We start from the raw sequence: 72,089 nt of genomic DNA, 5'->3' as shown, positions 1-72,089 counted from the left end.
ACCTTATGTGAAATTGGGTGAAACTGCCCAGAAGGTTCACAGGCTGTCAAGGCAGAGAAGCAGGTGGATAGGTGGATGGAGAGTTTGACTAACCTCATTTGTTTATTTTTGATTATCCTTAAAATATAAATAAAATAACTCAGCCTTGTACATCAGATTCCTGTGATGTGAGGCAAGTCACTTAAGCTATTTTTTTCATAGACAGTTGCAAATTTGTGTTCTTAGTTTTCTGAGGACCTTGTTAATGGAGACTGACGTGGGACCATGCTGCAGCATTCGTGGCTGTGTCTGAAATCGACAGAACTATGCAATGTTAAGTAGTCACAAAACATCAGGCTTAAAAAACTTAAATTAGGCCAGAATGTGCTGATGATTCACCAAGATACTGTAGGGATGACTGCCAGCGATAACCCCTGGGAAAATGTATAATGGCCCTTTTACTTGGCTTTGGCTGGTGATGTTAATAGACCTCGGGGCTTTATGCTATGCAAGAAGGAAGTCTGTTGAATAGCTGCTCACTCATGCACCTCTGTCTGACCGTGTACCAAATGAGGTATGTTCCTATAAGAAAAATAATTGTCATGGCCTAAGACTGTACCATTTTGAACATAAGGAAATTATTTCCCACAGGCATGGAATGAATGGAAGAGGGGAGAAGCAAGAGGTTGGACAGCCTTAATTTGATACAAAAGTATTTATTTTGCAACATTTAAGGTTTTAACCAAAGAACATGTTTATGAACAAATAGAACGTGAATGTTTTTTCAGAAAGCTGTTTCTTATGGCTACTATGACTGAAGACTTCAGGTGATCTACATAAAACTGCAAAACAGAGCAAATCTTGAAAGGCAGCTTGGTACACTTCACAAATCCTAGGGTTGGGGAGAAAGGGGAGAGTGGGAAGAGGCAACCATGATCTAGCAAGTGGTTCACCAAAGACCAGAATCTGATACTGGGTAGAGTGGGAAAGTGAAGCATAAGGGAATGGGAATGTGATTCTAATAAACTGATATCCCTAGTGCACAATCTTCTTCCTGAAAAATACAGCCTTTAACTTCTGTGTTAGGGCTGACTTTGCCAGTAATGCTACTGAAAATAAACCCTTACCCTATCATAGAGAAGAAAAGATGTTTTCTCCTATCTCACCATTGTCCTGGTTCTGGCCAGGCCAGAGTCAACCTCCCCAAGCAGCCAGCACAGGTGAGCTGAATCAGCCTGAGCTGTTTCCACACCACCTGGCATCACTTCCACATAAAAGGGGCTGGTTGTGGAGGGACAGGGGATTGGTGCTTTCCAGGACAGTCTGAGTCCAGTCAGGGGCATCTGGTTGGTCCTTGCATTGTGCAGTACTCTGTAATGATCAGGTCAGTAAGGTACTCTGTGTTATCACCAGCTGTGAGTGAAATTTGCTGTTATTGGTCTATGTTCGTGGTGCTTTTGTCAGCAAACTGTCCTTATCCCAACCCATAGAGAGCCTGTGTGTTTCTCTTCTGGGAGTGAGCTGCATGTAGTGCTCAGCCACTGGTTGGGGCTGAACCACCACAACCATCTGGAAGCATTTCTATCCTCAGATCCTTGCTTTTCCTCTAGTTTGTATCTCTCACTGTGGCTGTCACACTGGACAGATCACTGATTTTTTTGTTTGTTTTTTGTTATGTGTAGCTTATTCACTGTGGGATGTCTTGAAATACAAAATATGCCAGCAACAACTAAGATGACAAAATATATAAGGATTATAAAATTATGGTTCTGTCCTCCAGAACTGAAAAACACATTTAGAGACAAATAGAGAAATCTTAGCTTTAAAAATTGAGCCCTTATGTCATGCTGGCAAGCTTGTTAACAAAGGAAAAGATATTTATTGTTTTCTGTCTAAATACATCAGTAACTGACAATAACACTTGATATCAAGAAGAAATTAATGCCAGCTGAAAGCTTGGGTCCAGCATGTTCAGAGACAGCTAAAAGTATGATATTTACAGTTTCATTTACTGTAGGGTTAGTCTTGAATATTTACCTATCAATTGAGTCCCAGTTTCTTCCATGACAGCCTGACTCACTGAATCTGTTGTCTGCATACTTCCATGGCATAGATGATGACCAGGATTATATGGATGTCTAACAACTTTGTGAGGATGTGGCATGGCTTAATGATCTACCCACACAGAGAAACTGGACCCATCAGTTTCCCAATGTGCCGGTGAGGCAGAACTAATGAATTCCTTTTAAAAACAGCAAATTGAAAAAAAAGTGGAACAGCTTCCTCTTAGGAAGCCACAAGTACATCTTTATGGTCCTTTGTGTGAGTCATTTTCCCCATATGTGGAACAGCTGGAAAAGGAAAACAGAAATAGGGTTCATGTGACTCTCACTCATGTCAGCTCAGAAAAAAAACACAAGCCGAAATCAGGGGTAAAGTTCACAAGCTCCAAAGTGTAAGAAAATTGTATGAGCTGGACTTGTAGGCTCACTCTTTGCCTTCCAGGGAACAGAAACAATGGGGAATGGGGAAGACTTACTGGAAAATTAGGATTATGTAAACTTTATTATTGTTGTTGGAAAGATTTATGAATGAGGAATTTTCAGTATGCATTGTAAAGGGGGAGCATATCAGCAGTATGCAAGACCAAGTACACAGTCATCTAGCAAACTACAAAACTCTTGTCTCTCCATCCTTCACGCTTCTGATAGTTTTCTTACTTTATTTTGCTCTTGCAGAGCAAGTCCCATACTCATCTGTGGAATTTTATGCTTCCCCTGGCAAAAGCCAGAATTGATCCATCAGGCATCAAGGTCCAGGGTGGACCTTACTGTAGATGTACATGCATCTCCTGAGCATGCCAGAGGAGCCTTTAAACCAGTATGTGCTGGCTGTGTTCTCTGTGTCTTTTCATACCTTCACACAAGGTGAAAGCAATGGGATCCATGTATTCCTTGTTCCTTCATAACTCAGATCTGAAGGTGATGGAGGGACCAAGAAAGTCAGTGCAGAGGGTGAATCAAACTCCGCACTGATGACATCTAGATGTGCTACATCTTCAAGGTAAATAAATTCCTCTCATGCTCACGTGCTGGTTTCTATCTGCACAAAGTGATGTTGCCTTCAAGGCGGAGCAAATAACGAACCTTGGCGCATCAGCCAGTCACTGCATTGCTGCTTGTTTGAGCTGGCAGTATGACTAATGGCAAAGTTCAAAGTGTAATTCTTTCAAAGGTCAGTGGCCTAGATCAGATTTGCTTTGCCAGTTTTTCATATTGACGTTCTTCTAGAAAAGACAGAAAACACCCATGCACTTAAAAGTCCAGTGAAAGGTATGTGCCAGGCAGTGGATGGTACAAGAAGATGTTTGTGCAATCTTGTTTGGACTCTGGAATAAGATAGCCACCCTGTAGTCAAAAGAGATTGTCTTCTAAAAGATTGCCTTACCAACATGGTAAGCAAGTTATTTTGCCTGGGAGTAACTGATGTCTTTCCAGACCAGAGTGAGCTGAAGAAAGTGAATAATTAAAGATAACACTCAGGATAAAGGATTTGAGGTTTTATCATTTTGTCTCAGAGATCCATAATGGCACAGAGGAATGCATTTTAGTAAGCCTGTATTTTTCAAAATTATTTTATTGGTTTTTATTTGTCCTCTAACTTTGTTTCAAACACTTCAATGGCTAATCTCATGCAGCTACATTTGACATACATTGTCCCCTTTAAAGATGATCTATTTTTAGAAAGATTCTGTGTGACTTTGACAGAAAAACGTGTATTGATTATCCACCATACCCATACTCTCATGCCTGGATGCGGTATGCATTGAGGCCATGCATTTACCAAGGCAGCCTCAAGGCCACCTTAGACTGCCACCGTGGTAGCCTTTTACCATTAAATTACACCATTAAAATCATTAATCTGCACAACTGGACTGCCAGCACTCCATCTAATGTATGTCAGCAAGTATTTAATTTACTGCTTTCTTTAGAGACAGTGACAGTCTGGTGATGCTCAGTTTCATAAGCCACTATATTTGGAACTAGTATCTTTAAATTCATTTCATACAGTCAACAAGCCGAATTCTTCTCAGTTTCACCAGCACTTGAGTTTAGTGGCAGCAATCATGCTAAGAATATGAATTTTTGTCACTGTATACAAATCCTAAATTTATCTGAGAGTCTCTGGCCTGGAATATGTTTCTTGCCAAACCTTGAGGAATGGGTTTGAGAGTTGGTATCATGAAAATCGGAGTTTTGAGGATAAACCTTTCCTCTCCGGTGTTAATCAGCAGTCCTCTGACAAGGAGCAGGGAGGTGGAGGGAAGTCTCAATGAGTGAGTGTCTTCAACCTGTCAGAGGCTGTAAAGAGAGTACCAAATCAACTACCCGTGGACGCTCTTCAATGCCAAGGCACATGCAGCCCCCAAGGACATGAATATTCAAGGATGTAATTCCACTGGCCCAGAGTTCATGTGAGATTTCAGTGAGATCCATGCTTTGTATTTCATTTGAAATGGTTTGTATTTCAACCTGAATGCTAAATTCAAGAATCAGAAGAAAGTGAAGTTGATGGAAAAATGCTAATGAAAACAATTTTGCGTAACAAAACTTCACATATATATTTAACTGAAAAATGTATGTGGTTTGTATGACACTTTAAACTGTTGTTTTTACATACACTTTACAAGTGAAAAAAATTGAAGTGCGGTGTTGTGTCTGTGTTTTTATATATTTTTATATGTGTACATACTTATGGATCTACATCTATATGTATGTACATATAGGAATATACATAGCTATGAGTGTCACTGAAGAATCTGAAAACCCAGTGTATATGTACCAGTGTATCAGGTGTATGAACTATGCAACGTAACAGTTATGCATAAGCAGGGACAGTTCCACTTGCTTTGTCATTTGTGGTGAATAACTTGATAAACACACTGGTTATACTTGAGACAAAATTTTCATTATGGCTTCACTATTATGTTACTCTACCAAATAGCTTATGCCTCATTTCTTAATCCCATAGTGGTAATGCATTGGGGCCTTTAGCCTAGTAGTCCTTATTTTTCTAACCTAGGTATTTCTATTCCTTCTAAATGAAGTTTCCAGACCATGCAGATGAATTGTATAAATGTGGGGTTTGCAGACCTTTCCCATTGAATTTTGTTGTGCAAGTAGACTAAGATCATATAATATGCAGATACACTCTAGAGTGGGCAAAAAATGTCAGGTAGGATGATGGTATCCATCAAGTTATGCAGATGAAGAACTGTTTTAGCTACAGAAAGGGGTGCCTCAGTTTTCCTTGGGAAAATGCCCTGGCATTCCTCCATGCTATCGCTTCCAACAGAATGGCTTACAAAGGCCAGGTTGTGCAATTAGCACAATCTCTTATGCGATGTTGCCTCCTGATAAGAAGGAGCTCTGATACCAGGCCGAGATGGGCTTTAAAGTTTTTCATGGGGTGCCCGTGGCCACCAGTGACCTGGACCATCTACATTGTGTTCACCTTGCCCCCTTACAAAGAGTGATGAAGATAAAAGGACAACTGTGCTGACCACTGGAGCTTAGCAGTCCCCTGGATAAGCAGTAGGTCAGAGAAAACAAGTGGTTTCTGGAAGATTGGGCTTGCTCTGTGCGTGACCTGTGCTCAAAGGACAGGGAGTAGTTCTTTGTACACTTCCATAAATCCAAATAGAGGTAAACTACCCTAAAGGACATGTTCTTCCATCCCCCACCCTTCCCCTGTAGTTTTTTAGGAAGAGTATACAAAAAAAACCCCCAGCATATGGTAACTGTCATGCCCAAGCTCAAATTCTTGTTCCCTTTTGTACTTTGAAAGGTTTAAACCAGCTCTGCACATTTCTCACCAGCAAATGACTCCTCCAGCCCCGCTGTTCTGCCGCAATCCATCGGTTTCACGGGGTGCAGCGCAAACGCCGGTGTTTGTTCTTGTCGTACATCTTCTGTGCAGCTTGCTGCCTTTCTCTGATGTTCTCCAGGAGACCTGTACATGCACTCCTAGGTAATGATCTATGAGCATAAAACAGCTTTGAGGGCCTGCTGAATCCACACTACGCTTTAATTGTGTAATTGTTGATCATTGTTTTTCCACCATATGCAGCCCTACCTGCCTCTTTTTCCCCCTAGCAGATGTAACTAATTGCCAGCACACCTGTAAGCAGTGTTTCCTAGAAGAGCTACCTTGTATTTCTCCTGTAATAAAGGAGTCAGGCTGACTGATGATATGCTAATGGATGTCTCCTCCAGTATAAATACTTCAGGAAAGGTGAGCATGGAGTGCTGTGCTCAAGGAAGGGAAACGAAATGTAGAAATACTAATTGGGGACTATCTGGCAGAGAAACAGCATGGCAGAAAAGGTGGTGTTGTAGGGGATTACAGCGGAAATGTGAGCCAGCAATGTGATGTCAAAAATGGGAAATGGTGTTCTGGGGCATATTAACCCCCCCCCCCCCCCCACTATATAAAGTGTACGGGAGATAATTAGTGTGCTCTGCACCTCCTCCAGAGGCCTCTACAGAAGGTGTGTGCTGGCTTAGGTCACCGTGCTCTGTGGAGGCTGTAAGGGAGAGCAGCAGAGATAAGATGTTAAAAAAATAGAAGCTACGAATAGAGTTTGAAACAACTGGAACTGGCTTTGGTCTAGAAGCAAGACAATTCAAGTGAGATGTATGTCTTCTAACACAGAAAGGGCTGTAGTGGTTAAGAAGAGATGGAAAAAACACTGTTGCTGTACAATTGTCATTTCTGCTAAGAGAAATGTCAAATTTGAATTAGTTTAATTTGCATCAAAGGAGAATTCAGCTGAACAGCTAACTTTGGGGGTTAGTTTTTTATTTTTATTTAACAAAGTATATTGATTTTAGCTGGAAATTAAAATAGCAACTCTAATGGTAAGAGCAATGAAGTTCTTCAGTCTTCCTGTAGGAACGATGATAAAATTATAAAGCTCACTACTTTTAAGGTGGAACTCAAATCCATTCTCTTTTCCCCTACAGTGCTGCATGACCTTTACAAGGAGCAAAAAAAGAAAAGTGTTACTTAACCACTCCAAAAAGTTAAAGATTTATCAGAACATGGAACCTGCTGATAGCAGGAGGGTTGGAGCTAGATGATCTTTAAGGTCCCTTCCAACCCAAACCAGCCTGTGATTCTAACAGGATGACTACAAGCACCTCTTCGGTCTTTTATTGTGAAACACATCTGTACAAACTGGAGTTTTGAGTTTACAAAATCAAATTATCTTTCGATTTAGGTATGTATGGCTACCAATTCTCTTCTGAGCTGTACATGCAAATACCACACAAATCTATGGCAGTGTTTATCCCACAGTTGATAAGGTGAAATATTATTCCTTTTTCCACATTCTGTCATGCATTTACTTTCAAAAAGGGTGTTCTGCAATTCTGTTGTATGCAAAATGCAAGTTGCTATCAATAGGTTAAAAAGGTTTTCTTAAGTCAGCCTTACATTTCCATCCCTAGAAAGCTCTTGGCTGCTTGATACAGACTTGCTCGCGTTTCATCAGGGACATGAGTAGTGAAATTTTACAACCAAACAGTATTTCAGGACCTGCAGTAACAAAAGTCGTAGAGTTACAGCATCAGCCTTTCATCCTTCCTTTGCCCCTTTGGCTGTTGAAATGTATTTCTGTCCCAAAGTGTTCCAGCCAGATGAAACATTTTTAGCTTTGCAGCCCCTTTATAGCACAACCCAGCATTTGTACAGCATATGTGGCCTTTAGCGTTGCCAGCGTGCTATAAAGGAACCAAAGTCCAACTGGAAATCTGAGAAGTTTCTCATAAAATAAACCAAGGATGTTTTCTTCTACTAACTGGCTAACTACTTGCTAGCAGCTCAGTCTGAAAGACTTGTCTCTAGTTGGCCCATACTGTACATTGAAAAGACAAGCTGAGAGGTTGAGGCAAGAGCTTTTTATGCCACAGATTAAGACTCTGAAGGAAGGTGAAGGAATTTGGTGGTCTTCGCAATGTGCCCCCAGGAAGGACACTGCTTCACTGGTACTTGGATCACCACAGAGGAATAAGTGTGATTGCAGTTGCATGAATGTTTCAAGCTACCAAGAAATAGTTGCTGCTGAAAGAGCCTCTCTTCTCCGTGTGATGCTTCCCTCATGCTTCCTTGTGTTGACCCTTGCATTTGTGCACTCTAATGCAAGTGAGGTCAGGGGGCTGCTCCATCTGAAAACCCAGAAATAAGCAATCATTTGCAGCCAGATGGCTTTTTGCTCTCCCTCGCGCATGACTGCAAGCCCCAGTGCAAAGCTGGGAGAAGCAACATCTCCTGGGGTGCCTGGGGAGGGTGAGATCACACATTTCAGCTGTTGTCTGCATCTATACTGGCTTGAATGTGTCATGAGAATGCAGCCTAATCCATCTGCTGGTACACCGCAGGTTATTTGGCTGAACATGTCAGACGTTAAAGGAAGCTTGAGCTGCTTCTGGTTCATCTGCAGAAAGAACGAACTTGTCTCCCTTTCAGTCAAGAGGAGTAGGCAATGCTTCTGTGGAGACACCATAAGGCTGCAGAGCCAGGACAACTTGCTGATGCAGCTCTGGTGGGTACTATTGCCACGTACTTCAGGTGGACATGCAATTTATAAAACATGTAATACATATGGAAATGTGTACGTATAAAAATTGAGGCTACACAATACTTCTATGATTTTGCTTCCTAATTAACTTGTTCTACCTTATTGGATAAATTCACAACATCATTTCTAGTTTCAGGGGGAGGGTATATCCAGAAATAAAAGATTCTCTCTGACTCAGTATTTCTTCCTTTGTTCTTGTGTTTTGGTGATAGAAAAAGGAAATTACAAACTGAACGGTCTCATGAAATTATAAATTATAAATGAAGAATCTGATCTAAGTATGTGGCAGGACATATTGCCAGGCTGCTTTCTCAATATTTTTCTTTTTTATAAATAACATCTCATTTTCTAGGCAAGAAAACTGTAGTAATGCTACACAAGTCACTGTTTTATGAAATGGCTGAGTACATTTTTTAGTTCCAGTGAGTGTTAAGTAATATGGTAGGTGAATTCCTAGTTCTGCTCTGACATATTCTCTTCCTTTTTCACCTTCTTAAGTTGTGCAGGAAGCCGTTAAACCACCATGACTAAGAAGTAGTTTTCTAAAGAAAACTGCTCTTGATGTGTTATTCTTTGTAATAGGTGTAGTATTCTGTTCAGTCTGGTATGAATGCTTGCTTTTAGGCATTGCTACGGAGTCTGTTGTGATCAGAGGTGAGCAGCCTGCTGTAAACTCAGCTCTGGCCTCCAGGCAACTTTGCAGATTTCTACATCGCTTGCTGCTCCTTGTGTTTCTATTACAGTAACACTGGGTGAGATTTCATCCACCTGACTGCCAGAAAAATAAGTCACCCTCCAGTATTCCTCCTTTCCCCAAACTTCCTCAAGTATCTGTAAATGGATGCTTGTTTTCAAAGACCTTTCAAAGGCATCAAGCTGAAGACAGATTGCGTGCTCGGGCTTTGAGAATTATGACACGCTTCTTGATGAGGGGGTGGAAACTTCTTTTTGATGGAAGTGTGTGTGTATATATCTCGAAATATAATATAAACTTCCATTAAAATAAGCAGAAGCACAATGCCACTTGCACACAGTGAAACAAACGCGTTGCTCCAGGACCGTACTCTGCTCTCCCAGGAAAGGCAGATGCAGTGCGGTAACTACCTGAATGCAACGAGTAGTTATCTGCACATCGCGTCTCTCTGGAAAGTGCACTTTCTATTTTAAGAGTGAAATGCCAGCCTGATGCAAGTGATCTGGTGCTGTCCCTTACATTTCACCTATCCTGAATTTTGAGGTTTGCGTATGTATGCGCCACATCCAGATACAATGCTTTTAAAAGTCCTGATTGTTATCTCTTTGGGGGTTATGTGAATGTCACATCTTTTCAGTCAGTAACAGAAGCTGTGCTTGATGCTTTTTCTCAGACTTGGAAAAATATCAGTCAAGGTAAGCACAAAGAATATCCTTTCTTTTCTATAAGAAGTAGTTACTTCTTCCATCTCCACACTCTTGTGAAGGTTAAAACCCTGTTCAAGTAGGGATTTCCAAAAGCACAAGATTATGTAAGTAAGCCTGCAGAAAACGGGTACCTGACTTCACCATGTCACAAATACACCAGCTAAGGTGTCTCTGGAAGTCCCCTTCAAGCCGAACTGTTGCCAGCCATGGCCTTGCCTGGCCAAGTTCATAAAATCTCAAAGGACAGAGGTTCCAACATGTCTCTCTGTTTTCCTTAACGGTCCACACAAATCTATGTGGGTTACATTATCTGTCACTACCAAGAAGAGTTTGGCTCCATCATCTCTGTAACTGCCCTTCAAGTAGCTGTAGGCTCCTGCTCCTTTTGTTCCTTTAAAGCCTCTCTGCAACTATCAGGGACAGCTATGAATCTTTTAATCTGCACTAGAGCTGTGCGGGCTCTCTGTGCTCACCAGCACCCAACACAGCGGCAGTCTCTGTGAACTGGCAGATTAAATATTACCCAGGACTTTGAATAACTTGGCACAGAGACCCGCCTGTACTCAAGAGGTTTGGGACTGATTGTTTGCACACCTTCCACAATATGCTAACTACTAAAGAAACAAACACAAATGTGAAATTCCTGATCTGAAGTACTTGCTTATTTAGAGACAGACTTTGTTTTGGCAAATGACCAAACGTGAGCAGCAAATTGAAGATTTCCCCACGCCCTACTTGCACAAATGGAGCTTGTTCAGCTCTAAACAAGACTATGATCCAGCCTTTGCACAAAGGTTTTGATCAGAAAACTAGATCCTTGCCTCAGTTCCTTTGATTCTAGCCCAGATGCCTGAGCTTAGTGTTTAAAAGTTCATCAGAGTCTTTTCATAGGCACTAGACTGGGGTTTAGACCCAGAGAAGATGCCGTATTTTCTCTAGAGTGTAGTCCAAACACTGTGATCATATTCACATCTACAAGAGGGAAACAACTGAGTATCACTCCAGAGTAGTAATTAATGGTTACAGCAAAGAGGTAGTCTACAAAAAGGATGCTGATTGGACATTGTAATATGGCAGAACAGTAAATTTATTACATTAGGTGACCCAGTCTGTTTAGAACTCTGTTTTTGCACCCATCCTTCAAAGGCTCTTCTAAGGGAAGGATGAGGATTATATAGATACTGTAGGCATGGGGATCGTATGTTGCAGGTTGTTTTAATTGGGTTAACCTTCAGCTCCGTACAAACGTAGGAGCTTTTGCAAAGAATTAAATCCAGATTAATAAGGACTTGTAAATATTTGGCAGTTCAAGCCCTGAACGTACGTAATCTAAATTGCTTTTATTGCAGGATCAGTGCCTCAAGCAGGACCTTGCCAGAGCCCTGGGTTTCCATGTAAAAGTTCCGCTCAGATCTCATTGTCACCGCAAAGCTCTAATCCTCCCGCTTTTTATTTTATGAGAAATCAGTTGTGACTTTCTTTAAAAAAAATCTGACAGATTGTTTTTTTATAGCTAGAGAAGCAGGCTGTCTTCTTTGCCTTGAGGTTGTGAAGACAGAATAATTTTACACTATCTAGATTACAAAAGGAAAATGAAAATTGCTTCTTCTAGCTCTTCCCTTTGTAAAGCCATCTGAAGGAATATTTTCCTTTCATTCTCAATAACATACACACACATATATATTTATATGTACAGTTAAAAGTTAAAATCATCTTATCCTGACAGTTTTCTTTGTTCAGCTTTCATACCTTTCATATTACCAACAAATCTTTATCCGCTTGTACTGTACTTTGTTATCATAGTGGCTTTTTTCTATCAAACCATGGCCCTATCAGGTTCAGAGAACATTGCTTGTTGTGACTATGCTTTGCTCTTCAATTTGTTTAGAAATTCGACTGCACTCCATGCAACAAGAATCTGCTTTGCAAACAAATAAAAAATGTCCAACCTAACACAAATTTACATCTGTGTCAAAACTGACACCTTTTTCTGTAGTTTTTGTAATCATGAGAGAAACAAAACTGCTTCAACCATAATTAAACAAGTCCCTGAATTAATTTTTAGAGTTTCCACATTTATATTACAATATATGTTTATTATGAGACCTGTGCCCATTTCACTAAAATATGTTTAATTTTGTGATCAAGGGATTTCTTCTGATACTTTATTCTGAATGTATAACCCTTCAAATCATAACTCTGTTAATTTGCCATAACAATTGTAGGATTAGACTTCCAGGCAACTGTATCATAGAATGTTTGTGAATAGAGAATATAATTAGTAATTTATAAGCAGAAATCAGAAAAATGAAAGAACATTACTAAAATAAGAAAGAAAAGAGCAGCTATTCCATCTCCTCTCCTTTTTTTAGAGTAGACTTCTGCTCCTAAGGATCTTGTGCCACTTCTCATAAAAGCGGAATTTGATTTTACTGGCCAAACTCCAACTGCAATTTGCCTTACTAATTGCTTCTTGCATTCTTAATTGGAAAAAGCATTCCTCAGCTTCCAGTCCTGCTTAATTTACTTTTATAGCATCCTTAATTCAGTATAAACCAGGGGCATCCTTCACCAAGAGGTGATTCGTCTTTGAAGGCAGATGACAACACACATATACTAAGCCTATCACGTATCCCTGGCAACATAGTATCAGTTATCCCTTCTCAGTATCCAGTACACCCAGCAAAGTACCGCTCCCCTCTGATCACTAGATTTGATCAGTTCTGTGAAAACCATCCAGAGCAGAAGACTCCCTTCTGTGCCTCAGACGCACATGTAGATGAGAGATGAGTTAAACCCTCCATTTCTAGCTGAGGAGCTGCAGTGAATTGCCGGGGCTGGATGGGTTACCCAGAGCCCTCCCATCTCTTTGTCCAGCACTGCAGTTCTTGTGAAGAGGAGAGACAGATGGCATCTGAGGGCTCGGTACTGCAGAGTAAGCTTTCTGGTATCCTCTTAATCAAGTAGTGCAGCTCTGCCAATGTATCGCGTGTCTCTCCTGCTCCGTTCGGTCTTTCTGAGAGCCAGGCATGGAAAGAATAGAATCTGCCCTTGTTAGGCTTACCAGCCTGCTGATCCAAAAATCAAATTCTCTCACGATTTGTTGAAGTCAACCAATCTACTTGAGAGCTGATGCTGCCAATTACTCCTGTAGTGCTCTTTATTCACTGGGTTCGATACTCTTGTGTATATGAAAAGCACAAGTGTCAGCAGACATTAAGTTTGAGCTCTATCATGTGATAGTCCAATAGAGAAATACAGTTTTGGAAATTGCAGTAATTCATCTAGAAATGTGGTTTTAAAATGTGCAAAGTTCCTAGTTAGGCAGCTAGCCATGGGAATTGTGTGACACGAGCATGGAATGGAGAGACTGGTTGCTACTGTTTGGCTAATTTAGGTGATCTCTGAGGCAACATAGACTTTTGCAGGTCATTTCTGAGTAGTAAGGGTAGACAGTTGAGAAAAGATCTGGGTTTTAATGAAAGCTTAGCCACTGATTTGTATTTTGAGTTTGGGAAAGTCAGCTAATCTAGGCTGCGCCTTGGTTATTTTTCAATGAAATTGGTGTACTAATACCATTCCTCACAAAAAGATACCAAGAATCAGCATTTAATACTTTTTGGATGTATTTCCATGGCAGATGATCAGACCTGAGGCACTGAGTTTTCAGCCTAGATGTATCCTTTCTGATCCCTGAAACGAGAGGTGCTGCAGCACTAAGTGGTGTGAACCTCTCAGGTGAATCGTCCTTTCTTCTCCTCGTGCCTTGCTGGTTTATGAATCACATGCTACTGCAAGATGGTACTGGGGTTTCCAATTCCTCTCCTCCCATCTCTGTTTTGGTACACCCACTTTTGCATGTTCTATCATCACTAGAGAGAGAGTAGCACTGGCCTTTCTTATTTTACTCTGTCTCCTCCTCAGTTCACTTGCTTCAGCAATACAATTATTGAACTCAAGACAAGAGTTATTTACAACATCTGTCTGAAGGCAGTTCAACAAGGTTTGGCTAAATATAGATCTGGCAAAGTACCCACACAGATTCATAAGCAATTGCTTTACAGGCTACAAAATCTGACCCACTCTTTCAAAACTGGATATTTTCTGTGGGGTAATTAGGTCTGACTGTGAGTAAGAATCAAAATGCGCCTTCGTTTTGACCTATTGCTTGAGTTTATTCCGTGTCAGATGTGAGAAATTCGCAGTGCACCATGTTCTCTGAGATGTGATATGTTGCATAACAGAATCTGCATTTACTTAACACCAAGTTCAAACAAATAATGTATTAATTTAATGCTAATTTTGAGAAATTACTAAGGCCATGATGTATTGGTGGGACTTTCTTCTGAATATATCTTTTTTTTCTTTAAGAGTCCTGTCCAAGTGGATTTTCAGTAAATGCAACCTGTACCTGGATTTTTTCACCTGCACAAGCAAGATTTTGCAGGCAAGGCACTGAAATCAAGAGGGTGATCAGTGTGCAGATAGCCATGGGAGCACAGGCAGCAAGGAGAAAGACAGCAGAAACAGCAGCTGACTGGAAAGAGCTGGAAAAGGCTACGCTGATATGACATGTACTGGAGCCTCCTGGGGAATCTGGACCCGAGGAGGAGGCATAAGGCTTGCAATACTTGGAGAACTCCAAAGTTGGAGGAACTTGATCTCAGCAGAAAGGAGGTGGGTTGGTAGCATGGTGTGGGGAGTGAGGGATCATAGCATGTGTTTGTGAGAAATGGCAGGAAAGGAGGAGGGTTGCAGTAACAGATTGGGGGGTGTAGACTTGTGACTGTGGAGGAGGAGTACTCAAGGATGTGATGGGAGGAATGGGGAGCACAGCACACTGCAGATCAGGAGTCACTGGGGTTCCTTAATGCCAGTCTATATCCTTACTGCCTTGTAAAGATGTAGGTACAGCAGTACAGACATGAACAGTGTTGTTCTCCAGCTACCCCTTCTAGTGCTGCCACAGGGATATTATCCCCTCTCCACTACTCCATCTTTTTACTTTTTGTAAATGTTATATCTCAAAAGGAAATACCTTGAATTCAGGTAATCTGAAACACTGGGGTAAATGGGGTTTTTTTTAACCCTGGTACTATCTGACATACGCTGCATATGTAATGGTGACCAATTAAATGACAATTGACACACAGAAGTTTCCTTTCAATGAGCATAATATTTTATTGGGTGTATGCAGGAACTCACCTTGTTCTCATCCATTGCATCTATTTTCACTCTGGTAACACACAATGCAAGTGACTACAAAAATATTTTGTAATGTTTTCTGGCAAAATTTTTCCATATGAAAAATAATGGTATTGTAAATTTATTACTGGAGTGCGTATAAAATGCTATCAGTCAGATGTTATCTCAGTAACAGCACTGTATTTCATTAGCAGTGCTCCATAACTAAGTCGCCATAACTGGAATTACAATCTGGTTCAGAAACAGGAATAGAAACATTACATACATGAAAGGGTGAAAAAGTATCTTAATATACATTCTTAATCCTCTCATGCGCTCAATTCTAAATGCTTAATTAATGCTAGCTTTGATACTTGTTTCAACTTAACAAGGGGAGAAGAGAAAAAAATAAAACTATATTTCTTTAAAGAAACCTCAATAATACTGAAATGCCTTGGGTCAGCTTTGCAGCTTCTGAAAAATCAATGTTGCTTCAATTACTCCATTGACTTCGATGTACCGATGTTGATTTACAGTAGTGGGGATCTACACAATGATTAATAATAAGAATACCTTGGACTTTGATAGTGCTCTGTGTCTTGAGATTCCTAATTGCTTGTCAAGCTCTCTCCATCTCAGAGTTTGTGACGATGAAGCACTGTATTCAGGACCTCACAAACACTTTGAATACAAGAAAATTACAAGTTTATTCAGATGAACGTCTTAAGACATATTTAATTTTCTTATTTTTATGTACATGATATAGGCAAGAAAAATGTTTGAAGGAAGTTGAAATCATTGTTTGTTAAGTCTTTTCAAGCAGTGTATAACCTATTTGAAACTCAACAGCAGCTTTCAATCCTGCTGTCATGTTGCAAACAAGACAACTGCTTTAAGTATAAAATCTTGGCAAGATACCATACAAACTATCATCCCTTGGGATGATCCAGGTTACTTATCTACTGCTTACTCTATGTGCACTTTGGTTTGCTGCGTAATCCAAAGACAGATATCATCCAGCCCTTTCTTTTCTCAAGCAGACTTTTCTCTTGTGCCAGTCAAGGTTAATTTATTTTGTGGTGGGGTGGGCTCTGTATCACTGTATTAATTCCATAGTGTTTTTTTTACATGAGCGATAAAGCCTTGAAGACTCCAAACTTTCATGACTATTGTAAGGAAAAAGGGTGTAAGACTGATCCTCTCCATGGCCTGTGTAGGGAACATGGATAATTGTAGTTATGATTGGGGTACAAAATCTTCCAGTTAACAGCCTGAAAACATCCAAAGGATGCCCTATGGAAAACAGGGACTGACTGGGACACAAGGCTGGCGATGCCCTGCACCTGATCAGCACAGTCTGCCTTCACTGCTGGTTGGACATGTGGGCATGGAGTTGCAGCAGCCTTTTCTCTCTTGAGCTGAACAGGTTAGGTATGTGATATATTTTTCTCTAACATAATTTCTTTGGTTGTTGTATTCTTTTAATTAACATAATGATTTTTTAGTTAATTCTGCATTTCTTAATTCTGGAAAAAAGCTATGAAAGCCACTTTGGCCTACAAATATCACTGAAGATAAAATATTTGTTTATCCTTCAGATCTAATTTCTTATTATCAGCACTCTGTCCTCTTACACTGAGGTGTATCCATCTCCAGATCTAGCCCGCATTATTTAGGGCCATGAGAGCATAAAATACTGATAAATCGCTTGGGTAAAACACAGCAATTATGTCAATGCAGTTGAAGAACTCAGAATCTATTCCACAATGATGCTACCAGTAAAACACTCTGCACTCTCCATGAGTAGAAAGAGTGATAAGCTTTACTCAAAATTTTATCAAAGCCCCAAATATGGGACTCTGAGACTACTTTGTATGTTTTTGTGGGTATCTGTGATTCAAGGAACAATTTTCTATTTTAAATGGATGATTTTTTGGGTTGGTGATACCCGTTTAAAACACCTCCTGTTCTTAGACTGATGCTGACCCATTTCAAGACATGATGAAAGCAGTTCTTGTTCTAGAGCACTCAAGCATACCTATTGAACAAATATGAAAAGCAGAACTGGTTTCTCCCATCTGCTGAAGTGCCTAAAGAATTAGGACTATGATCCAGGCTTAATATGCCTAAATATTTCAGTACTTTAAATAACGAAGAACAATAGCATCAGGTATTTTTGAATCTGCAGGTTGTACTGCATGTCAGATTCCTAGCAAATTACTCAAATTTGAAAAATCACAAGACCCATTGAAATGCTAACTAAGAATGTTTAAAATAAAATCTTATTTTCTTCAATAAGCTGCAAGATGTAAAAAACCACTCCGTCCTCAAAATCCCTCACTGCCTTATTTCTACATCTTTTAGAGCATGGGGAATAATTTAGTGGAGCTGTACATAACTTCCAATACCAATTACATCCTGGCTTAGCACCCCTATTTACAATTTGTTTCTTAATATTGGAACATTTTTGTCTTGTTTTGTAAATTAGTCTTCATGGATTAGCACAGCCATCTGGCTAAAGTGCTTTAGGAATCTGCTTTGCAGAGTTCACCCTACGATACTGTTTCTCTTTGATGGTTATTAGTTATAGCTGAATGTAGACTAATGCCAACCAAAACTGGCGTGCCAGGGTTGGAACAGGCTTCAAAGGCGATGACTTTTATGTTCAGGACCTTTCTTTAGATTTGCTCTGCAGAATATGTTCAGATTGAATACATCAATGTTTTGGAGAAGCATCGCTCCTGAATAACGGTATTTTTTAAGAAGCTGGGACATGAGCCAGCTGCAAGTGGACACTGAGATTATTCAGAGGCTTATGGCAGGCACTACTCATCAGTCAGAGTCAGAAGCTGAATGAAGCAGGGCTCTGTCAGATATTTGGCTCTGAATTATTTTTGAACTATGGGGTGTGATACCAGGAGTAGTGGTACAAATGAGACAATAACCTCAGTAAAGGGATGGGGCTGTTAAAAGCCCTGCAGGAGAGGTAAAACGCAGAGGGCAAGTGGGGAAGGTTAAATCAGAGGATACCAGCAAAACCAGGGTGACTGGTCAAAAGGTAGCTTTATTTGGTTAACAATGCTCCTGAAGCATTGCACGATTTTAATAGCTTCTGTTTAGCTCATACAGAAAAAGCTAACTATAAAACTTCATAGAAACGTAACATTATAGCATCTAGAAATAAAACACATGAAAAGTACATTTTTGAGGAGTTAGGAGTACTCAGACTGCCTAAATGTAGTCTTACAGATTACATAGCTTCATAGATTATTGTTAGAAAGAAGGAGGAAGACTAGGAGTGGGAGGGTCCTCTAAGGAGAAATTCAGAGCAGGACGTAGTTTAAATGCTGTCATTGTCCTCCTAAGGAATTCCTCTCTCTCTTCACTGTATAGGAAGCTGTAGGACACAATTTAGTCCCCTAAAATAAGGCATGTAAATATCCACCAAGTACAGAAAGACTTTAGAAAAAGCAGGGTCTGCAATCAAAAGGAGAAAAGACAAGCTGATAACTTTGGGAGACTAATTCATGACCTAATAAAAGGCCAAATTATAATTGGGACATAGGATGAAAATCTGGGTGAGAGCGTGCATGACACACAAGTACAACAGGCAGGCTAAAATTAGTCCATGACAAAATAACCAGAATTTGCTAACAAGAAGCAGAACAACAGTTGTAGAGAATAGACAAAGCTCAGATGTTGCAGTTCTGATAAAAGAAGCTTGAGGCAGGAAGACTTGGAGGTCAAAGTAAGCCTGCAAAAAAACAGCACATGCTGTGGTAAATAACACAAGCTAAGCTTGGCTTGTTAGTCATAACATAAGATATAGGAACTTCAGTAACTATATGATTTTGCAAGAATTTGGAAGTACTAGCAGAGCATGCTGGTGTACATACAGCAAAACAGAATGACAACAGTCTCCATGAAGCATGCAATTTGCAGTACTATCATATTTGAAGTACCTATTTACTGACTTAAAAATAATAGCAAGTTCTTGCTCTCATCAAGACGCTGATTTCAGTTGAGGATCAGGAGAACAAAACACTGAACAGTTCTTTAAGGAAATTGTCCAAGGCAAAAAGAGAGTATTTGCAGAGCTGAAAGGGTCGTGCTGTCCCAGAGTTTGCAACTCTTGGAAAAGGCCACAGTAAACCATATGCTAAAATAACATTTGAAACATTTTTTCCTCAGGGGGCAGTGGGACAAATGGAGGGAATGACTTTTTACATTTAAAGAAGAAATTAAACACTTCACCGAAGTAATGCTTCACATAGGAAAAATTAGTAAAATATATGTTACTTTCTACTCTTCACACAGGAAGAATTTCTAGGTGAAATGACTAATGACAAACATTTTCCCTCCTTTTTGTATCTGCAGGGTCCTGCTGGCTTCTGTTAGCAGAGTGTGTATTGGGATACGCTTAAATACCTGTTTTAGAAGGCATTCGCCACACACCCACCACCAACCTTGTTCTGTTTGGCAGGAGGTGTTTCACCACAAAGTGCTATAGATTGTTTTTGATGTAGAATATGAAAGTTTGCTTAGAAGATGGCTTTGATCTAAGACTCACAGAAAAATTAGGGTGGAAACATGATTACCAGGCCAAAGTTGAACAAACACAAATGTGAATACTTCATTAGTAGTATTAGCATGCTAGAATTAGCAAATGCTGCAACTCACATAAATGTTCCCTGAAATATTGGACTTCAATGACAATTCTTTCCAACACAGAAGGAGTGCAAGCAGTCATTGGAAAAGCAATTGCTGTAGAAAAACTCGTGCCTAACCTAGTTTGCCTGAACAAGCAATCCAAGGGCAGTGCTTTGTCAGGCAGCCGGTACTGCAGGATGCCTGGAACAGAAAATTGAAGGGAATTTAAGACACTGAAGGATAATTACAGGGTCTGTCCTATGGGAAATGGCCATGGATAGTTCAAGAAGGTTACCAACACACTCCTCTTACAATCATATAGTCAAACCCAGAGACTGCTGATTGATTCATGAGGGTGGCAGAGCACTGGTACAGGCTGCCCAGGGAGCTTGTGGAGCCTCCATCTCTGGAGACATTCAAAACCTGCCTGGACACTGTCCTGTGCAACCTGTGCAACCTGTGCTAGGTGATCCAGGTCTGGCAGGGGGATGGACTAGATAGTCTCCAGAGGTCCCTTCCAACCCGTCATTCCGTAAATCTGGGACTGTTCACTAGCAAAAAAACGATAGACATACATAAACAAATGCACATGAAAACTGTGGTCTTAGTCCCTGGATGTAAAAAAACCCAACCACCCCAACAACAACAAAAAACCAACAAAAAACCCACTGAGCCCTTCCTAAGTAAATATGGAAATATGGTAAATATATTGTTCCCTCTGCTCATCCCCAATCCAGTGACTTCTGAAACTGTTGAACAATCTCAACTAAGTCTGACAGAGGGTCAGTTGCCTCAAAGATACCACAATATTATGTATCTTGTGAAACTGGGTACTTGTGTAGAGAAGAGAGACAGTATTAGTCCCTTCACTACGGAAAGACTGCAGCATGAACTCAGCCTTTATTAGACACCAGAGAAACCACATGAGAGGGACATTATGAAACCTTCAGTGAGAAGCAGTGGGTTATTAAACAGCTCGTAATCCAACCACAAGACAAATTCATTGACTTCATGAGTTTTGATGCTCATGGAAATAGTTTTTATGGGGTGCCAGCACTCCCAGAAACTGCTCATTAATAACTTCCTGACATAGCCAACAGCAGCTTCACAAACAGATAATTTTTTCCACCTACCAAAATATGATTTGCAAATTGAATACAAAACTGGGAGTAGTTTAATGTTAAAAAAAAAACAACCCAACAAGCACAACCTCTACAAATATTTGATAAAAGGATAGCAGAACAAGACTGAGGGCTATGCTACCTACATGCTGAAAGCTTAAAAAGGAAACTGGGTTCTTAAAAAATGTAGGTTTTGACTCTCAGAGTTCCTGCTGAGAATGAGTTCCCGCAACAGTAATTAAGACTAATATACAGGACACCGTGTTTCCGGTCGCCAGTAAATTGGAAGGCCTCAGCAATAAGAGCATGGAGATATTTAAAGGCATTTCCAGTTAATTGGAAGGCCTCAGTAATAAGAGGTGAGGGAAATTCCAAGGTATTGGGTTGGGGATTCTGAGGGCACTACAGAGAAAAGAAAAACTTCTGAAAACTGTCTGGAGGTCATTTAGGGATTTAAAAATCTATGGGAACAGCCAGAATGTTTTATGCTGGCCTTATATGAACATTGACATTAAAGTAGTGGTTAAAGCTCTGTGAAAAATACAGAGCAAGTCAAGTGAAAGAGCCCATGTTGATGGCACATGAAAAATAGGTTTCCTCAAGCAAGAGGTAGAGCCCTGTGATCTTTCCTGGACATGCCACTCTTTTTTCTGATTTGATTTTGTTTTCTCCTCAGTCTAAAAGAGTAATTAATGTAAAGAGTACATGATCTCTTTGTAAACAGAATTTCTGAATCTCTAAGAACTGTGGAGACAGGGAAATGGCATTTTCTGTGCTGAAAGTCAGATGTGTACACATACTATTTTGTAGCTACAGTTCTTTCTTTTCTTTAAACTTTTGTGAGAGTTGCCACATGCAAATATGTTAGCTAAGACAGTCTTCAAAAAGCTGCTGTCTAATGGATATTGAACTGAGGTATTGGAAACTGTAAAGAATTGTCAGTTCTCAAGCACTTTTTTTCTGTCTACAAGAGCTGATGCAGAGCTATAAGAGTGAGTGAATTCATAAACCAGACATTTTCTTTTTAACCTTGGCCTACACAATAATGATGGGTTTACAATGGATAGGCTCTGACTCTAATGACTTGCACATGACTCAGTCTACAACAAAACACATTGGAATTCTTTCAGAGCAATACAGTTTTCCCACAAAAACAGTCTATGGAAATTACTGGTTTTCTTGCTAAGGTCAAGAACATAAAAAGCAACCTCTGAGAATACTGATAATTTATTTGACTTCTACTGTTGTAGTTTATTTTACAGAAAATGTTATACTTTTTTTTTTCTCCTCCCAGTTATGGTTTATTGTAAATTAACCATCATTTTGAGAGACTTTCATAAAGGACACCTATTTCTGTATATCCACTTCGTTTGAGAAATGTATTTTTCTTGTTTGTAAAGTTAAAAGTATAATTTGTCTCACTTTTCTGGGATTTTGCCTTAATCTCTGACAGATCTTACCTGCTTTCACATGTAGCACGAGAGGCTATTAAGATATTTTGCTTTCTGCAGGTAGGAATTTCTCAAACATTCGTCAAGCATGAAATCAAATTCAAAAGAAGATGAATGAAGTGAAAATTAATTGTAGGAGTTTTTTTGATGTGTCTGATGATCCTGGATCAAGAGATTATAGTCTCTGTAAAGTATTGCATTCGTATATGTATTCTGTGGTTAATGTACAGAGGTCTCCCAGAAGAGTCTCCAGATACATTTTTCATCTAGCTTTCTTTCTCTAGTCTTCCAAGAGGAAAGAAAAATATAGTTCTAATTATCTTCTTTCATTATCAAGGGCATAACTTTTTTGTTGAATCTCTTCCTATTTCTAAACTAGTAAGTATTATTTTGGTTTGTCTGATTTGTCTCTTCTGCACTGCTTTCATTTCAAAGATCCTTAACCCAGTACTGACTGCTCCAACTAGTTTCCCAAATTGCACCAGGTAAACCACCTCTTTCCCCTTCTACATATGCACCTCCTAAAATGTTTGCTGGGTGGGGGGGGTATCTTCACAAATGTTCTTTTCAAGCTCCACAATAGATAAATCCCTGTACTACAGAACTACTGCAGTGCCAATATGCTGCAAATGTGGCTATTGGAACCTTTCACTTATATCAGCTATATATGTTGTATGTATGTAGGTAAGATGTGTAACATTTGTGACTTTTGTTTGGATTACTTACTATACTCATTTAATCCAATAACACACCAATTTATTTTTATTAGCTCCATTAGCAGTTTCAGTATCTGCTCTAAAGACCACAACAGCTAAGTCTGGGGAGTTTCCATGAATGAAATATCTTTTTTCACGAACTTATGAAAAGTATTTGTGATAAGCAGTCTACCTACCAGATCACAGCTTTCAGAAGATGATTACTGTTTTTCTTTTGCATTCAAGAATGCACTAAGCAAGTGTCAGTTTGGGGATCTGATTCATGCAAACAAATTCATTCACAACACAGTACCCTGAGCTTTGCCTCTTGTCTAACAAGTTCCCAGTCCTGCTGAGAATGTGTCGTGTAACTGTGAGACAAATGTTTCAGAAAATCAATTGTCACACTTTATCCATTTCTTGAAACTGGCAATTTTTTCATCAACTTCATTAAAAAATCTTTATCATCTTTCAGGGGAAGAAATTACAATGCAAGATAGCTAACCTTTCACACTCAGAAGGTATTGATTGAAGTACATTTGCACACATATACATACATGTATATGTGTACATACACACGTGTGTATATTTTTACCAGGAATTTTTCTATCAGGAATCATAGTAATTTCTTTAAATGACAGAATAACTTTTTTCTTTCTTCCTTTCCACCTGAGTGTGCTGTCTTTGATGCAAACGCACAGGCTAAGCAGCTAGTCTGCGAGCTAGTTTCCCTTCGGGGCTGTGAAAGAAGCCATTACCTGCTCCATACCTCAGCACAGCAAAACACTGTGCCACCAGCACGGCAGAATTCTGTGCCGCTTAGATCTTCTTCCCTTTTCTGTAGAAGTGATAAGTACTGGATCTGTCAAGTGACAAAATCACTGACTTTGACCTAAATTCTTCCTAAAATACGGCATGTACAGAGAACCTCCACATACTGCATAATCTCCTGCCAAACCTTTGGTTGACTTTTCTTAGCTTCTTTGCAAAAAGGAGCAACCACCTTCATAAAAGATTTTTCTCCTTTTATGGGGGAGTTGGAACTTTCTGACCTATCTTAATTTACTCAGTATATTTCTCTTTAACAGGAATGACATCAACTTGCTATCTGTTCCTCTTCTGCTCGCAACAAATGCCATGCATGCTTTAAGCCCTACAGAAGAGGAACTTGTGTTATGTTGTCAGATTAGCACTTCGCTTTTGTTAAAAATAACGAGCAACACTTGAAAATTCTGAAAATATTAATCCCCTCAATTAGTTTATGAGCTCTGTCCTGTGGTCATGAAAGCTATAGACCCTAAGCTTTATTCTTAATTATGAAGTAAGAGATAAGAACACTGAAGCTACCAAAGATAGGCCAATTTGAATATACTGTAAAAGAAAGAAGGACTCAGACTGGTGACTTATGTTGGTTCTAAGAGCAACCAGCTTTGCTTCTGTTTTGTTGGCAATCTTGCTTCCTGACATTTAAAACAAAATTTAATTGTATTGACTGCAAATACTTTCAATTGGAAGACAATAGTTCACAGAAACACATTCCTAAAAAATAGGCTCATAAAATTGTGTGATCAGATCGCTTTTGTGTTCATGTGCCTTGGTTTTAGACATTTGTTTGCTGAATCCGGGGATATTAATTCCTATAAACTACATTTTTTTAAATAACTACAACTGATAGCTATCAAATGTTATCTTCTCAAACAACCTGTTTTAATAACAATACTTGGGAGATATGGTACTGTGAGCAATCAGTGTATATATATCAGGAGACAGATACAATAACACAGGTATTTATTTCTTCTTTTTAGGCTATAAGAAAATTATTTAATTGCTGATAAGAATGGGCTGAGTTAAATTTATACTAATTGTAACAGATATTGGGATGTAGAATAAAATAATAACTTAAAGATACTAATAATTAAATTATCATTGCTAAGGTATAGAAAATCACGATGTTTCTATAAATTCTAATTGAAATAAAAGATATAAACTGAGTTGATAATAGTAACCATAATACTCTCTCTTCCTCAGAATTAATGTTTAAAAGAAGTCAAGGGAAAACCTACTGCTAAATTTCTTGATGGGAAATGGTCACTTCCCTTTGCAACTTCTTGTGAATGATCATAAGATCAGGTATTTTTTAAAACTTGATGTGGAATCTTTTGACCTGCATGTGGGTCCATGAAAACTGGTAAGTAGCTCTAAAATCTGAAGAACAGACAGTTATTGCGGGCAGTTAGAATAGAACCTTTTGTCTAACCACAATTCTGGAGGAATTCACCTCACACAATTTAAATTTCTGCAATCAAATTATCAGTGTGACATCATCTGACCATGGAGTACTCTCAGAAGCCTGTATTTTCCAATCATAAAAGAAAAGCATGGTTTCTTTTTTTTTTTTTTTTAAATAAAACACTACTGCTATTAATAATTTTGTGAGCTTCAGTTAGACCAGTGTGGTGGAGCTAGTGTGTGACATGAGAATGTCACACAGGCTGATTGATGAGACAAAATGTAACATGGGGAAGATGAAAAAAGGCAGAGAGAGGAAATATATTTTTTTCTTTGAAAGATGTTTTAAAATTATTGGTTGAATAGCTAAAAAAAACCTGTTACAATTAAGACCATCTTTGCATGACTATTCACTCTGCTTGTGTATATGTGCCTTATCAAACATGTTTTTGATTACCCAGACAGATACTAAAAAAGCGAGGATGAATCTGAGCTCAGGATTACAGGATCTGTGAACTGAGGGAAAATAAACTCACCAAAGTTCCTCTGTTACACTTGTCACAAAAATTCATACTCAACACAATTTCTTGGAATTGAGGTGGGGTGGTCTTTTTATTTATTTATTTTTATTTATTTTTTATATATGCAAGTGAAACTGAAATCTGCAAGGTAGTATAAAATTATAGCAAACAGCCACCCCACCCCATAAATAAAAACATAAATAACCAAGGCAACTGTAGTCTTAACACAGTCTTAATTTATACTGAAAGAAGTTGAAGCTCATACATTGTATTGAGGAAAGGAAGTTCTCTCATCAAAACCCATTCCCAGGGTGGCTTGTTGCTATTATGATATGGAATTATGTGAGTGAGAGAAACAGCTCTATCACATTTCATGAGCATTAGAAAAGTAGTGCATCATGCCAAATAGAAATAGTCAATGCATTTCATGATATTTTGCTTTAGAAAGGCAGATTAATGATTAAATAATTGAACTGGCACTTATTTTATTTAGAAATATATATTCAGCCCTATAAATTAAAATGTCAATATATATCATCTAACATAATACAAAGCGTCACTGAAAAGGTACATGTACCTCCCCAGTAGTCTTATACTTTGTAGCAAATGTCATGCCGAAGGTAGGTCTGTCAGTTTTTAAAACTCAGTTCCATCCCCTGAGATCAAATAGCGCTAAAATTCAACTACTACTGAAAGCCATGTGTCTTCTTACTAATGGAAAAAACACACAGATTAAAAATCAACCTTGGAAAAAACCCCAAAGAAATGCAAACAGAAAAAAAGTAGAACTGAGTATGAGAATTTACATTATTTTACTATTTTATATTCTCCATTGTCATAGCAAGGCTTTATGACACAGTTGGGGTTTTTTTTGTAATTTTTCCATCAGTGACAGTGTGTTGCATTTTCTTCAGACAAACAAAGGTTCACACTAGAGAATCAGTGGAAATACGTGAAGTTATATCATATGCACAGATCAAATCAACCAAAAATAGAGAAATATGTATTTTGTCTAGTCTCTTCATTAAGTGTTATTTGTAATAAGAGCACATTAGAATGGTTATACTGATTGCTTGTCAGAGTTAAAAACACAAGTGTTATACTACAGGATTTATAAAATCAAGGTTTGACAGCTGATAACACCGGATAAAAGATACCTTTGGTATTTTGGGATTTTTTTCTTATAACCCATGTATTTTGTGGAACTGCCTTTCATTATTATGACAACATAAAACCTTCCTAGATGTATGTCCTGATTTTTGGCTGGGATAGAGTTAATATTTGCAAGAAGCTGAAAGGGGACACAGACCTATCAGCAGACCCATATGAGGTCATGTTCAGAATACAAAGAGGGGAGCTGACCGGGGATGGGCTTGGCATCTGGTTCTGGGCAATGAGCAAATTGCATTGAATATCTTCTGCTTTGGTTAGTCTTTTATAAGTATTGTTGTGATTTTCCTCTTCCTTTGATGTCCCAGTAAACTGTCCTTAGTCCAATGCATGAGTTATACCTTTTCTTCTGATTGTCCTCCCTATCCCACTGGTGACCACACGGTGCTTAGCTGCTGGCTGGGGCTAAACCATTAAAATATTAATTTACTTATTTATTTGTGGTTATTGGCTGTTTGACACATACAAAAATAGCTATTATACCGAGTCTCTCTTGATATTTTAATTTGTTTGAATTCCGACCCATATTTCTCAATGTCCTGACAGTTCTGGAAGCGGTGCAGGGAAAAGTAAACAGCTTTAATGTATGAGCTTATAGTGGCAGTAGTAGGAACAAATATCAGTGAGAATTTAATTTGTGAAAGCTTTGATTCTAGACCATGAGAGCACATTTTAACGACATGAAAATAATCAATGGTGACTCCATTCTACAAGCACTAAAGGAAGTAAAATGCTCAGAAATTGAATCGATGACCTGGAAAACAAGCTCAAATTCAAAGGTGATTTGATGTTAGAAGCTTCTGAAAAAGTGCAGAGACTGAGGGATTTCTCTCTGCTATCAATTATGAATAAATGGATTTAATAGATTTCACAAGCAGCCAATACACGTCCCAACAACCAGATTAGGATTTCTACAATGAGTCTGGTCTGAAACTGGGAAATGCAATTCTACTTAACAAAATTATTTATCTAACACAAAAACAGTCTGGAAGTCTCCAAGTTGCAAATTGGTGGAAGCTGAGGGGGAATTCTGGGGAGCAAGAATAATAATTTCTTCTTGCACTTTTTGACATGCCATGAGATCTTGGTCTGAGGCACTTTGTGACATATAGGCATCAACAAATGGCTATTCCATGTTAAGCATGCAGCCTACTACTGGTCTAAATCCCCAAGAAACAGGATTCAGGGCTATGTGAATCCTTGGTTTGATCTGGTGGGATTGTTTTTGTGTTCTTAAAATGTCTCAGGCCAGGTGCCCCTACATTTATATTTTTTAATTGTGTCAAGAGTCTTGGGGATGACCACCAGATAATGCTTGTTAAAGAGCCATCTTAGGGCCTGTAAGGTGCATGTGCAATTTTAGCATGTTACTCTGTGGTCATTATACTGGTAATGGTGAACCAGCACTGTGGGAAGCATGTCAATCACTGGCATGAGCTTTTCCATAGAAGCTGTTTAAGCCCTGCAGGATGGTGTGGAGCAGAGGAATATTTTTCAAAAAGATGGAGAAATGATGTATATGAGAACACTAAAAGAATCTTTCAAGTAGAAAAGAAAGTGTGTGTTTATGGGTGGATGATGGTGTGTCCCCTAAGCAGCCATCACTGTCAGAATAGCTCCTGAATTTTATGTTTTCCTCCATGCTTCTCAGTCGGAAGACCATCATCAGCGTGAGTGATGTACATTTGCAACATGACCAGCAGCCTTGACAGTGACAAGGAAGAAGCTAGACACTACTGTTGTGTTCGTGCACAAAGCAATTTTACCCAGGGAGGAGATAGCAGAAGAGACTGATGACAGTCCTGTGATCCCACTCAGTTTCACTTCAAATCAACCTAAAATGCATTTATGCTGACTTGGTCCTTGGTTACTCAGTTTGATACAGAACACAAAGAGACAGACAGAAAATAAAACGGAAAAGGGGAAGCAGAAATAAAGTAATAATGGTGCAGTATGTGCTTTCCAGTGCTTTTCTCTAAGGATTTCTGTTAGTGGAAAACACACCTAATCTGGCAGCCCAAGAGACATGAGGCTGCTGCCACTCCAATGCCCCCAGGTGCAACTAGTAGTGAGGCTGAACATGTATTCCCAGTAGATGCCTGCATACATAGCACATGTATATGTCACACAGAGGCATATCTACACCACTGGATGTATAGAGCACAGGCACACAGCGTACTCAGACCAACACTGACAGCACCAACAGTCTCATCCTGCTCCCTGCTCTGGCGGAGATCTGTAAATGGGAATATATATACATATCCACAAGCTGAAGCCCTCCAGTAGCCAGGCTTAGGCAGTCTGTCTAGTAGCTGCCCCTGGATGCCAGTGTCGTCAGTTGCTGCACCCAGACATGTGAGCCCTTGAGGCTGCACCCCACTTCAGCTGCTGGTACAGATCATCACACACACACACATGCACAAATCTGTCCAGGACTCCTCTGATCCCTGTAGCTGCCCCACTGTGGGCTTGTTCTCTACAAACACACAGCCACTCTCATACCCAGAGGTGGCCCTTAGAGACCTCCAAATCTATCCCGGTCCCCAGCCCGCTTCAACTACTTACAGGCTCATTTGGTATGACCTTTGCTAGCAATCACATCCACATTCACTCTGGTTGCTGCCCCACATATCCCCTCCCCATATGCACACAGAGAATAAAGAGCTCCTCACTGGAGAGAGGCTGAATGCGGACTTCAATGAGGAGACAGAGCAGACTGTGCTGATGAGGTGCAGGGCATCACCACACAAGCATCCTGGTCCACCAACTTTTTGCATGTGGATGGACCCTTTTATTCCATTTTTCCTATATTTCACACACTTGTTCTTGCCTAAATCACCTAAATCCCTCCTTTGTCCCGCCTTTGGTTCCTTCCCTACACATCCCCTAATAATTCCTGTTTGATCCACAAAAGCTTTTCCTCTGGCTCCTCTATTGTGTTCCACACCCTCCACTAGCAGTCCCACATTCCAAAAGATAACTTGGAGAGCAACCCACAACTCATGGTGATGGGTTTCGTGCCTGGACAGTGAGGCTGAGGCTCTGTTGGGACAGCCCTGGGAAGGGACCAGAGCAGATCTCCTTTCCCTGGAGTCTTTGAGTTCCTGCCTGCCATTGCACTCCCTCTGCACCTCTGGGTTTACGATGCTGTGCCTTTCATGGCACACCTGTGATGGCTGCGGGAGCGGGGTGGGGTGACCCAATGATCTGTCTATAACTTAACAATCTGTATGTATTTATATCTACTTATATACCTAAATATCTCTTATTTAAGCCAAACAAACTAAGCAAGCAATAAATCAGAAAAGGAAATGAGCATACACAAGGTACAAGAATAGGGAAACAGAAAACCAGGGACTAACATACTCATACTGCTTCCGATTATTATATAAACTGGGATTACAATTAAAAATAATTCATCATGCAGCCATTCACTCTTGCTGGAACAAAAGGCACCACACAGAACTAGCACTGTGTGATGTCTGCTGGTGTTTAGCTTTCCCAGAGAAGGGCAGGCTGCTGTTTTATACAGGGTTGCAGAAGCTGCTCATTTGTCTGGGTTACAGCCTCCCTCACAGTCTGTAAAGCACGTCTTTGGCACCAAGAGCAGGGATAATGCAGTGCTCCCATGCAAGCCTTTAATGTGACTGCCACCAGTGGACAGCAAAGACAAATGATAGGAACTTCTGAATATGCCGTGAAGCCTCACCCTGAGCACATTTGGGAGCTGAGCATTTCTAACCTTTTACCCTGTAGCACAGTATTCTGTGACAATAAAGTACCCTGAAGTTGATCAGTCAATACCATGGGCAACAAGTAACACATTTTAGAGAAGATGTTGTATAAACATCTGGGTAATGAGACCATAACTACGCCACTGGATTCCTCACAGGATGGAGTGTCATGGCTGTAGCTTGGAAGCAATTACCTGGGGAAACTTGTGAACAAAAAATCTGTACAAGCAGAGGCATTAGCCTTTATTAGAAACAGGGGTCAATATTGCTATATTGGGGTCTAAATTCAAAGCTCTGGAACTTAGTATTTCCCCTCTCCAAAAAAAACCTGGACTTTGCACAGGCTTTCTGTTTATGTCAGACAAGGAGGCATGACAACTAATGCTTGCTATGTGAAGTAGGGTGTGACCAAAAACTAACATTGTAGAGGGATTATATGAAGAATAATAATGTGTGTTAGGCAAGGACTTTTAAATATACAGATGCATTTAAGGTGTACTACTTACTTACAAATCGACACAATAGCATAAGACTGTCCCATCATAGAGATACCACTGTCATACAGCACAGTATTTCCTGACATATGGCACTGAGGTAACATGTTGATAAACAGTGTTCTTTTATGCTACACAAAGGGTGAATACCCGTGCAATGAGCAGTCTGACAGTGTGCCTCACTGAGTGCTCTGGATTCATCAAAGAGACCAGACATTTCAGGTTTTTTCTCTCAGATAGAGCCCAAAGGGTTGCAATGGGCCCTTGTCGCAAGAGCTGTATTCTGTGCGCTAATGCAAGACTCAGTCCTTTACTCTTTCCTATACAGCATAAATAAAATATCACAGAGAGATTATGAAAGGGAAGGTATTTCTATGACAGTGCTGTCCAGATGACACCCTTGAAAAGAAACGCTTGTTTTACACAGGGCTTAACCAATCTATGCCATTTACTGCCACAAGCTATTTTCGTGACTTATCGTTTAGCAGATTTCAAAGCAGGATAACGCTTCTGCAGACATAATAAGAGCACCTGCATTTACATTAAGCCAGATAAAAAGAAAGCACAGAAAGGATATTAATATAGTCAGAAAAGGTAAGATCTCTGGGACAAGAACTATCTGTTTCCGTTTGTCTGGACAACACCTAGCACAAGATGAACTGACTCCTAGTATACAAATAGTACAGGTAAAAAAGTAAATCATTTATGAGGTATATGCCAACTTTAACTGTTTAGTGTTAGAAAAATATGTGATAAAATTATCTCACAATTACATAAAGATTTCTTGCACCTTCCTCTGTAACATCTGATCTAAGCTACTGTCAGGGAGAGGATATCAGAATACTAATGGCATGAGTCATCATGGAAGTTTTTGTGCTTCGTTGTAACAACTCTAGGACTCCTTTGATTATGGCAGAAATATAGAAATCACACAAAATACCATAACACCATAACCTGTAGAAGTAAAACAAAAATGAAACCATTTCCTGCATCCACTCCAACAGAAGCAAAAGAACAAGTTGAGAACACCGGCCTTTTCCCATACTAAAGTATTTTGTGTGATTTGGTTTTGTATTTTTTTTTTTGTTACCAGTTAATTCTCTGACAATTAAGACCCTCACAATGAGATTTATGCTTCCCTCCCTCCCCCCAAAGTCATAGAGTTAACACAACTTTGTGATTTTGTTAATCTTTCATGTTATTTCCCATTTTCCACCTTTCACTCCCTGAGCCTGCCCTTCAAAGATTCTAAGCTCTTCAACTGAAACACTACAGACCTGAGCATGAAAAAATCAGAGCTAGTAAGCGTACAGGTGAGGCGCAGCACTATTCAGGTATGGCATCTAATGTCCTAACTCTTACTTGCCTCCTACTGTTCTGAGTCCATCAGAACTGAGCAGTCTTCTAGTTACACCTTGCATTAGCGTTGTGGTTTGTTCTTTATTATTCTGCACTGCATTTGCAGATCCCCATTTCCTCCCTCACTCTTTCCCTTGTCAGCCTACTTGTTCCTCACCCTTGCACTGCTCAGTACTATTTGATCTGCGTTTCTTCTGGGGAACCTACACAGCGTGCGTTTTGTACTTCATCCTCTCCGTCACTGCAATTTACGTTGTTAAAGCAGCCATAAACCGCTTTGTGTGCCTTGTGCTTGTTTGTCAAGCACTGGCAAGGGCTCACGTGCCGTGGGTGCTCCTCCCCTGGCCTGGAAACACTCGCAAGCTTTGTGCCTACAAGAGTTCAGCCAGCGTGAGAGCTTCCATCATCCATTAGCATGGCAGTGGACGGAAGCTTCCGCGTCACTTGACCAGTTGTTAAAATTTCCTCTCGAGTGCTTTGCACGCTGCGTCACACCAGGTTGGGCAAAGGCCAAAGAGAGTACGGGGAGAGCGTGAGCATTCACCTGCCTATTGCTTTCCCCTCAAAGAAAAGGAGTGATGCGCGTAAAGCCCAGCAGATGGGCCACGGGAATACGCGGCTGCCTGACAGCTCACAGCCTGACAGCTCTCGAGCTGATGCCGCAGGGAGAAGTCCTGGGCTGTTGCAGGTGAAGGCAATTTGGGGAGGCCGGGTACTGAAGGGGAAGAGCTCCCCAGTGACCGGCTCCTTCGGGCGGGCAGAGCCCCCAGCGGGGCTTTCCGCGCCGGGCGGGGCGTGGGGAGCCCGCGAGGAGGCCCGGCGTCGGCCCGTGTCCCCGGCAGGGGGCGCCAGAGAGGGACCACAACAAACGCCCTCCCGGCCGCCGCCGGTTCCCAGGGATGGCGGCGCTGATTGGTGGCGGCGGCGGCCCGCAGCGATGAACGGCGCTTCGCTATTGGTCCGCAGGTGCTTCTCGGGAGGGGGGAGGGGGAGACGGAGGGTATATATAGAGGGAGCGGAGCCCGAGGAGCGCAAGCACTTAGGGGAGCGGGGACGCTGGGCTGGACGTGTCCGGGCGGCGCAGGCGGGGACCGGGGGCGCGCCTCAGCCTGTAGGGACAGCTGCGATTTCTCGCCAGCGGCAGCAACTGCCTCGGGTGTCCGTGGTGTTGGCGGCGCTGGCTGGCCCCAGCCATGCTGTGCTATGTGACCAGGCCGGATGCGGTGGTGATGGAGGTGGAGGTAGAGGCGAAAGCCAACGGCGAGGACTGCCTCAACCAGGTGAGGGGCCGCGCCGCGCTCTCCTCTCCGCCGCGCTTATGCCCCCGCCGCCTCCCCAGGGGCACGAGAGCTCGGGGCACGAGGGGGGGCGGGTAGCGGTGGCCGTTGGGCAGCGCAGCCCGTTGGTGCCTGACAGGCGCGCACGGGAGCCGGCGGGCGCGCGCCACGCACCCCCACACCCTCCCTCCCCCCCCCCCCTTCCGAGCTACCGCGCCTGCGGCGGGGAGCGCGGCCTCGCCGGCTCGCGGTGCCCCCGCGCTCGCGCTCCGGCCGTTTAGGACGGCGGCGGCGCAACCCTGCGCGGCGGCTCCGCAGTCTCTCCCCCCCCCACTTCTTTTTCACCCCTCCCCTCCATGTTGGATGCAGAGGCTCCTGCATCCCCGCCTCGGGGCTCTCTCCGGCCCTTGTACCTTCCTCCTCCCGTCAGCGCGCGCGTGGGTAGGGCGGGCGAGGGAGCCTGGGGAAGGCCTCGGCCTCGTTGCGGCGGCTTGCGGTAGCTGTCCCGGGGTGGGGGGCTTGGCCGAGACCCGCTCGGCCGGGGTGAAGCTGCCCGGGCGGCGCCGAGCTGACTCCCGTGGCCTGCTGGGGCAGTGCAGGCTCAAGCTGTCGCCCAGGTGCTTTCGCCTTTCTGTCGCCACCGCCTCGATGCGTCTGCCCGAGGATGCTGGAGAGAGCCAAACGCAAGCGCAGCAGCCTAGTTTGTTGGTGGCGTTGAAATAAAACTTGTGGGTTGTACTTTTTTTTCCCCCCCTTCCTTCATGCCTAGAAAGTGCTATTGGCTGTGATGTTAAATAACATGTACTCTCCTCTTGGAAACCCACTGACCCTCTTAGCCTGGGGGTGTCCTGCGGGTGAAGAGGGATGAAGAATTTGGCCATGGAAGTCATCAACTAGTGGAGAAATTTCCCGTTTGTTCTTAGCATTTGTCTACATGCTGTTTTGTACACAACTTAAAATCCAAGTGATAGTTTGCATAAAGGTGCTCACAGCAGGTTTTTGCTCTGGTGACCAGTCTGAAACTGTGCTTGATTCAGGTGATGTTTTTCATTGTTATGTTGTAGGGTCGTTATAAAGAACCTCTTTCTTTCAGGTTTGCAGGAGGTTGGGAATCATCGAAGTTGATTATTTTGGACTGCAGTTCACTGGCAGCAAAGGGGAGAATCTATGGCTGAATTTGAGGAACAGGATTTCCCAGCAGATGGATGGTTTAGCCCCTTATCGATTTAAATTAAGAGTCAAGTTTTTTGTAGAGCCGCATCTTATCTTACAAGAACAGACAAGGTAAGGTGAAGAGGGTTGGAAGTAGATCTAATTTATTATATTTGTTTTCAGTTTCTGTAACTTCTGAAAGTGATTACACACTGACCTTATTTCTTCCTTCGTCTGTTAATCTTAGATTGCAGTTTTAAAACCCTAGTGCTATTTAAATGTAATATTTTTTATAAAAAAAGAATTGGTAATATTGTGAGTGCTGTGTGGCTAACAGTAATGACTGTAGGTAATTCTAAGAGCACTTAGGGCTGGAAGTGGAGGAAACCAAGTCACCAGTAGCAAATTATTTATGTAGTATTTGCATGTCCGATAGTAACCCCTGTTCAGTGGTGTTACTCTAGGTCGTTCAAAACCACTGGTACAGAAAGGCAGGAAACAATTCCTCCCACAGAGCAAAAAAACTAGCTGAATTCCTTTTTGTCTGGTATTATGTTACAGTAACTTTCAAATAGCTAGAGGCTCTTTGAGGCTACAAAAGAAACAGCTGTTTTGCTGCTTCTTTGGCCAAGTCCTCTTAACTAGATTGCTGTACTGTTAACCGATTGTAAGAATTAGTCTTCTAAGATAAGTAGCCAACATTTGCTTTTGTTGTACTCCTTGGGTTTTATTACTACATGAGTTGCAACTGAGTTATCTTTAAAGAAAGCTGGGCACATATAGTTAATGCTGACCTTTCAACAATGTTTTCCTGGTGGTTTTAGATAGCTCAGTTCATACAAATGATACAAATTCAAAATAAGTGTCTGCATGACAATGCTGCATTTTCATTACTTGACTTAACTTGGTACTTTCAGAATTAAGACCATCGTGCTTGACTAAAGAATTTGGTCAGCAGCTTATAGTGTGGTTTGGTGTTTATTTCATAGGAAAAAAGTTTTGAGTTAGGGGTATGCATTCATTGTTTTATCTTTTGAACTAATGTTCGGGGGGGAGGCCTTTGGGGAGCAGTGATTTCAGCTCCTCAATCTGGTTGAAGTTTTCAGAGTGCTATGGAGTTAGGCCATATAACAGCTTTAGTTAGACAAGTACATTCTAACCAATTAACAGTTTTGGTGATACCTTATTTTGAAAAATAAATTATTCTGTGGCATGCCTTTGGGCTCTTAAGTATTTTCCTTAAATTTGTCATCTTATTTAAATATTCTCCATGAGAATCAGTATAAAACCAAATAATGAAGGATTTCTGTATAGAACAAAAGGAGCAGCATAATTTCATACCCAATGAAGTAGAAGAAGATACCCTGAGTGTGCTGGGTGTGTCTCCACACCCAGGCCAAATCAAGGTGAATCTGAAGATACCAAAAGCTTAATGTGACAGCTGGTTTTATGCTATCCTTGATGAATGTTCACTTTCACAGGGGTTTTGCAGACACCTGTGTTGCTGCCTCCAACAGTGTCAGTGCAAGACTCAGCAGGTTGTGCAAGTAAAATAGAGAGCTTGTACTAGTGAAACATACCCCGAGGGCCTAAAAGACAGGTTGTGTAGCTAGAATGTAACAGAGCTTGTATACATACATCAAAGTAGCTAGCACTCCTCCAGTATAAAGATGACGTTAAAAGGTTGCAGGTGGGACTAGCTCTTTCATGTATGAGTTAAGACTGTTCTGAAACTAATATTTTTAACAAGCAGTTTTAAATGTAATTGATGTGTAGTCATCAAAAGAGATAATTAAAATTCTGCTCTGGAAATAATTACTTAAAGTTTTGGAGAGCAGCAGGCATTGAAACTAGTATTTAATGTCATTCTGTCCTGCAAACATGAATATTCCTGAGGCTTCAGCTATTCAGTCTACATTCCAAGTATTTTTTGTGTTCTTGCTAGAAACAAACACAAGTTTTAAAATAATTTGCAATATCTGCAGTTAGTTGTGTACACTCAGTGGTCCCCATCCAGCAGACCCAGGATTCAATAGTGGTTAATATGTATTTTTGTAGTGCTGCCACTGAGTTGCAGTAAATCATCTCTTCTTTTTTTTCTGTTCAGGCCTGCTTGAGGATTTACATATGTATGTAACTGTGCATTCATATTTAGTTTGCATGTAAACATGTGTAGTTCCAAGAAGACAAACTTGCTAAACTGTTACTGAGCTTTAAATCAATAGGTATATTGTGCAGTTGCAAGGATTAGCTGTACAGCCACTGCTGACACCTTGTTTCTTACCTTTACTTGCAAAGTCAGTGTATTGGTCAATAAACAGTGGTGGGTACCCTTGGTTTCCCTCTAGCTGTTCTGCCCACAGCTGATGTATAGGGTGTTTCTGGCAAAGCTGTAATGCTGAGGAAGTCTCCCAGCCTTACTTGCTGCCTCTGATGCTGTTTTTACATATAAATTGGATGCTTGTTGAGACTGCTTTTGAAATCTGGGAAGCTGCAAGTAATTCTAAATTTTGTTGATAGGTTTCATCATGATGATAATAGTGAATGTTGTGACTGAGCTGTTACCAGCTTTTTTCGATATACTTTGGAAGCTTTGTAAACCCCAGTTGTACTGACTGCTTCATTAGAGATCCTTGTCTTGCACTTAAATTTAAAGCTGAGGTATATGTTTGTAGCAATTTAATGTTCGTGTTTCTACATGCTGTGTGAAAAGCTGATTTGGCAACTGAACATGAACCTCTGTTGCTGTTGATTTTTACTCATTGTGCAATCTCACAGAGGAGCACAACCTCATGTATCTTAAGCAAGGGAGCCTTCTTGCTACTGAGTGCAAATTCAGAGCAGGTAATAATTGTTCCTTGGACCACTGTGGCAGCAAACCATCTTCACTAAGCACTTTGGGAGAATTGCGTGCAAAACCCCCTTCTTACTACACTTTATTTCCTTTTACAGAGTTAAAGTTTTTTTTCTATTGTGCTTTGGAATTTCTAATTTTTATTTGACTGCCTGGTACTGGATTTCACCACAGGATGTTGTAGTTCAGAATTGTTTTCAGTGGAATAAAAGCGCTTCAGTGCAAGAACGCTATTCAGATTTAATCTGCTGCTGTCAACTGGAGTCTTACAAACAAGTCTGAAATGAGAACAGCATGCTTGTTTAGAGGAGGCTGAATAACTATACACTTTCTTGAATGGAAAATCACATCGGCTTGAAAAGCACTGCTAACTTGTTGCTGAAAGGTACATGTGATGGTCCAAGATGTTAGATAATGAGGTCTGGCTGATGTCATGTTTGTTTTCACTGCTTTCTGGTTCTTGGTAGGTAATGTGTCAGTAAAACACACACACACCCCTAACCCCCCCTCCCACCCCCACCCCCCACCCCCCCACCCCCCCCAAAAAAAAAAAGGGTTTGTGAGAATGATTTCTAGGTGTTTCTTTTATCGCGTTTGTATGCATGGGATTCCAGCGAGGAGCTGGGACGTCGAGAAATGATGATACTTCACCAACTGGAATTTTCAGGAGCCTTGGACGGGGGGCTCGGGGGGCGGGTGTGATGCCGGCAGGCCGGGAGGAGCCGCACGGCGCTGACCGCGGGCGGGGTGCGGCTCTGGGGAGGCGGCTCGGTGTAACTCCAGGTCGTTGACTGGGAGTAACCTCGGCTCACAGCTACTCCTCGGGCGGGCCGGGCGAATCGGCGGCTGCGGCGCTGGGGAACGGCCCAGCAGGCCGAGGAGCTCAACTCCTGATTGGCCCGCGCCTCTGTCTCGGGGCAGAAAGTTGTTCTGCGCTGGTTAAAAGCTGCTTTGTGAGGCGCGGAGAGCAGAAGTCTCCAAACTTGTAACCACCTTAACAATGAGAGTGTTCGCCGGGATGCTCCAGAGGCCAACTGCGCCAAACAGCCGTCCAGGAGAACAATGGCTTTTAACTCTGATAGGGTGAAGTCAGCATTGCAGCCAGTGGTCCCATAAATAAATTAATACAAGTGAATCATTTTTTTGAGCAGTGTAAGATTTACCCAGATTTACTGTTACTTCGAAATGGTAAAAAGCTATTTGTCTTGTGCAATACCACTGAAAATCAAATATTTGTATGTAAGCCCTGACAATTTAAATCAATGTCAGATTCTAACAAGCCACACAATCTCACAAAGCATTTAGAACAGCTGGGTTTTGCTGGCCTTGAGATAGGTGGTTATTATTCTGGAAGCTGTTAAAAGCTGTGTGGTATTTCCCAGTATTTGGATTATATTTGCAAAGTATGTTGTTCTGTTGTGTTAATGAATTAGTTAAAGCTAAGAACTGGCTTGTAAAGTATTTTGGAGTTACATACATGTAGTAGATAGAGAATGAGAAAAACACCCTAATATCCCATAGCATTGGCCAGCCTGTGCAGCAGTGTCTTGGGGTTTGTTACAGTGCAATAAAACAGTCTGTAATAGACAGCAGGGTGAGTTTAGTGGGTCTGTTTGTCTAAATCAGAGTTGAATTGCAGTTGGTGACCTTTCACCTACTCTGCTGAGAGCAAGAAAGAACAAAGATACTGAGGAACATAACTGTAACTGTGGCTTTGCTTTTTCATATGAAGTGGCCTTACAATTGCTTTTAAAAGCAGAATTATATCTTATTGGTAAGATCTCTTAGCTATATATAGTTCAGTAGAACAAAATGCCTCTTAATTTTGATAACTTTAAACTAGAGAGTTTTAGATATACTTCTTTACAGCAGGGAGGAGCCTTACCCTGTGGTAAGCAGTATCATACTCCCCAAAAGAACAGGCAGTTCCTTGGGATGTAGGCTAAGACTCTTGCCAGTAGTCCGGCAAGAGACTGGGTTGTTTTGGCTATATTTCTAGTTTAGGAATCATCTTATTAGTAAAGGATTGGGGTTTGTAACTTTTTCCACTGGCAGCTAAGTTTAGAGCTTAAAAGTTTAGTCTTTAGATTTCTATTTGCCCTCTTTTCCTTTCCTTGATTGAAGTAGTAGAAACAAAGTCTGCAGTGCAGACTAATCCTTCAGTGAGTTATGAAGGAGAAATTGATTGTATTAGGAATACGCTCTGTTTTTCATAGCACTTACTTTGTGGAGCTGTTAGTGCCAGTTCAGTTGGATGAACAGCAACTAGGTGATTTGCCTCCTGTAGTAATTCTGTAAAATACTGACACTGTTTCTGGTAGCGGTGTTCAGTGTAGTCAGTCTGCATAAATCACTTCAGAGAAAGGCAAAAAGCAATTGATGTGATATCTGGGCTTGTGAGTTTGATTTGATAGCTGTCGTTGTTTGTAAAATGGGCCATCTGCTGAAATCTTGCAAATTCCTCTTTCTACAGCATTTTTATGAAATTATTTGTGTGCAACTAAAATACATTAATCACACCGTACCTTTGATTTTACTGAGTGTTTTAATATGTGCACAGAACTTAAATTATATGAAAAGCTCAGGGGCAAAAATAAGGATACAAAATGAATATGTAAAATCACCAGTGTCACTAGTGCTTGAAGAAAGCACATGATCAGTTTCTAATCCTAAAATTGCTTTTTTTCCTTTGGAAAGGAAGAAATCCTGCCTAGGCAGTGACTAATGAAGTATAGCTATAGTAAACATCATGCTTTGTACATTAATCAGTATTTCTATGTACTGTTTTGAACTGCAGCTCAAAGGAAATGTTTGATAATGGAACATGCAGGAATATCCACTTAGCATGAAGTTGGGGTGGAGCTGATGCTGTTTTAGGTTGTATAGACTGGGATTTGTACTAATGCTGTCATGTGTAGAACTCAGGCTACAAGTGCAGTGGAAAGTTCTACCTGTTCTTAAAGCTGCCACCAATTGTTGGATGTCCCAGTGTGTCTGGCAGATGTTAAGATGACTAGGAGCCACAACAATTGATTGGTGAAGTTCAGGGTTGTGAAGATGTTTTCTATGAACGTTTATAGATGAAACTTTGTCAAGAGTAGTAAAAAGCTGCAGAAATGGCTAAGAATATTGTGGGAGTTGTATTAATATTTACCTGTTACACATGATACTGCTCAAATGTATATGTGAAGTGTTAATGATGCAGAAACAAAACCAATCAGTTTCTTACATGGCAGTCTTATTAAGATATTCTGTCAGCAGTGTTGGAAATCTAAACTTTAGAGGACTTCAATTACAAGCAGTTCAGTTTTAGAACTGAGAAGACTTCCTTTTAAAACATGTTAGGTAAAAAAATCTGTTAAGTGTAAAATACTAACACTGAAATAATTCCTAAGTATCTTTAGGTGTAGGAAAACCTTTTTTCATTGTATCTAGAGATTCCTAGAGAGGAGAGGGACAGCAGACTGAGTGCTACTAAGTAACTGGGTCACAATCTAATTTCTGAAAGATTATATAAATACTTTCTGGTAACTAATAGAATCTAATATGACCAGCCTTTCTACAGACACTCTATTGGGCACTCTAGACTTTGCAGAATTAGATAAGGAACTGCTTCAAGGCTCCTAATACTTTACTGTCTTCAGCAGTAAAAGCGTATTTTTTTCCCTTTCTTTTTAAGGATCAAAAGATTTTTCAGTTTTGTGTGAAAAGAAAAATGCTTTTATAATCAGATTCTGGCTGGTATCAGGTTTTGAACCTTGAAGGGGAATGATTTTTGCAATGGATAATAATACAACTTTGCCTGGATGGGCAAATCAGAATCTGCACTAATCAGAATCACTTTCAGATGTAAATTTGCAGACCTCACTGTTTCAATTTATAGATGCTTTTCCTTCCTCAGACACCCTTAAGGACTCAAAATGTGGGGAAGAAAAACACCCAATACCGAATGTGCTATTTGAACTTTGGTTCTGAGCAGCTGCTGTAGCAGATCAGTCTGACGTGATTCACTGTCATTCAAAACTAATTTCACTGGCAAGCCCTTTTAACTAATTTCTGATGTATTATGGCTGCAGTTCTGTTGATGGCCTGGGTCAGCAGTGGGTTTTTAGGTGCAGACTAATGACTTTGAGAGGGACTGTTAAACATGAGTGGTTTTGTCTGTTTTCTCTGACTATGCAAAAGAGCTTACCACAGTGTAAGCCAGGACACGAACTTGCATGGCCTCAGTTCCTTTGCAATAACTGTTATGTGCCATACCTTTGTCCCCTTTATCAAAAAAGTGCAAAGTAGTTTAGTCTGAGATGTTTTCCCTTATGGGACTAGGTTATGGGAAGCTACTGCACGTAGCTGTTGTGATGCTGTTTCACATTGTACCTTAAAATTGTTTGTCTACCTATTCTGTGACTTTACCTTTTAGTAACAGAATGTGATAAGCCATACCTCTGCTGTAATTGCATCTGTATTTGCAGGAGCAATCATTTGTTTCTCAGTTTCTCTCTTGATGTCAATAAGATCTTCCCAGCAAGGGGAGAAGACTGACTTTTCCCTGTGTAGTCAGTGCTGGCATATATGTAAAGTAAACTGAATATTGAAGCATTTAGGTGTGCTAGTTGTAAACATATGTCAGCTAATCAGAAGAAAATTGCCAGATATTTCTTTGAAATACTGTATGTGTCATTAGTACATAATTATAATGCCTGGAAAACCTGTTCTGGTATTAACATAAGATCAGAAGTGTACAAAAAGACATTTTATGTGAAATTGACTGGAATTGGGGAAGTGCCTACTATTTAAATATATTTTGGCCATAGTGTTTTAGTAATTCATCAGTTTTTTTCCTGGATTTATGGACTGGACCCCAAAAGGAATGTGTACAACCAATGCATTTTAAAAGCCACAGATCGGCCTTTCTGTGGCCCAAGCCAAAAATTAAGAATTAACAAGGTAGGAGAAAGGGGTTGGAGCAGAGTTTTCAAACTTTTTCTGAAAAAAGACACCTAAACAAGGAACAACCTGATAACAGGGGAGAGTACTGTACTCTCTGAAGCTCACACTTTGCAGAGTGAGGATATTAGTTTCCACCAGACCCCCACTAGAACTGCCAGAGTATAGATTGATGTCTAGACATCAGTGTGATGTAATTAAGCATTTGTCACAAACTGCTTGCAAAGGGAAGTGTTGGAGCTGTGACTTGCTGCAGGAAATGGATTGTAGGACAGCTTGTGGGATAATTTAATACCTGTTTTTTTTTCTCCTGACTGCAGAAGTTCTTGTTTGGGGACATCTTTTAGGCCAGTGCTTTCCTACCTAGCTGCTGCTTTAGATCTAGGAATGAACACAAATCTTTCAAGTTATGTAATTGCTCATAATGCTGAGAAAGTAGACCCATTTGCCCTGTTGTACATGGAATTGTGGGTTGCTACAACATGAAATATGTAAGATATTACCCAAAGTTGCTGCTAGGAGGAAAGGTAATCACTTGCTAGCATCTTCAGCTTCAGTGATGAGTGATTCAATAGAGCTTCTTAAGAAAAGATTACACTTAATTTTTGAAAAAGTAAAATGTGTATGTCCCATTACTGTGGAAGCTAAGAGGTATCCCAGGTGGGTACTAGGCTTCACTTACTGACTTTTTTTTCCCCAGTGATTATGTAACTATTTCTGCATCTGTTTTCCATAAGTATGTTGGGTTCTAAGAGCAAATCTTAGTTTTTTTTGTCTTCCCCGAGGGGAGATAGGGATAGATTTATAGAAGCTAAGTTAGACTGTGGGGGAAATTAGGAGACTGCTGTTAGACAAATCAAAATTTCTATCAACACCAACCTGTTAGCTAATTAAAAGCAGCTTTGTGAATCTTCCAGCTCGTTGTCAAACCTGCTTTGATCCCAAGTGGAAAGATTGGTCTGATGAATAATGCTTACACAGTAGATGTTTCCATGTTTTATTCCGCAATGCCTTTTCAGATGTTGCAAGTTACTCTGTCAATCATGTCACAGGCAAAAGCACCCTTTGACTCTGGTGGCAGAGGCATTTCAGCTGCATAGAGACACGTGGCTTCTGTTGCACAACAGATGTGTGTTCCATCCTTTGGGCTGCTCTTCATGAATCTGCTTTTCTGAAACACAGAATTTATGAATGGAAACCAAAGAAATTTAATCATAGAAAACTAATCCAAATACATTATTTAGTTGCTGAACTGAAATTTATTTGCCATAAGAGTTAAAGTAGCTTTTCTTAAGAATATATTAGTGGTCATTCTTTTACTAGTGCTTTTAGATCCTGTCTTCCATTGTAGCCTCATCTTTAAATGTAAATAAGATGGGTGGCCCTCTTTTCCTTTTGCCAGACTTTCTGTACTAGTACATTCATTGCAACTTCTTGATTACCAAACTTATGATTACCAAACATCTCGGATGTTATTTGATAATTATCTTGAGCACAACATCTTTCAATGTCTTGTTTAAGCAGCGTTTTTTTTATTCCATTGCAGGCATATGTTTTTCTTGCATATAAAAGAAGATCTTCTTGCTGGTAATCTTCAGTGTTCTTCAGAGCATGCTATTGAACTTAGTGCATTGCTGGCACAGATGAAGTTTGGAGATTATAACCAGAACACTGCCAAGTACAATTATGAAGAGCTGTGTGCAAAAGAGCTCACAACCACCATTTTGGAGAGGTAAAGAGCATAATGATATAACCTCCTATTTGGAGACAAAAAAAGCATAAGAATTTATTATGCCCTTAATTACTGATGCTATTAGCTTTGAACAACCCAAGATGCACTACTGTCTCTAAAACATTGAGATCAAAATGCAACCTGAATATTTAATGCTCTGATTTCAGTTTGTGAAAAGCAAAAGCTGTTGAACTCTAGTACTTGGAGACATGCAGGTATCTACATACTTGGAGAAGAGTAATCAAATTACAGGTCTTCAATCTACACTTGTGAAAGAAAGTAACAAGAATTTGTGGCTTGGTCTCATTACACTGAAAAGCAAATTCCCAAAGCACCTTCATAGCTCAAATCCTGCCTGTCAAAAAACTTGTCATGTTTTTCTATAGACTTTTTTAGTTACAAACTTAGGTTCAGATATATATGTTATGGGAGGGGTTAATTGGAAATCCTTGATTATATAGCTTTTTAATTTCTAAGCAAATGCATAGTACTGACTTCTGAACATTCTTGGGATGCTTTGGGAATTCACACTTCTTTCCTGTTAATGATTACTGTAAATTTTTAACCAGATAAACCATTTAATAGTCTAACTAGGTCATCTAAAACCCATGTTTAAACAAGCTGCTGCCAGTAACAGCATGTACTTGGGTTATTTCACCTATCCTTAATCTTTTTTATCAACAGCATTATTGCAAAGCACAAGGAACTAGAAGGTCTAAGTCAAGCTTCTGCTGAATACCAAGTTTTACAGATTGTTACAACACTGGAGAACTATGGGGTAGAGTGGCATTCAGTGAGAGATAGTGAAGGGCAGAAACTCCTTATTGGTGTTGGACCTGAAGGCATATCCATCTGTAAAGATGACTTCAGTCCTATCAACAGGTATGTGTTTTGTTGAAACCATTTTCTTCCATTTCTCAGAAGAACCAACCATATTTCTAGCTTTTTGATAAATACATAAAGCTGCTGTGAACTACTGAAAGGAGCTATTTAGATGTAGGGTCTGAGGGCACTACCTGCTTATCAAGAGTACAACTATATATATTTTTTGAGGCAGCATGCTCCAGTCCAGCATTGCAGACAAGTTGGAGAACACTAACTTTTGATAAAAGGGTACCATAGTGGTCTGTGGAAAATGCCCTCATCCTTATAAGCTAAAAAACCTCTTTTATTAATTTCTAGGATTGCTTATCCTGTTGTTCAAATGGCAACTCAGTCTGGGAAGAATGTGTATCTGACTGTTACCAAGGAGTCTGGTAATAGTGTGGTTCTCTTGTTTAAGATGATCAGTACAAGAGCAGCAAGTGGACTCTATAGAGCGATTACAGAGACACATGCATTCTACAGGTCAGTATTGGCACTAGTCATCTGCTGCTGCTGTTCTCCACATTTAAGTGGGGAAGCAGCCTGTAGCCTGACTGCACTTCAGAATTTCTCTGCACAACTTCATTCTTTATAGCCTCAATTTTCCTCTTAAGCCTAGAAGCTGAACAGGTTTTAGCTGCTCTCCATTTTGTGAGGTGGGAGTACAAGACAAGTAAGCAAAATTTCTCAGTCTATCACTGAATAACAGTACTTCAGAATATGAACTTTCTGTGTTCTTTGATACTGCATAAACAATGCATACAGTTTTTGTCCCTAAGTGAAGGGGGGCAGGATGAGAGAGCAGAGGAGAAGAAAGATCCTGTCTTTCAGAATATGTAGGTATAGCTCATGCACGTTACCCCTGTTTCTCCTTCATTTGGCTCCTCTAGTTACTAGAAGCTGCCTGTATGCCACATTCCCACCCCATGTATTTAAGTCTTCCTACAGTTCCTCTGCCCTTGCTTATGTGTCCAGGATTTTGTTTCACACCAGGGGCACCCCTTGCATTTTATGTTTTTGTCCTTTGAACTAGGAGCACTATAATAATTGCTGATGGGTGATTTTTTTTAAAATCCCCTTTCATTCCCACTGAGGTCCAACACTGATCAGTAGAAATAGCTGTCAGACATTCGGTGTTCTCTGTTAACTACTGCTTATAAGTTTCAGTTCCTTTGTAAGAGAAGAATTGGACTTAAAGTGGTGGAAAGTGTATATGCAAAACAAAGGCCTGTTCAGCTTCTCAAATTAGACAATTTTAATGTTACAGTAATTAACATTAGTTAGTTACTTTTCTAACCACTGCTTATTTTGAGAGCCTGATGTTGAACATGTCTTGTTCTGCTCTGCAATTATATGCCGCTGCACTGCTGTTTTGCACTCTTTGTACTTTTTTCCAGGCTCTTAAAGCATTATATAACTAGTTAAATAGTTTTAACTTTGATCTTTGTCTCTGGTTCTAACTTCTGCTGCCTTTTGCAGTTTCTGATGTTAATTTAAGCAGAATTTTAGCTAGGCAATAGCATTTGTCCATAAGCTTAGATCTTGAACCTTAGGCCTGGTCCTTGTTTTAGTCTTCTGTGTGCATGTTCTCTTTCCTGTGTTGTCTAGAGAAGTGAAATGCATTAACAGGCTTCTGCAGGTGTAACTCATCACTGAAATGTGACAAGCATGGTTAGGGTAGCTGAAATGCTCAGTGGTGAATACTTAATTTTCATTGCATTCTCATTGGTTGTCTTCAGATTCTGTAATACTAGTTTATAAAGTACTAAGTGGGCATTTGGTTAGGCATTACTTGAGTCTTATGTTAAACTTTTGAGAGCCTGTCTGTAGAAAGCTGTGTTATGCCAGACAGTATTAATTGGAATTCTTTAATGCAGCATTTGGAAATTACCATGTAAAGAGGTGTTGCCAAGATGAACTGTGGATTAAGCAAGTGCTGGCTGTTCATGTTAGCATAATGCCTTAAGTGCCTTCCATAGGCTGACTCCATTTTACCAGACACTTCACACGCTATTGAAAATGTTAAATAACTGTCACTCTTCCCTTTTCCATTTCCAAGTAGAGTTGTCATGCAAACAACATTCATAAGCTTCAATCTATCAGACTTCTCTATTTGCTTTAATATCAGTGCTGTTACTTCAACTTGGGGAACAAATTACTGTAGGGGTAGGTCTATTGGTATCAACTAACCAAGTTTACATTTGTCCTGTTGTTTTATAGGTGTGACACTGTCACCAGTGCTGTCATGATGCAGTATAGTCGAGACTTAAAGGGCCACCTGGCATCTCTATTCCTGAATGAAAATATTAATCTTGGTAAAAAATATGTCTTTGACATTAAAAGAACATCGAAAGAAGTTTATGATCATGCAAGGCGAGCTCTTTATAATGCTGGCATCGTGGATCTTGTTTCAAGAAGTGACCAAACCCCACCGAGTTCTCCCCTTAAGTCTTCAGAAAGTAGCATGAACTGTGACAACTGTGAGGGCCTCAGCTGCCAGCAAACAAAAGCTCTGCAAGAGAAGCTGCGGAAGCTAAAGGAGTCCATGCTTTGTATGGTGTGCTGTGAAGAAGAAATAAACTCAACCTTTTGTCCCTGTGGCCACACAGTATGTTGCAAGACTTGTGCTGCCCAATTACAGGTAACTGCAATGCCATTAAGATCTGAGTTACCAAATATGTGGAAGTTTTGGTTTTCTGTATACTTCACTGTTGTGGATTAATATGGTTATATTGCTATTCTAGTAAAACTTATTTTAAATTGTTTGTAGTAAACTAATTCCAAAGAACATCCTGTTTAGATGATGTGCTTGAAAGATAAGTTTTAGCTGTGCTAATTTAACTTCCCGTGAGGGTAAGAATTAGCTGCATATATCTAAATACCCTGTTTTAAACACAGAGATTATGGAAAAGTGCTCTGTTACTGTGTACATGGAGATAGGCTCTCAAAATATGAAGTAAACTAATTTCCTGATGTTTTTTCTTTCCAGTTGTGTCCTGTTTGCAGATCTCGTGTAGAGCATGTCCAGCATGTGTATTTGCCAACCCACACCAGTCTCCTCAATCTGACTGTGATATGATCTACGTATACACTTTAAACCATCATGTACTTTTTTAAACTGCACTAATATGAAATGCAACCATTGATTGTGAAGAAGGCAATCATTCTGGCACCTATCCCCAGTCAAAAGCAAAAATACTGCATTTTTGAACATATTCTTTGTTCAGCATGTCCACAGTGGTTTGGGACATCTTTTGAGAGCAGAAGTGTAACAGATTTGTGTTACTTAAAAGGAGAATGATGTGTAAGTTTGTAGGATGGTGGTGTTGCTGGAAAGCTAGGTAACCCTGGAGAAATGTGGTGTATGCATATTGGTATACCCAATTGCAATTGCAGCCTTTTGTTTTACACTTTTTAAATCCTTTTTAGTACAGTCACTCCACTTATTTTAATAGCAAGACTAGCTTTTACAAGTATCAGTTCAGTATGGCTCATAGTTTCTGCTTTTAGTAAACTGCTTTAAAGTGAAGAGAACTTTTTTTTTTTTAAAAAATGGTTCTTAAACTGAAGCTACAAGGCTTCAGCTAACAGCTGTTTAATTCAGCACTGTTAAATAGAAAACCGTTCTGAGGGAATAGTGTTGGAAGGGCAGGACAAGGTCACCTGAAGGGTTGAGGGTGGGTCAGGAAAGACTTCTTGAACAGCAGTGTCCTGTGGAAGTGCTGTTAGGGGCCTTCATGTGCAGCTCTGTGCAAGGCGCTCCCAGGCTTCCCACATCCAGCTTTGGATGCTTCAGTCAGCTGCCCTTTGAGTTGGCTTTGTTTTTGGAGATGGATTTTAAACTAATGTTAAACATGTACTGTTAGTTTCTAAAGGGTTCTGTATAATTTTAAAATGCTTTCTTTGGTTAACATCTTTATTGGATAGGTCACTTCCTGCTAAAGTGTTTTTAATCTCCACCCCCCTACTTGGGCATTTTGGGCTCTGTTTTCCTAGTGTATTCTCCAGGGTACAGGGGGAACAAGAGACCATGTTTGGGTGCAATACTGGCTTAAAGCTAGAAAAGTACACTGTCACTTTACTGAGATTTTCTGACTATACTTTTCATATTGCCTTAATGTAGCAGTAATGTGTGTTTATGCATCTGTTTCTTTGCACAGACATTTTGTCAAAATATTAAAAATCTACTTTTTTATGACACATTAGCATATAAACCTTACTCTAAGAGGGTATTTATTTTTTCACTTTGTAAAGAAAATTTTGTTTCCTCATGAAGCAAGAGCTTTGTCCTATATCTTAGGCAACTTCTGTCTTTTTATATTCAGATTAATAAAGGACTTCAAAAATCTACTTTGTGTTACCGCTGAGACTAATTTTTGTTCAGAAATTCATCTGAGGTGCTGCTGAACTGAAGATACAGAATGAAGTATTTTCATGCTTAGTCTTGAGCGTCGCCATGTTTTAAGAGGCAATGAATCTTCCTCAGGTACCCGTGAATTTCAAGTGAGGGAAGAAAAGTGACGTGGTGTAATGGCCTTTGTTCAGGCAGCAGATTTAAACCAGCTGTAAAATAGCTGTCAGAGTTAACTTTGTGAAGAACTTTCCTGCAGTAAATTGTTCCATGTTTATGGAATATGTTCCAGTGAGATGAAAAAGTATATGCAGCCTTAGTGTAGTGTTGGAGTTTCAGCAATCCTGTCTAGGGAAGACCTTTCTTAGAGATGTCTTGGTGTCTTTTAATTGTATTTATGAACTTAGGACCCTGCTTGCATGTTCTTGAAGAGCTGGTGCTTGGGTACTTCTAGCACTGGTCCTCCTGATGGGGGAAAGCCAGTGCTGGGGTCAGGTCAAAGCTCCCTGGGATCCATGGGGCTCTACTGGTCATTAAGCTATGGCCTCTTAAATTTTGTTGCTATTTAACATAGATGACTGCAGAGTAGTATGTCCTGTTGCCAAGGCTGCTCATCAGGACTGAGGCCCCCTAGACCTAAAAATATTTTAGGTTTGCTCTGAAGCACTGCTGCTGAAGGAAGGGGAGAAGATGGCTGGCAATTGGGCAACGAATTCTGAATGCAGGAGCTGGTTAATTCCTCAGTGCATTAGGCACAAGGTAACTTCTGTTTTTACAGGTGGAAATTTGATCTCTTGGCAAGTGGGTGCTACTGAAATCCCTTTCAAAGGTAAATTCTGAAGAGAAGTTGCACTGTCCCTATATGCAATCCACAGGAAGGAATAGGTATGCTGGTGCTGTCAGAAGGCTATATACAGCTGTGCCAGGGCACAGGGGTGCTAAAGCCAACCTTCCTCCCTTCCCACAACTACTTTGTTCTGTGCTAACAGAATTACGTCAGTAACATCCCATCCATCATCCCCTGGCAGCTGGCTGGAATGGATTGTAAATTAATATAAGTAGATGTTAATACAGGCATCTCATTTAAAGCATTCAACATGATCAAGCTGTTAAAATAGGCAAGCATAACTCCAGGTCCTTGTAATTAAATTGGCTGTGTAATCATACATTCCTAATAAAAATAATTCCAGTAGTTAGAGCTGTAATCAAGGCAGGGTTTGACAGGTTATGTGCCAGAGGTGGATTCTAGGCAAAGCCTGGCACTAACCTAAACTTACTCTGCCTGCTCTTCAAAAGCAGTGCAGGGGGTTGGTCCAGGTCTAGACAAAAGCCTGGTGGGAGCACAAGCAGAGGCAAAAGGCACTTTCCAGTTAGGGGGGTGAGGTCAGTATGTGGGTGTACTCTGTGGTTTTAATGGACTGCTGTTATCTGTTCTGAGAATGGAGCACTGGATGACCTAACATTGCAAACCACTAAAAGCTCACTGGGTTTGTGTGTGAGATCTTACAGAATCTTGCAAAACAATATAAGCCTATCTCTGCTCTGTTCTTGGGCAGCTTTCTTTGGAAGCTTTGTTTGAAACTGTTGATTGTGCTATGCTGGAAAACTTATGCTTACCATCCAAAATGGCTGCAGCATGTATTGCTCAATGTTTGCTGTTCCAGTATTCAGTCACTTGTAAGCCCTGTGAAGAATGTAGAAGAAGCAATAGTACATCTTGAACTCCCTGTGCCACGCAGTCATACTGTGGGAAGGGTCGATTCTCATTTGCCAAAGTGCCGTTTGTTATCCTAAGTGGCTTTGGGTGTTGTAATGGATGGCAGAGGAGAAAAACCCCAAAGGAATAGTTTGTGGGATTGTGTCCTTTATGCTACTTAGGAATGGGAGGAGTGATTGCAAAGCTTCATTTGGTGCTTCTCACACTTGAATGTTAGTGTATCTGTGTGTGTCATAGCATCACAGACCGGTTGGGGTTGGAAGAGACCTCAGAGATCATCTAGTTCCAATCCCCTGCCATAGGCAGGGCCATCATCCAATAGATTACGTTGCCCAAAACCCTATCCAGCCTGGCCTTGGACACTGTAAGGGAGGAGGCAGCCACAGATTATCTTGCAGCCTGTGCCAGGGCCCCACCACCTTCACAGGGAAGAATTTTGTCCTAATGTCTAATCTAAACCTGCCCTCTTCCAGCTTGAAGCCATTGCCATTTGACCTATCACTGCACTCCCTGGTGAAAAAGTCCCTCTCCCACTTTCCTGTAAGACCCCTTTAAGTATTGGTACACCCCAATTAGGTCTCCCCAGAGCCTTTTCTTTAGGTTGCACAAGTCCAACTCCTGCATCCTGTCTTTGTAGGAGAGGTGTTCCAGCCAGCCCCCTGATCATCTTCATGGCCTCCTCTGGGCTCCAGTGTACTTGGCACTCACAATGAAGTCAGACCCTGTACCTGATATTTGCTACTCAAAGCTAGTACAACTTGGCAAGGAAACTCACCCGAAATTTGGTTATTGATCTTCAGAGCTGCAGTGTAGCTGCTGTAATCCCGTCTGGTGTGTGCAATGTTGTTTTAAAAGGCTGTGGCATCAACTTTTTGCTACAAGTAGGTAAATATGAAAAACTCAACTTTGCAGACAGGGGGACTTGGGGTAAATTCAAAGGCAGGAGCCCAGTTAGTCCCTTGGACCTCCTGAGGGTAGAACAACATTCAAAAGTGGCTGTGTGGAGAGAGGGTTGCGAGCTCAGAGTGTAGGACAGACATTCTTCCTAAGATACTGCTGCGCATAAATGTCATTAATAATCAGGGCCAGGATTTATCTGTAACTACACCTGCGCTGCTGGGGCTGGGCACTGCCAGCCCTCCAGTGGCACCTGCCTGGCTTTCATCCTCCCTTAGCAGTGTCAGGATCCCTGCTACGGAACACTCAACCCACGAGGGACTGCACAGGCACACTGTTGGGCTGTGTCAGGTTAAAACTGTAACAGGTCTGTCCTCTGGCATGAAACTGCTCGTTTCAAGATGCTTACAAACATTAAAATGCTGAAGAACTGTAGAATGAAGGATTCTCCACTTTCAAGTTATTCTTATTTCTTTCCCAAGTGCCATAAAAGCACGTGCACAGCAGCATTCATGTATTTCAAGATTTATTTCCTTGCTAAATCAGCACTGTTGCATTCTTAACACACTGCCCTTGGGGGAAAGTTCTCCTCCGTCAGCCTACGCTTCAGAGCACCGCGCTGGCTTGTCAATCAACGATGGGGGAAGATGACAGCTCAGATTTCCCATATATGGTTTTAAACAACAAACTTCCTGTGGAGCGTTCACATCGTGAACTGACAAACCTTGGCCTCAGTAATGCCTGGGACAGTGTCTCTCTTGAGTTCCCTGTTTCCAGTGGGAGCATGCCATAGTGCCAGGTAGGTGCTTTAGTTGCCTTTGTAGCCATGGAGTCAGCCAGTTGGAGCCTGTTAGAACAGGAAGTAGCAACTGGGTTTAAAAGTAAGAAATCTCAGTAAAACTGTGAAGGGGAAAAACCCCACAATCAGAGCGGACTTCAAGGAGAGAGATGGTATTTTCCCCAGGAGCACCTGAGCGTGGCTTTGATGGAGGAAGACCGGGGAGGGTAGTTCCCAGGGGTTTCCAGGTGTTGGGTCTGGGGATGCAGCTGCCCCCAGGACTGGTGTCCTGGCAGGGAGCACTGCTGGCCCTCTGCAGGAAGGGCCAGGTGAGAAGTGGTCTGGGAGAGTCAGGTCTTGTCTGGGCAGGAGGTGAAGCGTACTGGGGCAGGAGAGCCGCTGCTGGGTTGGATAACTCCCTGGGGAAAGTCACACCAGAGCACACCCCAGGCAGGCCACAGCCAAACCTCCTAGTCTGCAAGGAGCTTGTCAAACATCACATGACTTCAAGGTAAAGAGCCAGCTGGAGCCCTTGGTTCAAAGCTTCTTTCAACAGTACTGGGGGGTACTGTCATGGTTTCAGGATCTAGTCTGCAAAGGCTGGTGTGAGGTAGGAAAAGGGTGCAGGAGTAACACTGAAGAAGAGCTCTCAGAGCCCCAGCTAAAGGAACCACTTGTTGGTGGGGTAGTGGGAAAACAAACTGTGACAACTCTAAAGACTCAGCGGGAATCGTGATTCCGCGCTGTGTGAGTGCGAGATGCCAGGGACCCAGGAGAGTGAATGGGCCGGTGGGCCCCTACTCAGAGATGGTTCAGAGTGACCTCCTGTTCCTCCTGGGGTGAGGGACTTAGGGTCAGGCCAGCAGCTAGCTTTCATAGCGCTCATGTGTACATTGAGTTCCTTAAAGCAGAAGGCCAAGCAAACAAACCATACCAGCTTTCCCAGAGCTCGCTGATCTCTTGCCAACCAAAATGAAGAATCCTTTTCAGCTGCCTGGAGACTGGGTAAGGGCGAGACATGAGTGGGAGGGGAAACAATCTGCCCCTGAAAGTTGTTGCCTTTCTCTGCCCTCACTCTGACCCTCTCCTGAGTGACCTGGTTTAGTCTGTCCTCTGTTTGCTGACCCTTCCTTATTCCTGAAGACTCTTCTGTTCTCTCACCAGTGATTTCTGAGATCCAGGCTCTGAAGCCAACCTTTCTTCTTCTAATCACCGTCCACATAAGCTGTTCTGGGAAAGTATCTGACTTACTTTGGCATCCAGTGAGGATCCCTCTCTCTCTATCCCTCTATGCCTTGTCAGGAGTGCAAAAGGTACTGTCTCTATCTGTGGCAGCAAGAAAAAATTCAGTATAAATTAATATAAATACCTGAAGGGTGGGTGTCTAGATAAAAGGCACAGACCCTTCTCAGTGGCGCCCAGTGACAGGATGAGGGACAACAGGCACAAAGTGGAACAAGGGAAGTTCTATCTCCATATGACAAAACACTGAGGGTGACAGAGCACTGGAACAGGCTGCCCAGAGAGGTTGTGGAGTCTCCTTCTCTGAAGACATTAAAGACCCACCTGGACGCGTTCCTGTGCAACATGTTCTAGGTGAACCTCCTCTAGCAGGGGGGGGTTGGACTAGTTGATCTCTAGATGTCCCTTCCAACCCCTACAAATCTGTGATCTTTCCTTTTGCCATTGGGGTGCCTAAACCAAAACGTTTGCCTATAGCTTCCCTTTCAGAGTCACTCAGTGTTATGATGAGATTAACTACATGTGTGTATGTGTGAAGGCATTCGCCATCTCTGTCCTTATCCAGCAGTTGGTGCCTAGCTTCTCTGCTTCTCCAAAGCAAATCAATGCAGGTAATGATAGACAGTTACATGGCAACTTCTTACATAAACAGGCTTGCCAGAGCCAGATCTTCCTTTCTGCTGCCAGAAAGCTGTTTGTCTGAGGAATCCATGCATCTGGCACCAAATTCCAATCATAGCACTACAACTGTGGGAATTACAGAGACATTGGCAGCTCATATGAAGAGACAGTATTTGTTTTCCTTGTTTAGAACTACAAATAGTCAATAGAGGACTCTCATTCAAACAGTATTGATGATTGAAGTAAACCAGGCACAGAGACGTGGCCAAAAGCTGGACTTCCACTCCAAAGCCAAGCCAACTCTTGCTTCAGAATCTGAAGTTCCAAACGGCCAATGCAGAAACCACGTGCCCAGCAGCAAACAGGCACTGAGGATACACTCACACGCCAGGTGTCCGTGTTTGACCTCAAAGCTGTTTGCCTGTGTCGTTGTTTGAACTGGAGTTTAAAATAAATGCCTTCAGCTCTTCTGTGGTTTGAACAGCTGACTTCCTCCTCCCTCTCTCTGAGCTCCACAAAGTGAAGCAATGCTGAAGCGTCCTCAGAGCCCCTGTCTGGGCAAGGCGCTTTTGAAAGGTAGCTGCAGGGTCTTTAGTATTTTTACTACTCTGAAATACCTGTAGGCATTTAGTACCCCGAAAGTGGGGCTTTGCCAACTTGTCACTAGGGCTCTCCTGCCCTGGGGAAGATGCATTTGGACCTTCCCCGGGCTGCAGAAGTTAATGACCACAGTTTTCTGCTCCCTGAGTGAACAATCCCACTGCTGCAACAGGAGAAAGAAGAGGACCAAGATTTTCTTCCTTAATCATTTAAAAGGGGAGAAATGAGAGAGACTTGCTCAGTTTCTGGTTTTAGGAATAATTGCCAGCCCTTTCTTGGAGGAGACATTTGAGATTGGTAGAAATGTTAGGTGTAGGAAAGGAAAAAGACACACATTTGTACTGCCACAAATGACACTGTTGCCCTTAAGACTGTGATCTTTGGTAGGTTCCCAAGTGTCCAAGTACTGGCCTTTTCCTCTCATCTGTCTTCTTCCTACCAGAAGGTTTTCCTTATGTGGCAGGGAGTTCTGTAGTGATGGAAAGAGGCAGGATAACAACAGCAACAGCATGGTCTAATGAATATAGAATCAGCAGCATAGCTTTAAGTCACCCTGAAAATCATTTCCTTGAGCTAGAGGGGAGCATGTAACTGCAGAAAGAGGAACCAACAAGGGTAAGGAACAAGTGACAGAAAGATAAATTCCCCAAAAGATACCAAACCATCACTGTGGTTTTAATAATGTCACCATGTCATAAGTCTATTTTCCTACTCTTGGCTATGCAAATGTGAAATTAGCAACCCCTGGCTGCCAAAACCTTCTTTATGTAATACCAGTCACAGTCACTGAGAAATGACATTTCTTTGGTGGTGCAGATACAGCCCTCACCCTAATCCTCAGCCAGGTGTTGCTTCTAAAGGCTTGAGCCCTTCAGAAGGACTGTGCACAAGGGCACATTTTTTCTTGGAGCAAAAGCAGAAGCAGACAGCTGGCCTTCCAGATGAGTAGTCCAAAACCAGAGATACCACTCTGGTTTTTCAAGGACAAATCCAAATAGGCGCCTAAGCTATTGCCAGTAATTCTGTGACTTTGCTAGTGGTGTTCTTGAATCTACAAAGGCTTTGAGAAGAAACATGGAAGAAATGTGCCTGTAGCTAACTCATCCCAGACAAGAAGGAATTTACAGCATTTCCCACATGGTGTCCAATAAATAAGAGTTGCTAATTGTTTAATCCTCCTGAACTTTAACTTCTCTCTGCTGTGACTTAGCCTGCAGCAGACTCCAGTCTAGACTAGAATTTTTGGTTCTTAGCCATCTGCTTAACTTTCTTTTTTTTTTTATTGGTGATACATGTAGTTCCTCTTAATGATCTTCTTACAAGGTATCACAGTTTGCCACAAATACAGACCCAAGTCCAAGGCCATCATTCGGGCTCCCTAGAGCAAGACTTTGGTCCTGGCTTTTATCTGTAAGGGGCACTGAAGTGAAGCCAGATAAACCTCCAGACTGGGAGTTCAAAGTTGAGACTGCCACCTGGATCAGGATCTCAGCTGCGTGGTTCAGGCATGTCTCTTGTTTTTGTTAGATACCAAGACATGTTATTTCTCCTAACACTCATTCTTTCCCTCTGGTTTGTAGGTGGAAGAATCAGGTAATTACTACCCTGGGGTACCCATCCTCTGGAAAATGCTGTGCCCTCCTACAAAAGAGAGGTCTTTCTGTTCCAACAGAAGTGGTCATGGCTGGTGGGTTATCTTTGCTTCTTGCCTTATGTTTCCTTCTCTGTAAAATGTGTGTTTCCTCCAGAGCTGCTCAGGGCTAAGGGAGGTGCATCATAAGGCTCATTTTACTGTGCAAGCCTTGACATGGGCATTAAATATGTTATCAGTTACTCTTTGAGCTTCATTTTCCTTACCCCACCAAATCATACATTGCCATCAACACTGCTATGGGCAACTGCATTCCCAGTTTCTCCAAACCTCCATTAAACTAGGTGGACTGCACAAAAGGGGCACATCTGAGGCCCTATTTCATGGTGCAGCAACACAAGAGGACCTTCATCTCAAACTGAAGGACTAATCCAGTCATGTCTTTGTCTGGACATGACCCCTGCTGGAATTTTCCTTGGGACAAACACAGTGTAAAACCAAACTGCCACAGAGAGTAGCTGGCAGAGATGAAATGTGGCAGCCTCTGCTGCTCCACCTGGACAGTCAGGTTTATGTAGCATTGCAATGGGATTAAAAAAAAAAATAAATGGCCCAGTTTTATGACAATTAAGCCTCAAATTGCTCACAGGCTCCTTGAGGGTTGATAACGTGGCTGTTGGTTGGGTAAAGCTTGAGTGAAGATCAACTCCTGGAGTACAAAGTCCTGCTTTTCGTTCTGGAGGGCTGGCAGTGGGAAACAACCACTGGGAAACTGCAGGGAAAGGTCCTGGACTCTTTTTGCCAGTGCAAGGCAAAAGCAACCGAAGGACATTTGGAAAAGTCACACAAGGGTATCAGGTCAGTGTGGGGAATGTGCCATGGGAGAAGTACTGTACCATGGTCCCAAAGCTCAAAAAAAATGGTTCACATGAAGAAGGTCACAGGGACAACAGTATCACTTCCCTTCGTAGTCTTATCAACAGACTGGTGAAAAGTCAAGGCGAGGTGACTACAGAGACTCTGCACAAGGGCCTTTATCTATGACTGCTGTGGCTGGTGCTACACTTCTGGCCTTAAAACACCATACAGCTACTCTGGCAACAATATTTGAGTGATTTCAGCAAGTGTCTTTCCTTTTAAAAGCCACTGATTTCAAAATCATAAAATCCATTTGACAGCCTTGATTGCATCCCAACTCACCAATCTAATGAGTTAAGAGCTTGAACAACAGCTTAAGCAAACCAAAGGAAATTTCAGATTCCTTACAGATGGCAACTGCCCAGAAAATGGAACGGGCACCAAGGAATAAGTGAGATGGAAAGAATCTGATCCTCCTCATTAAACTGCTCACTCCTCAACAACAGATGGTGTGTTTGCGAGTGTTTGCTGTTAAGAAAGTCAGGGCCCTGGACGAAAGGGAAAATATAAGCCACGTTTAACTACTTGCATATGTTGACTTTTGGAACAATTTCCAGTCAGATATAATGCCAGACATCTACACACTGACCCCTAGGTTTTGTTTGCCTGTGCTCTTTCATTTGTTTGTCATTATGTTTGTCCTGTGACCCAACATGACAGCAAAATGTTCAGTATTGTTTTACCATAAATAGTAAACAAGCTTGGACAACTACTTAAAAGAAACAAGAACTGCAGCTCATGGCAGATTTTGTGTAGCAGAGACATTTATTATAGGCAGGAGGGAACAATTATGATGTCTGCCTCTAACTCTATTCAAATAACTATGCCAATTTGCATCACTCAAAATTTATATTACTGTGCTACCTGTCTGGTTCAGATTGATGGAGGCTCATCTAAACCTCAACTAAAATTTTCTAAGAGTGAGGCTAAGGAAAAATATGTTGTTTTGCCATCCTAACAGTTCTTGCCAGTGCAAACCCCTTATTGTGTGCACCATCCAGATCATACGGATAATGTCTTCACATATATCTATGTATCTGTGCCTATATAAATAATATATATATGTTTCATTTAGTTGTGATTATTGTTCTTTCTACCTTGCCTTATTCAAATGGCTCTGACTTGGAGGATGTGTTGCTGCTGGGGAGGGAGGAGAAAAGTGGCTTTATGCATTCTCAGCAGTGGAGAGCTGGATTTGAAATCTGCTTTTACACAGAGTTCCCACACAGTGCCAGCCATGTGATGTAGGATGCTTTTCCCAACTGGTCGTTGAAGCACGCTTACAGTGCAGATTGCTGTCCTGAACGAGCAGAGTGACTTCCGTGCGCTCCCACGAGTACCTGCAGCTGCCCACCACTCCCATCTGGCAGCACCCCGAGGTCTTCTTCTGCCCCCAGATCCTGCTCTGCAGGCACGCAGTGCTGAGGGGAAAGAGAAATTGCCTTTTGTAACTGGATCTTCAGTCAGATCTGACCGAAGTCAGATTGCATCTGCACCAGCACTTCACTCACCAGGCTGTTTGATTTAAGCATGTATGTCAAAATGGATTCCCCCCTCCGCCTCCGTCAGCACATTTCATCTTACCTTTGCATTAGGAATTTCCTCTGTGTATTTCCTTCTTCTGTCTATGCTACAAAAGATTGGTCCTGGATGCAGGGAGACATACCCCACACCCCCCTCCACTCTGTGCTCACCTTGTTTCCCAAGAGATGGAGACAACCTTCAAAATGGTTGCTATTCCCTTGGGTCCTGCTATGTAGCTCCTCTTCCAGGGTAGGCAGCATAGCAGGTCAAAGAGTGTTGCTTCCCCACAAGTGAGCTGGGGATTTGCTTTGTCGAGGTGAGCTCCCTCTGCCATGCATCAGGGCCTGGAACCCACCATGGGTGTCAGAGATGCTAATGGGCAAGGCTGATGTTGCAGGTTATTTTGGCAAGGCTGTGCTAGTACAATTTACTGCGGAGTTTGGCTCATCTATCACATGCTGTCACCATCAAAGCACATTCTTTACTATTAGCTGGATCCTAAAGGTGTTTCTGGAAAAAAACAATTTAAAAAAAAAAAATCAGCCGTCTACTATCTTTACTGTAAGCAGCAAAAATATTCCCATTAAAATATAGTATTAAATCTCAATTCCTCTGTGAAGCAATGGGGAAATTATCTCATAAGCAGGATTTTTCCTAAGATCTTCTTGAAGCAGCTTCACAGCCTCACCCCTGTCACTGATACTGTCAAACTGGCACGCCAGATACCTTGAAATGCTGCGCACTGCACAGCCATAAATCCCACATGGATTTATCCAGCAGGCTTAGTGTCATTAGCCCCTGTTACAGGCAGGCTGCGGTGCTCAGCGAGCGTATCACTTGACAGAGGTCATCCAAGGTAGCAAGGACCTCGCAAGAGAGCAGAGGTTTCATAACAGCCTCTCCTCTCCTGCGCGCTGCTGGGTAAGCAGCCAGGATGTGATGCTCTCTCGCTATCACTTCCTATTGCCTTCAGCCCTTTCTGTTGAGAATGCATCTGTGCAACATAAGAAAAAACATAACCTAAAAACATTTACCAGGCGTTTTGTTGCCTGTTTTCTGACACCCCCTCCCCCCTGCCTCCAAAAAGCTACCTGTCATTTTCCAGAGTGGCTGCCAAATCTCAGTGTGGCTGCTTTTTTTTTTTTTTTTTCCAATATTCATTGTAATTGTGTTAACTTGTTTGCTGAGCGAGCGCTCCTGGCCTGTGCTGACCGTTTGGAATTCAAAATTAGCACAGTAATTATATTTCACAGGCTACTGGTCGATGGGAATTTTCACCTCGCCTGTGAATTTGCATGTTCTGAAATAGGTCGGAGAAGCAGATGGCTTTGAAAGAAGCAAAAAAACCCCCGAAAAGGGCTGGGAGTCACTCTCCTGTTTTGCTTATTAGATTAAGCCCTTTCCGACAGGGTGAGTGCTCACATCCAGTTAGGTGGTTCTCTAGCACTGAGTGAATCAACAAGACTGTCTCTGGAATTTTCCTGGAGGGTGTTTTCTAGGTAGCTTCCAGGAGTACTTATGCACAGCGCATCCGGAAGCACCACGGCTCCATGAGGGAGTTGGAAAAGAGCAGCAGATGAGCCTGACATCCAAGAGTCTGAGGGCAGAGGAAAAACAGTTTTCCATCATCGCGGCGCTGAAGCTATAATTAAATATAGGTGTTGCCAACTGCAAGATCTGTTAGATAGCTGAGCAAACACATCTCTGGGGAAGCTACCTTGACTGGAGGTATTTTCTCACTTTTGCAGACACAGCGAAAAATATCGACATCCCTATTCAAGCTCTTCTTTGATTATCATTTCAATCCCAACAAGTAAGGGCAATCTCAGTAAGTTAAAGTCCCTCAAGGAACGTGAACAGGAGCACACTGTGTTCCTCTAGTGTTTCAGCATATTTTTAGGCCTACTTTCCCACATACTATGGCAGGGTAAAAAACAATGAAAACACTGCAGGGGCACAAAGCCTCCTTCTGTGAGCGCTACCATGCTGTGTGTTGTACGGAGCTGTTTCTTTCGGGGTTTCTGTTTTCTCTTTTACTTGCCTTCCATCCTACGTACCCACAAACACTTGATTTCTCTCTCAATTTAATAACATCAACAGAAAAGAACAGTCGCTTTAATGACCAGCTGTATTTTCGGAAGAAGCCAACAGTCACGCACAGCCAACTCGCACGCGGAGTCTCTTGCTCAGTGAAGAGGCAGTACCATATGGGAACATGTTATGATGCCTCTTTGAGTTACCTCTCCGCTATGAAATGTATTTGGAACTACTGCATGGCCACAGTACCTTTGCAGATACCACAGCACCACCAGCCACGGAGATGTGGGGACAACCCGTGGGATCCTGAAATGAGGATGCAAGTCCTTTCTGCATACGCTGAAGGAAAATCTCTGCTGGACTTTGGCTGAGTGCTGGCCATGCTTATCAGATGGCTGACTATGGAGTTCAGAGGTTCAGAAGTACCAAAAATCAAGGCCTTTAGTTTCCTACGTGTGAAATCTACCTGGATTTGCTAACACTCTAATACCCCCTGCTTCTTCCCCCAAAGCCTGCAGGAGAAAAATGGTATGTGATTTTTTTTCCTGATCATTTGTTGTGCCCCTGCCTGTATGCAACAGAGAGAGCTCACATCAGCAACAATGTGTATGTAAAGAAGTTCGTGGGAAAAGCATACCCCAAAAGTTTAATTTTGTTTGTCCATCAGAAACCAATTAGTAATAGCAACATGTTCCTCTCTTAGGAAATGAGCTCTGCCATCTAAATTGACTACCTGAACCAGGTCTGAGTGCACTGCTTACAGATCTCTGCCCCTATCAGCAGCACCTCAGTCTCACCTAAGCTCAGCCAAAAGCCAGAGGCTGTTGCATATACTGGTTTATCTGTGCTCTAATTTTATGCTAAGCATTGCAAAAATCAAGAACTGGTTGTTTATTTATGATTAATGGGTTTTTTTCCCCAGCAGTAAGCAATGAACTTCTTAATGACATTCAAATCAACTGTAGGTTGAGATGGAAATAGAGGATTCTTTTCATAAATACATCAATAATCCTTGTTAGCAGCAGGCTGGTTGCTTGCCTTGTCTGGCAATACCCTCATAGTGTATGCTTTTGTGTTTTGTTATTTTGATTCTCATTTGATTTATATATAGAAAAAAATAGTGTATCAATGTACAAAGACTGTATCCATGTCAAATGATTAAATCATGAGGTCGATATGAACCGCAGAACAATAGGATGCCTCGAGTAATTCGTCTTATCACCAGCCTTGAAGAAAGGATAAAAACATCTTACAAAATTCACAACAAAAGTTATCTAGGAAAATCGTGACATAATGCTGTCAGCAAAGCCATGTAAAGACAAACTCAAAGGAGGGGAAGAAAAGGAGGACGAAATCAAAGGTACTTGATGCTCCATCTCAGGTTCTTCTGCCCTCCTAATTGTTTCAAATGAGCTGTGACTACATTGTTCTTAAAGTTTTCAAGGAGCTTAATTCTTCCATACAGCATAAAGGCAAATATGACTACAGTAGTTATTCATGCTGTACAATCATCCCACTGTATTCAATGTTGTAGCTAGAGCAGATCAGAAAAAATGATAGCTATGTTTTTGCCCTTTTCTTGGAGTCTACATCTCATGGGTAGGTTTCCAGTTGAGTGATTTTTAGACAGAGGCCAAGCAGGTTTTGATCTGCCATCTTACCTACAGAACCAGCCTGCAGCAGACAACTTATCACAGCTTCAGCATCACAACACCTCATGGGTCACTGTCATCTCATGAGAATGGAACAAGGCCCAAAGGTTTGAAGTCATATTTGCATGCTTGCAAGAACAAGAAGAGGTTGAAAATGAGATTACCCTGAAAGATACCTGGGTGCTTTGACTGTTTCCAAGAGTGATGGGTATCACTGGCAACCCTTACAAGACATTTCCTCGAGAAACCAGCAAGAACTGGAAGAAGATAGATAATACTAATTTGGAGAGATTTGCTATTTTGAGGTTTTCTGCAATCTGGCCTGACTACACCCATGGCAGGGTCTGCTGCTGCAGTCACACAGCTTTTTGCTACAGGTCCTGAGATCTGGCTCAAAACTCGTGGTAGTTACATATGGACTGGCTATCATCGGGGGTAGTGAATCAAAAGGAGCTCAACAGGGTGCTGTCATTCCTCTAGCTGTCAGCTGGAGAAACCAGCTCGTCTGGACCCCTTGGCCTGATGTGTCACCAGCATGCAGGATGTGCCTTCTCAATGTCACCTGTGCTCAGAAAGATGACAAGAAGACAGAGTATGGAGAGGCTGTGGTGCATGAAGCACAGTGCGATCATAAAGCACACAAATGCGATTCATATCACAAATAAATCCCCCGGACTCTACTGTAGAGTTAGGGAAATACTGAGGATCCAAAGCATACCCAGCACAGTGCTCAGCTCATGAGGATTATTCTGGCCTCATCAAAAGCAGCACATGCAAGAGGCAGGGCAATAAATATCACTGCTTTTGCAAGAGAAATCCAGTGCTTAACACAGGCTAAGTAACAGCAAATAGGAGCTACTTAAACTCAGCCACTCCCCAGAATTTGAGCTATCCTTTACAAGAGTTCAGGCTGCAAAACACTCAGGTGAAGAAGTTGGCGTTTACTGAGGGATAGAAGAAGGCTGGGCCACAGTCATGCACCACTGCCTCTGCCAATGAGGCACAGTTCAAGCTGCACCAAACTTCATCACCTGGAGTTCAGCCCAACTAAGGCTGGCATCAGTTGCCTGTGAAGGCAAAGACACGGCTGACCAGGACTCTGTCTTCAGTAGTGCAATTTCTAGGGCTCCAAGCCCAGATTTTATGGGCTTCCCTGCAAGCAGTAACAACAGTACTAAGTGCTAACTTATTTATATTCAATTGCTAATTTATTTTTTGGTTTTCAAATGTCATAGAGAAAGAGGGAATCAGTCAGTCAGCAAGACTGACACACAGCAAATATCTTGAGGGAAGACAGCGATCTGTACCATTGCTATTGACTTCATTTGCCTGACTTGATTTGACAGGCTAGGCTGCTTTTTTCCCTTCTGCCTTTTGCACAAGGAACATGTTGAGCTTGAATTCATCTGGTTTCATACAGGGTGTCATCGGATCATCCCCAGGCATGTGGTTTGAAGCTCTCTGATGGACGGGTCATAAGAGCCTTATATCCTCACTGGGAGCGGAGGCATGTTTGATGCATATCTGGAGTAGAGGTTTTGGTGCAGTTGCTTTCAAAGGAAGCCTGGTTCCCATGTGCAGACCAATTCTGTGGACAAGAAATGGGAATGATCAGGAGGTTCATTTCAACACTACGCTACTGTACCACGTCAAGATGCAGCCACAGATAAAGCATTTCATGTAACTAACCATACATACTAACCATGAGTGCAGTCACGTTGTTCAACCTTATCTCTCTGAAACATGACCAAATAACAAAAAAGGACTCAGATTAAGGACTGTGCTTTTTGGAGATGTCTTTATTTCCCCCAGACGACATCTGTGACAGGGGTGATTTGGAAGTAGCATGGAGAAGCCTGAAGGAATAAAATCTAGAAGCAGCATGGAAATCACCTTCGTAGTAAAGCATTCAATAATCTCTCCAGAGACACTTGTAGTTTATGAATATTAATGGACTTTGTTAATTTTGCTGTGTTTTACAGGCCACAGCTTGTTTGTGAGAAGTCCTTTCTCTACAGGGAGTTAGCATTCGAGTTAGGAAGAGGCAAGTACATGGGATATTGCCTTTCTTTGCAAAACTCCTATCAAGGCATGTTACAGCTGCCTGTTCCCAAACAGTACAGGGACTTTCTTAGATGGAATGTGGACCAAAACCACAAATCCACCCCAACTTTCTTAGAATAAAACCAGCTTGCTTCTCATACTAGTCCAGAAGAACAAGCAAGTCACCTGCTTTCTTCCATTTGGGAGTGTCCAGAACCCATAGGAGTTGATGCACTAAGGAAATGAAAAAGTGTTTAAGGTAATTTTGTTATTACAGAAGTAGCACACTGATGCTCGAAACCAACTCGAGGCATGCTGTACTGTTCAGCAGGCCTTCATTTCAAACAGCTCTTTTTCAGCAGGTTTAAGATCCCATGAGTCATTTTTCTGGCTCTTTATCCCCTGATCGAGGTTTGCAAATACGTATTTCTCCAGCTCACTAGCCCCAGACAAAATCCAGGAGTTCCCCAGAACTCTCAGCTATGTCCATCTGTACTTCTGAGAAGTGTTTTCTATGGGGACAAGCAGTTCTATTGTCCTCTGCTGTTTACTACTTTCTGTTTTTCCACTACTGCTGGCTACACTCTGAAACAGGTTGGGTTCTGCGAAAATCTATTTTCTAAAAATCTGGTTCAAAGGATTTAGACGCAGTTTTTTCCCCCAAAAATATCAAACCTTTGGTGAAAAGCTGATAAGACAGGGGAAAAAAGAAAAAAAGTAGAAAATAACTTTATCTTTAGTAGATGAACACGAAATTTCCACTTGACAAATCATTTAGCTTTCAGAGTTTTTACAGCCTCTGAACAAAATCTGTCAATGATCAGATGCTTCCTTCTTAAGATGACCTTACTGGTACTAAAAAATGTTTATTTGTTTAACAAGGGTTGAATGACAATTTCATCTGAATATTTCATCTCGTTTTCACTTGTGTTCCATCCCTGCACAGCAGTTGGGTGTTGCAGGGTATTTAAGTTCTATTTCTGAGCTGGGATCATACCTATTTTATTCCCCACAGGAATTAAGAATTTCTTGAACACTGTCTCATAGTTTAAACCCAGCTGGTAACTAAGCACCATGCAGCCACTCGATCACCATTCCCCCACTCAGTGGGATGGGGAGAAGAATGGGAAAAAAAAATTGTGGGTTGAGCTAAAGACAGTTTAATAGGACAAGAAAGGAAGAGAATAACAATAAATATCACACACACATATATAGAATACATAAAAGTGATAAAATAAGGAAGTGATAATCAAGTGATGCACAAATAGAATTGCTCGTCACCTGTGGAGGAAGGGAAAAACCTGACACCCAGTCTGTTTCTGAGCAGCGATTCTGCCTCCTGGCCAGCTTCCCCAGTCACATACAGCGCAGACATTATATGGCATGGGATATACCATACACCCAATCTGGCATCAGCTGTCCCAGCTGTGTCCCCTCCCAACTCTTTGTGCACCCCCAGCCTGCTCACTGGCAGGGTGGTGTGAGAAGCAACAAAGGCCTTGTCTCTGTGTATGACTGCTCAGCAATAACAAACACATCCCTGTGTTACCAACACTGCTTTCAGCACAAATCCAAACAATGACCCCATACCAGCTACTATGAAGAAATTTAACTCTATCCCAGCCAAAAAGCAGCACAAACATAAAAGGTTTTGGCTTTTTGAAACATCAGTTACCAGAATCAAAGTGTTTCCTCAGTTTGCTCCTCAGATAAACGTCCAAGCAGCTGGTTCCTCAACTGGCCATTTCCTCATGCAGCCCACTTGGAAAGAAGGGAAAGTGCTCAGCTGGAAAACAGAGGATACAGGCAAGTATTGCACCAAAAATCCCTGAGACTTTGTTCCAGCAAAAAAGGAAGCAGATGAGTTTTCAAAATCTCCATCTTTCTCATCACAGAGAAAATCCTGCTCCCTTCTGAGTTACTTATTAGAGATTTTCTGTAAAAATCTCCCCTAATTGACCTCGGCAAAAAAGCAATTTATTTTGCAGAGGGATTTTGTCAGTGCCATTGTGTTAGCCTGGGGGCTCAGTCCTGCTAAGACCCAGCTCCCCATTGCCCATGCTGCCTACCTGCTGGCTTCTCACCCGCATCCAGCCTTGAGTGGGCCAGTCAGCTTTCCAGGCAGGAACAGAGATATAAAAGACTTGTGCTCATATGTTACTGCAGGACACTATTGCCTCCTTATAATTCCAGTGTTTCCTCTGGATCTAAAAGAAGCCAGCAACGCAGCTGAACAGGCACTATTTGGGGTGAGAGGTCTGAAGGAAATAGGACAGGCTACACTGGTACTCAGCGGGAGCTCTGCTGGGCTATGGCTGCTTACTGAAACGCAGGAGAACAGCCAACACCAGCTCATTGCCTTTGATCTTCCTTTGCAGGTAATTTATATGAGTGTTTCTGGCTTCTGTGTGCTCTCGAGCGTGACGCTGGTGGGCAAAGGAGCTCAGGCTGCAGGCTGACTTTTTATGCCACAGAACAGAAAGAGAGCTCAAAAAAAAGCCCTCCGGGTAAAACCACGTAATCCAGCGTGTGGAAAATGGGGAAGGATAAATGGCTGAAATCAATGACCTTTAAAGCTTATTTCCAACACTCTGCAGTTCTTGCTGTGTTTTGTTAAGTATAGATGGTGGCAGGCAGGAGTTTAGGCAGGAGTGAGCCATGATTCAAGGCTGTAGCAAACACCACATAAATACCGTATCCCTATGCCTCCCACAGCAGGATCAGGTCCTGGTGCTCAGTTAGGTCCTGAATCTGCAGGGAGCCTGAATGTGATCCCTATTCTTCCACAGCAAATTAATATTTTTTTGTAACAATCCAGAGCCCAAAATACCCATTTAAGAGCTAAATTCCTAAGTGTTTCTGTCCTCTTTCTTCAGATGGTCGTACATGTCACATTGCTTTCCCTTATGAAGGCAATTATGCTTGGCAAAATGAGTATAAAATGCAGGCCCTGATACAGTTGTGCTTTATACCCACTGAGCAGCTCTGCATGGCTGTTACAGGCATGATGCTGAACTTGGAAGTTCTGGCTTTGGCCTAATTTGTCCTTTTACTTCAGGGCAATTCCTCCCCTCGTCATGCTTTTTTTCTTCTTCAATTCCTTACTCATTTCACCCCATTTGGACTAAAAAGCTTTCAGGCAAATGCTGTCTCTTATTATATGTTTGTAAAATCAGGCCCTCAGCTGAACTGCTGCCCTTACGAGCAATTACAACAGCAATAAAAGTGAAAAATTAGAATACTTGCAAATTGTGGAACCACTGGTGGTAAATCCAATTCACAAACTTCATGTACCCATCCTGGCATAAGCTGTTTTCCCCCAAACTCACCAGCCACCAGCTCTTTTTCTGTGAGGATACAGAGCAACATCTCCAGAGTTGCACATGACATCAACTGCCTGGGAACCAGGAAAATTGCATCTCCCTAATCCTCAAAGCTTGCTTGAACAGATTTGCTGGCACCGTGCCTGTGCTAGAGGACAGGAACATTTAAAATCACATAATTTTTTTGGCTCATTGAAGCTGTTCTGTTGCCCTGTTTTTCCATTGCCATTCAGCCTGATTTGCAAGCGATTTTCTCAATGGAGCACTTCACAGAGGTTGGGAGCGCGCTGTGCTCAGCGCTGCATTCTAGCCGTCAGCCTCATTGGGGTTGGTTTATTTTCTGGCGCTGTCACCTTGCAAGCAAGGCTTACCTTCCCAGGTTTTGGCACAAAACCTTTCCTACTTAGTCATCAGATGCCCAGTGAAGCTTCCTTCATTCAGACAGATTCTCTACTTCTTTTTTTTTTATAGCTCACTTTCAGGATCCGTTGCTGCTTGTTAATGCAAGCCTCCGAGCATGCTGCTGCTGTGCATTTTTAAACACTTACCCAAATGTCATCTCTATTATTTCCAAACTCTCAGACTCTTTGGGGATAGCTTAGATGCAAATGAGCTGTCAAAGAAAGATTACTTGAACCAACATTCAGAATGACAAAAGGCTTACAGACTGCCTGCACAGCACACGGCTTCCAGCTTCCCAGCCAGACGTTATTTGCCAAATTCAAGGGTTTATGCACAGTCCAAAAAAACATTCAGCTTTGTTACAACAGGGCATGGTTATTCTCCATCGAAAAATTTAAACCTCTTAGATCTAGGAAAATTTCCACAGCTTCTCAGCTGTTGCTCAGCTACCCATTCAACTCACACATTCTCTGTACCTAAAACTTCACTTTGGAGCCTGCTTTCCTCTGCTCGGTGGAGTTCTTTCTCCCTGGCACACACTTTTAGGGGCTGTCGCACAGGTAGATGTAAGGATTACTCACCTGACCCTGTGCATCAGCCCAAGAAAGAGTGAACACCCCTCCAACAGACCAAACCAGGACCTCTCTTTCAAAGTGAAGGCCCCCACCCATTCAAGAGGCTCCACGAGGAGATGCAGTGCAGTCACTGAGAGCAAAGGCATCTTTTTATGGAGTCCAACTTTCTACCTGCAAATGGCACCCCTGATTCTGATGCAGTGACATAAATTTTGCTGAAGAGCTGATTTCTTCAGCTGAAAATACAAGACCCCCTGGAGGCAGAGGAATTTAAACCAAATCCTGACCTGCTTTAAACACTGTCCTAGTCTTATACACAGGAGATACCTACAATCCTGCACTCATTAAAAGGGGGTAGCAAGCCAAATTTGTCTCTAAAACAACTACTGATGTCAACAGAAGATCCACTCTGTTTGAACAGCAGCTGTCATAATTTGTTCCCTGAATAATATTTAGCCAAAATGAAACCTGGAGAGAGATGGCAGGTATTTTGTAGATATTCTGGTCTTGTACTGTCCATCAAGCAAGTCTTGGAAGAGGAGGGCTTGAGCTCCTCTATGTGCACAAGCTATGCTTAGCTCTGATTTCCTCTGACCACTGAGTCCTCTTCCCTTCCCACGCTGGCAGTGGTCCAAATAATGTCTTTTTTTCAGCAGAATAGTCAAATACAGTTTTAAAAGTAAATACGTACATTGCACTTTTCATCTCAAGAGCCCAAAAAGTGGGCACTAATTAATCAGCACAACATTCCTGCTAGGTAAAGGAATAATTTTATTCCCCATGTGGAAACTGAGGCACAAGGAAGTGAAGTATTTTATAAAAGGTCAAAACATAATTTAATCACAAGAGAAAAAAGGTTTTCTAATTGGTGATATCTGTGGGCTAAAAAATATCTGTAATTGATGAAGATATGTTCTGTGTTATTCATGGTTTATTCCTGCTGAGAGAAGCTCTTTGCCCACAAACTGCTGCACCAAGACTGAATGTTAATCAGTATGTCATACCCTTTTGGTCCTCAGCCCAAATCACTGCAGCCTCTAACCCCTGCCAATATGTTTTTTAGCTTTACGGTATGAGAGCTTTACGTTTTGAAAGAGCCACACATCTGGCCATGGAATCTTCAGGGATAACTGTGGAGAAGGACCTGGGGGTCCTGGTTGATGACAGGTTGGCCATGAGCCAGCAGTGTGCCCTGGTGGCTAAGAGAGACAATGGGATCCTGGGATGCATCAGGAGGAGTGTGGCCAGCAGGTCGAAGGAGGTGATCCTCCCCCTCTATTCTGCCCTGGTCAGGCCCCACCTGGAATATTGTGCCCAGTTCTGGGCTCCCTGGTATAAAAAAGACAGGGATCTCCTCGATAGAGTCCAGAGAAGGGCTACAAAGATGATTAAGGGCTTGGAGCATCTTCCCTATGAGGAAAGGCTGAGTGAGCTGGGACTGTTCAGCCTAGAGAAAAGAAGACTAAGGGGGGACCTTATTAATGTTTATAAATATCTTAAGTATAGGATGCAGGGGGAAATGGCCAGCCCCTTTTCAGTGGTCTGTGGAGACAGGACAAGGGGCAATGGCTTCAAGTTGGAGCATAGGAAGTTCCGCACCAACATGTGGAAGAACTTTTTCACAGTGAGGGTGACAGAGCACTGAGGCAGGCTGCCCAGGGAGGTGGTTGTGATGTACTGTGTCCCTCAACGAATGCCTGTACCAGTGGACTTATGTCTCAACATTGCTGAAATACTGCATTCAGACGCTTGCAAAGGGTTAAGGAAGACTTGCTAACAGGATGGTTTGAAGTGCCATAGTGGTGACCTCCCATAAACAATGCCTCACTTGAACGATCTGCCTCACTGATAAAGAAGAAACATCAATTGGGACCTAAGTTTGAGTCTAACACCCTATTTTGAGTAAATTACACACCCAAGGACTATGTGCTCTGTGGAAATAAAATGACTTCTTTGATGAGTCAAAGTACTCCCCTCCTTCTTATCTGTTCGATGAATTCCTTGCTTGTCTCTAATTGGTCACAAATGCAGGCAAAGCATTTCATTGTAACTAGTTCAAGCTCCCCCTTGTCCTTGAAGGCACACAAAACCTGCTGAAACCGAACTTGTAGTTTGGATCAGAGTCAGGGGGTAACTGAGTCTGCGCAAAACAGAAGGTTACTTGCAGTGACGAAGAGGAGCCATCCGACTTCATCCCCACGACCCTCAGCGACCACCACCAAACAGCAGTGCGCAGGCACAACTGGGAGGAGTTTATGGAAATCACTTCTTGGAACTCATTTTAATACGAAGTGGGACAAGTTAGGAATATGTACAGGTGTATGAGGTAACCTAAAGAATAAGTATCACTGAACTGTATATAA

At 41.7% G+C, this 72,089-nt stretch overlaps 1 protein-coding gene across 1 annotated transcript; it reads left to right on the top strand.

The window, feature by feature from the left end:
- Positions 1-33,747: 33,747 nt before the first annotated feature.
- MYLIP (myosin regulatory light chain interacting protein) lies at positions 33,748-49,795 on the top strand. The gene is made up of 7 exons (XM_084279757.1): positions 33,748-33,909; positions 35,000-35,190; positions 44,406-44,591; positions 45,276-45,473; positions 45,774-45,938; positions 47,676-48,096; positions 48,445-49,795. Exons 1-7 carry the CDS (start codon positions 33,823-33,825, stop codon positions 48,532-48,534), a joined length of 1,338 nt encoding a protein of 445 aa, XP_084135883.1. The 5' UTR covers positions 33,748-33,822; the 3' UTR covers positions 48,535-49,795.
- The last annotated feature ends 22,294 nt before the right edge of the window (positions 49,796-72,089 follow it).

The sequence above is a fragment of the Gallinula chloropus genome (genome assembly GCF_964237585.1).
Source record: "Gallinula chloropus genome assembly, chromosome: 2".
Taxonomy (NCBI): domain Eukaryota; kingdom Metazoa; phylum Chordata; class Aves; order Gruiformes; family Rallidae; genus Gallinula; species Gallinula chloropus.
The sequence above is the reverse complement of the archived record's forward strand: the minus strand, read 5'-3'. Positions and strand labels throughout refer to the sequence as shown.

Bases quoted from the DNA above. Each gene is read 5' to 3' on its own strand.
- MYLIP (XM_084279757.1), top strand. From the start codon at position 33,823: ATGCTGTGCTATGTGACCAGGCCGGATGCGGTGGTGATGGAGGTGGAG. The intron at 33,910-34,999 runs GTGAGGGGCCGC...TCTTTCTTTCAG, and splicing joins GCGAGGACTGCCTCAACCAG to GTTTGCAGGAGGTTGGGAAT. The intron at 35,191-44,405 runs GTAAGGTGAAGA...ATTCCATTGCAG, and splicing joins ATCTTACAAGAACAGACAAG to GCATATGTTTTTCTTGCATA.